This window comes from Pungitius pungitius, chromosome 18, assembly GCF_949316345.1.
Source record: "Pungitius pungitius chromosome 18, fPunPun2.1, whole genome shotgun sequence".
Lineage (NCBI taxonomy): Eukaryota > Metazoa > Chordata > Actinopteri > Perciformes > Gasterosteidae > Pungitius > Pungitius pungitius.
Genome location: NC_084917.1, coordinates 3,987,269 through 4,048,973, shown reverse-complemented (window position 1 = coordinate 4,048,973; position 61,705 = coordinate 3,987,269). Strand labels below are relative to the sequence as shown.

Genomic DNA, 61,705 nt, shown 5'->3' with positions numbered 1-61,705 from the left:
TACTTGAGTTTTGAGAAATTAATTGAGCTGAGAACAATGACATTTACTTAAATATATTTGAATGTAGTGTATTTGTATGTATTTACAATGTCACTGTGTGACAAGTGACTCCATCTTGTTACTTGACCTTTTTAATTACTATATTATTGGTACCGTATATCAGCTTCATATTCAGAAAAATATAAAAGTACACCGTATTTACGTGTTTTTCAGACCAATAAAAATGCCATATCGACTCTCAGCACAAGGTGGCAGTGTGCGCGTAGGAAATAATTTATTATCTGCGGATATTCTACTTCTTTCTTATAATACAAATAACGAAATGTATTCGGCAGGGACTCTCCATTTAACAGCTTTTTAATTTTTTTAATAAATTTAGAATGCACAATGCAAAGATGCATACAAACTAAATTTTACATTTTGCGGAGACCGACTTCAAATGGACTCTGAGGACAAAGATACCAGCTCATCAATGTTCATTTGTTACTTAACATACAGCACATTAGTGTAATTTGGTAACCTGCAATGGCGTCTACTCTCTATGGGTGCGAGGATGCCTACTGTTTATCCTTGGCAGAGGTCCATTTTTAAAGATGACGTAGCAAAACCAAACTCCTGAACGCCCTCCAGCTAAACTTCAGTACTGCCTTCGTGTTGTCTTAGTTACTTTGTGTTATCAAGCACGACAGTGAGGGACGTAGGAGCGCCATCGGGTCTTCTGTCTTTGCTTAAAAGCACAGGTGTAACTTAGAATGTTAACAAGCCAGCTCTCACAAAAAAAAACCTGGGCCTTGAACTAGAAGAACTTAATGAAGTTCAGCTGTGACTCGAATAACTAGTTACTCCTGTGCTTTTTATACAAAACATCTGCCGGTAAAAAAGGATGAATCCGATTTCCTCAAACACAACATGTCCTTGGTGATACGTTTTTTTGGTAATATCTTTATAATAACTATTTATATTATATCAACTTGTGATTTACCTCCAAAACTCCACCCTTATCTTGAACAGTACAGTGCACGGTGACGGTGTATCGCCCCACCAGAACAATGGCGATGTGTTCTTTGATGAGGCACAATGACGTTTGAAGATGTTTTCATGTTGTTGCTGCTGCAAACACCAAAGCCAAAGTTCAATCCGAGCGTGAGGACGAGTCCCACACTGGCCCAGGGAGGCGCAGCTGTCCTTGTATGGTCACTTGTGTCAGGTATCGGGGCTCGATCGCCACCAGCTGCGAAGCATTTCCAGACAAGGAGGCCGTATTTCTCACAAAGGACTTATGACACACTCCGTTTATTGTTTATGATTATGTCTGAGCACGTGACTTATGAAGGATGTACAGTCTAGTGTGGTCATTTTCGTTTTCCATCCAAGTTGAGAATGCATTTGTTTGATGGAGAGTTGGTGTGTTACACGCATGCAAAAGCATGATGGTTAAGATGGGAGATGGGATGAAACTGTTAATCCCTGTGTGGAAATCACCCCATTGAGGAGGCATTGATTCACTGTGGTTAAAGAGTAAATATTCAACCATGAATACATGTGGAATAATTAAGAAACTTAGTTGGAACTTTTTTATTATGATGGAAACATCCCTGTTTAGAAATTCTAGCTTTGTTGCAAATGCAACTGACAGTAGAAAAAATAGAGTAAATAAATTGATGCTTTTTTGATGATGGCAAATGTTTTAGACTGGTTGACTTTGCTTTTCAGTGGTCACACATTTTCTTTATTAACTAAAAAGTGGTGCATAAAACCCTCCTCATATTTTCCTGGGCATAATTGAGCTGAAGTATAGAACACATCCCATCACTCAATGATAATCCGTCATTAACCAAGAGGCTGAATTGTTTCAATACTGCGCTAAATTTGCAGCAAGCTGACATTTATTGGAAATCTACCCGTATAAGTACTACTGGAAGCTTTGGTCTGAAGTGTTGTTTAAATCTTTGCAACCATATTTAATCTTGAGCTATTTCGTGGTTCGTGACACCTCAAAGCTTCAATAAAGAGGGGCAGCTAACCCACTAATCCTGCTTGCCCCTGGAGATTCCTGTTCAAAGTGAGGTGAAACTGAATTTTTTGTTGTTGTTATGGAGACGTGATCAATTCTTAGCTACCGTACAGACTTGTCCGGAATACCTTGTAGTTTTTGTGTTTTGAATGTAAAGTCTTTACTGGTAAAGTAACGTACATATAGAATGGGTTTGAATGAAAAATACAGTATTTCCATCTGGATTGTAGTGGTGTGAAAATGAAAGTAGCGTGAAAAGAAAACACTATAAAAGTACTTCAACTCTCTACATACTACACAATATGTCGCATTATGAACATACACTAAAACTGGTTAAATAATCCTCTCCACTTCATCCTTGACGAACGTTGCCAAGAAAGAAAGAAAACATCACAAACAAAAGACAAGCGGCAACCGCTGTCTTCATCCCTGACGTTGAGGAGCCTCTAAGTGTGGCCCTAGAAATTCCTCGGAGAGATAAATCTCCAGATGGTTGCAAATATGCTCAGTGTAAATATCCCTCTCTGCTACCATCAGCCTCTCGGACCATCTAGGTAGAAGATTTGCACACGGGCCAAGCATTACAGCATTATTCCTGGAGCAAGTCGGATTCATCTCCTCATGTCAGTGTACTGATGTAAAACTGTGTTGAAAATGTTGATACTGCAATCAAATAAAAACTTTGATAAAATAATTAAATGTGTAAAATTACAAACCTATTGGTTGTAATGCCCCATCGTTCAGAAATGCAAAAATTTGAAGAGACACAAATCCTTCTTGATACATCAAGTAATCATCTGCTACCCCATCGAACCCTATTAATAAAACTGAACCCTACCAGAGACGTATGGTTTTAAAAGCTACTGACAAAGCATCTTTAATTTTCTCTTATAGGTCTCCCTCATTGATCCTTCTGGTCCTGCCCAGAGGCCTCAATCACTCCCCAGGGCCGTGAAGGAGGCCACACTCAGGCCCATATTGGAACCATTTCCTGTCTCAGGAGTGGGCAAAGGTTTGACCCACAGTGCCCCTCCACATAAATGCACAAGAACACACATGTACACAGAGGGAACTACGCGAGTCACTTACCGTCGCACTGCAGTAAATGATTAACAGAATCTCTCAACTGGACGCTGCGCTGCATCTCACTGAGGAATAATGGCTGAGAAAATACAATTATATTTAATAGCTTGTGATATTCGAAAGCCCCGGAGAGTACAAGAAGGCTGAGAAAAAGCAGAATCCCAATTTTGGGATCACATTGTATGTAAAGAGCTTGAAAACGAAGACCGGTTTCCACGGGAACAATTGTAAAATAAAAGCTCACATCTGCTAAATTTGTCCTTTTTTTCAACTTGTGTGAAACAGAAGCCCTGAGCAAATCATTGTGCACTTCCAAGGACGTGCTGGAGCTGGAGCTTGAAGGCCAGGTGGGCTAGATTAGTGTGTGTGCCATGCGCACTGCCAACAGTGAGAATACAAAAACAAGAAAGAGAGTGAAAGACAAAGAATAATGAGGCCGAAAGAAAGTAAGAGATAATGTTTGTTTCAACATCTGCTCCAGCAATTAAGGGAAGTGCTGTGCATCCGCCCCGTGCCCAGTGACATGAATAATAAACACGACAGCGAGGCAATACATTTACAGCTTTGCAATGTCATCGACCAGCGAGTGGTCTTGCACCTACAGCCGAGGCTTGAATACGTGCATCGAAAGCCATGTACTATCTACACGGATCAGTCAATGGAGCAAAGTCTCCATCTATCATGTGCGTTTGGATGAAAGAGGTCATTGTCTCACGTGATCAGCCAGATACAGAGACCAGTTTTTATGTGTTAGGGTAATGTGGTTTAAATTCATGTCTGCGTGCAAACAATTGGAAGAGAGTGTGATAGCTTAATAGTGATTTTGAGCAGATTTTTTAGGCTCCCGCTCTCAGCAGCCCAAACCGAGGGGACTCATTCGTTATTATTTGTTTCATTCATCAGAGGAAGGATTAATAACTTATTTTTTTTCAGAAGTTGGAGCAGGAGCCTTTTATTTTGTCTACGCGTAGACGTTAATTTTTTCCAGAAAAAAATTGAAAAGCGACCAGATGTGTGTGATCCTCCCTTTCCTCTGCTTTCCCTTATAGATTTCTCCAGGAAGCCCCTAACAATGGACCCCTTCGAAGGGAGCCGAAACCCGGCTGTAAGAAACTTGCACGCACGCACACACACACACACACACACACACACTTAGTGCAGACACACACGTGACCTTTGCACATTGACACACACATCTGCTGCATTCACTGGGGAGGTCGACACGCAGCCATCTATTACTGCGACCATTAGGTGGGCCCTTCCATTGTCAGTAATCTATCATAAATCTATACCTATTATACAGTGTATATGTTTATACCCCTCTACATTTCAGAGCAAAATACTTTCAACAGAAGCTTTTGCTCCTCATACTTTAAGTTATAATAGCTGTCTGTGACACATAGAGCGCAGAGCTTTAACCGAGGTGCCGCTTCAGCCAGGACGAGCTAATAATCCGGACCAGATGACTTCTTGTGCCGCTCGCTAGTTGTGGTCAGAGGCCAATTGATGGTCAGGGGATTTGTTGTTGCAAAAGGGAACACGATGAGGAGGTATGGAGACCTTGTGATCTTCATCCTCATACCTCGGAGGGGGGGGGCGCAGAAGGGTCAAACGTACACGAGCAGACACGTATGCGATATTCCCAACAGAGAACCACGGCACTTACCTGTGGAGGTTTGACCTCCTTGAGGCCCGACCTGGACCTTCTCACCCCCCTGAATTCATATTCACCACGAGAGACCTGTCACGGAGACCAAAAACAAAATCTGTCATGGATTAACTTTTTCTCAGGTATGACACAGGTATCCATCAACAAGAAGCCCCTCGGCCTCCGTTTGAATCATTGAAAAGTCACTTTTTCTCTTTGGGCGTTCCTTGCTGCTGTGGCGGTCCCGTGGTGTAGGGTTCTCGATGCCGCCGGGTTAAGGAACGTTTTCACTGACAGTGTTCAGCTTTTACCAACTGGGACAGGCAACTGGTAAACAACTCGGTGCGTCATGGCGCTCAAATATTAGAAAAACTCTCTGAGGCACAGATTGAGCCTTGTGTCCGTTTTGTAAATGGTGGCATGTTCAGAAAGGTGGTGGGTGGACCTCAGCGGATCACTGAAAAGCTTCTGTCTGCTTCTTGCTAGGTCAGTGACTTGAGGGAGGCGGGGAGGGAGGGGCGGGGCGGGGGGGGTTCAAAGGTCAACTTATTCCAAATCTGAAAAAGCTGGACCATGCCCGAACAACTTCTTGTGCTTAATTGCGAACACAACTAGAGGAACCCACCGCGCACGACCACCCCGGCTCACGTCTCCTCCCGTGTCACGACCGATGTCACGCTTAGAAATCTGTGCCTAGAATACGATATTCTCCAATCCCAATGACCTTGTACTGCACGAATGTGTGTGCACACGTGTCTGTGTTGATGAGGATGTGCGCTTGTCTGTCAACAGGACAAAAATATATTAAAAAAGCGTCTTAATATCAAAGGTTGCAGGCGCTAACATTTTGAAAGTAAAATTGGTGTGAAGCTTCCGGCGGAGAGTGACTGCGGTCCGGGTTTGGCCATCATTCTTAAAAAAACAATCCGACGCCGCTGAGCGACGCCCAGCCAAGCTTCCTGTACGCGGACACCAGGGTCCGGGGGACAAGCGTTGACAAAAACCCCATTCCTGCGATTGTTCGGCTCTCGTACCGCTGCACAGCGATGCAGAATGGCCCCGTTTGACATTTGACTCTACTTCCACAACAATGGCGCCCAGTGTTGTCAGAGGACACAGGAAGAAACAACGAGTCCACAGTCATGCTGCAGCTCCGTCCACGGCGGCACTTTGAGTCTCACTCTGAGCTGAATGCTAACGTTGGCTAGCGGTCTTTGCTCACAATAACAACACAAGCATTTAACTTGCCCGCCGTGTCCACCATCCTTAATTAGCCCGTTAGCATGCTAACATATTAATTTTACCGTCACTAGATATAAAACTACAGCGGAACGCAACGGCCTGCGTGGACCCAAATGCAACTCCGGGGCTCTTTGACCTTTTGTTAACAGGAACAGCAGGGCAGAAGGGGCTGGTAGGTTCACCGGGGGTCGGGGGGGCTAGCGGGATGAACAGGGTCGGCAACAGGAGCTCCGTCTGAGCATAAACGCTGGCAGGAAGTTAGGAAGTGAGTGAGTGACTGGGGTTATAAACACCGAGGGGAGGGAGTAGGGTTCCACAGGTGAGTGTGGTTGGGCCGACGAGGTGGATGTGCCAAGCAGGCGCACAGAATAAACTGTTTAGGGGGAGGGAGGCGGACGTGGAGCTGAACTGTGACACTGATGTCGATGGGAATACTGTTCAGGAACCAAAGTATTGGTCTATTTATATTTGAAAGTTTGAGGCGACGGTTGTTACAGTTCATGTGAGGGCATCATGGATGCGTGCATCAAATTAAAGTTCAGGGGCAGGTATGTATGTACGTAAGTTGTGTGTATTCATCTAAACTAGTACCGCTGTCGTCATGGAGGGCCTTGTGAGCAGAGAGCCCGTGGACAGGAGTCAAAGGGTCGCGACCCTGCGGTCAGCAACGCACAGAGAGGGAGACGAAGCCCCGGGTAGGAGGAGGCTGAAGACAGCTCCAATCGCTGTCTTCAGTCAACATGTGTCAGACTGTGTTTTGGCTGACCAGGGGAGCGGGGGGGGGGGGGGGGGGGGGGGAGTGGCCGCTAATTTTGTACTCACATGCTTAGGAATGACCTGCATCTTAAACTTGCTTTTTGAGCATTTCTTGACCAGTTATACGTGTCCTATTCTAACTTACTTTACAACTAATAGCTATCAATGGAAAATTTGTTGCGTTGCTCCTGCTCCAGAGTTTAAATTTGAAGGATGGAGATAAGATCTGCTTTTTATTACGAGGCATTTCCTGTTTATTGAAAGATGTCCAAGCACGTGTTAATTAAAGGACGAATAAAAGAGAGAATCGTAAACCCAGGGGGGTGAACTATAGACATTTCCACTCGCTTTCCTCGGGTCTGGTTAATGTTCAGGTTCAAAACGTAGTCGAAACGCTGTCCTCATCAAAGAGGAATCCGTGAGGACGGACCTGCTTTCCCTCACACTGAACCGTCCATGATCCCCAGCGGTGTGGCTGAGCCACGCGCACGAGCGACCGCCATTACATCAACAACATTAGTCTGGCTTATGAAGGTGTACGAAGGCTCTTTAAACGCCCGCGCCGCCGATTTTTCCTTCGCCCGAGGTCAGTTTGCTTTTCATTGGAAGCCTGAGAAAACAGTTGTTCTGTGGCTCCGGAGGAGCTCTCTCAAGTCCATGAGGACAACGCCGCGGCGCGATGTTGTGGAATCTCACCGCGGGGTTGGAAAGCACAAATTGCGTTACACACTGGCCTTGGGAAGTATAACAAACACACACACACCAGACAGGAAGGGACTATTATTGGTTGTATTCTAGGAAATATATAATCCAGGTTTTTTTTTTAAGCCTTATATTATGGAGTAAAGGTTATGACAACTCCCCTCTGGCTAATTTGATTTTTACCTATTTTTCCATTTTTGAACCTCATTTATATCTCCTTTTGGCTTTTAAGTAAGTTAACAGGTGCCTATTTAGAAATCCAGCCCAATACGCAACGTTACATAATGTTATAAAATTGATGAGTGCCGCTTTGATCTTTTCTGCATTGAGTCCCCCAAGCTATTTGCAGGAGGGCACCTTTAATGGTTAATTTGTGAAGACATACATTAGTTAAATATCGTCTCAAATGTCCAGGCATAGGATGATAATTCTCTGCAATAACACAATACCAAACATGGTATATGTTTACAGCGAGCTGTCTGCACTATCCCCTTGTGTACATTACAGATTCCTTAGATGCTCACAGTAAATAGCTTTCTTTAGAGGGGGGGGGGGGGGGGGGCAGCTGCCATTGGGCGAGGAGGGTCTCCAGCTCGGCTTTAGCGTGACCCAATGTCAGACTGTACGAACCAAGCTAATTTCCCTCACTTAAAGGGATTTACTGAGTCTGGGATACGCAGTTTGTCTTCGTTACCAAAGTGGCTTCCACCACAAAATGCAGCTCAGAAAGGCTAAAATGATTTGAGGGTTTTAATGTTTGTAGAGCATCAGTTCAAAGAAAGTATTGAATATGTGTCTTTGACTCATTAAGGAGACTGAGAGCCTGTCTGCATACAGATAGTCGAAGGAGTAGAGAGGATAAAAACCCATTAGAATAGACCTCCAGGGCTAATAGAGGAATATGGTATGGTCCGAGGGGAAGGCAGGGCACGGAGGAAGAGAGGGAAACCGAAACCAAAACACGGAAAGGCCTTTCTACTCCCTCGGTACATTGTTACGGGGAGAAACAAACAAACATTTAAGCAGGCCGAGGTGTGTGAGAGGATGAGGAAACGGCGGGGGCGAACCAAGGGTATGTCGAAACACGGGGGAAACTAATCAGGCTCCCTGCGTCTCGTCAGATATCTGCAGGGCTGAAGACAGGAAGGCCTCCGGCAGCGAGCTGTTCCCGACATGCCGTCAGATGCACATGCGTGACTACTGTGCACATTTGAAGTTTGCATTGCTGCATAATGAGGAAGATCACGACAGGATATCCTGAATGAAGAGTAAACAACTGGTTCAAGTTTTCTTGGTGTTTCTAATATGTTGGATGTATGACATTCACAATATGTACACACACAGGGAGAAGGATTCTATCACAGATTTCAAAAAAATGACACAAGGCTGAAAAGGAAACTGAAAAAGGTGAACCAAAGGAGGAAACATTACGATAAATCACAGCAATCTCAGAATGTTAGATTCAGTTTGGCAGCTGCTACGTGTTATAAACAGAATTGTGCATTCGGTATAGTGTACAGAAGACAAACATCTTACAGTTGAACACAGATGGTAAAACGTGTTTAAGGACAGTACAGTGGCCCCATGCAGCTTTCAACACCAAACCACAGCTGGTAGAGAGAGCGGACCCTCGGGGGATGATGGAGTGCCAAAGGGGCACAAGAGCAATTTCCAATAATGTTATTGGAGACCAAACAAACAAATGTTGGAAATGTGGTCTGAATTACTTTGAGTTCAAGTTCGCAGGTTTTTACTTGAATTTAACTGTCATTTAGTTAAAAAAAAATCCCTTTCACACGTTGAATCACTCATAAATTGGCCATATTTGTGCTGCACCTTTGACCCATCGGGCAGCCACGTGCAGCCATAAGGGGGCTTTAATAAATATACACGTTTGTCATCTTTCACGAGTCACTCCAGTGAATGTCACGCGTCCTCAGTGCTCCACACACACCACCGCTCTGCTGTGACTGGTAACATTTTCCCATGGTCCGCAGACCGAGCCCCCCCCTCGCCGCCCCTCTCAACGTAGCTTATAAGGTCCTGTGCCTCCTCCTCCTTCCTCCTCCTCCTCCCTGTTTGTGTCCGCCCCGCTCTGCTCAGCGGAGGAGAGACTCGATGGGACGTCGCTCATCCCGAGTGGCAGTTTCGAAGCGCGCACGATATGCCGCGCGCGCTCGCCTCCTGCGTTTAGCGACTCGACCTCTCCGGGAGTCCGTGGAATAAGTGACGCCGTTGGCGGGACATCTCCAGTGCGCCGGGATGCTGGGGATAAGAGACTTCACTTTGACAGCAGTCGTTGGTGAGTAATATCGAGTTATCTTGGAATGAGTGGGTTTTGAGTGGGTTTTCTAATGAAATAGCGGGGGTGACAGGCGCGCTTTTGCACCGCGCCAAGCACAAGGTCTCCGGCGCAATCTTGTGCGCACTCCCCCTGCACAGCAGCTTCTATCCGGCTGTCTGCATGATTGACGACGACTGCGCGACCAAAACAATGTCACTCGCAATTTCTTCTTAAATGCTCTCCGTCCGGATCGGCCACGCGAGATTTATTCGGACTTGGTGGCATCGCCTCGCGTGGTGGAGACGTTACGGTGGTCTGCGGGGCTCTAATTGAATGATGCGCACGTCAGACCGGGGAGACGCAAGAGGAAACATCTGCACAGTGTCACTGAGTTTGGTGATGTTTTGGCAGGGAAATGAGTGGTTTTGCAAAGCATGAGTCATGGGGATTAGTGTCAGATCTCATGAAAAAATCTATTCATTTAATGCAACTTGAATTGGTTTTCGCACGAGGGCGTTTTTTTTCTTTTCTATTACGGATCCTCACTGATAATTTGATTTGAGTTATCAGAAGGTGAAAAGTGAAATGGATATTGTCTTAATGCTGCCTTTAAGAGGCAGCGAGGCTCTCGTCCTGCTCTCAGGTTCAGCTCCAGAGCTCCAGAAGTGAATTAACTTGGAGGTCATGTACCAAGTGCATGTTCAAACACCACGGTTTTGGAGGCCGGGAAAAAGAGAGAGAGCAGAGTAAACAGCGCCGGTCTCTCTTCAATCCTCACGTCCTCACGCATGTGACGCCGGCTTGTGATGTCCATTAGAGAATTGAGTTAGGGACGGGGATGGAGGCGAAGGTGTGCGTCTGTGGAGAGGGATCAGCACAGTCACGCACTCTTGAGTTATGACCCCCTAACTGGTTACACCAAGGGGGGGGGAGACCCCGTGCTGTGCTGCCTCAGAAGGCCCACAGTTGTAGTGGCAGCATTTAATCTGTATGAATTCCTAACGGAGATGGGGCTACAGGTGGTTTGAGTTTGGTACTGAGGAGGAGGAGGAGGAGGAGGAGGAGAGGAGAGAGCGGCATCTGGCCTCAATCAGCGCGTGTGTCGGACCGGGCTGACCGAGCTTTACCAGAGACGTGAGCCGCCGATGATCACTTTGTTGGTCTATCGATCTGTTGCTTTGTTTATTTTTGCTCTCTTTGTCTTTGATGTGTCCGTGAGTGATAAAACCTCACACAGGACGACCTGCTTCTTTAGGGGTTTTAAGAGTTCCTACGGCGCTTTAGTGCCTCTGCTTCTCTCACAACGATGGAGAGTTCAGTAGATCCTTCAACATTCCTCTGAGGACTCCTGCAGATTCTCACCTCACATTTAGCTGTTCGTCTATCGGCTACATTTTCACGAGCACGTGGAATCCTGCTGTAGATGAACGGAGTAAAAAGGTTCATTCAGATGAGTCTGCAAACATTAAAGCTCTGACTTGAATTTATGAGCCAGAGTGTCTGTGGCCATCTCCTTCATTAGAAATATGTCTCCTCCTCTACTATCTTTTCTATCAGCTCACTCCCTCGGCAGAAGCAATCATTACGAATTTGAAATAAACAGTCTGCAGGCCGGGTTGGTACAATTTCACTGGAATGGTATGTGAATGAGCTCGGATCGTGGCGCTAGTTTATCAGGCAACTGTGATGGGTTTTAAAGCTTCCTCACTTTAAAAAAAAAAACGTTAAGTGTAACTATCTGAATCCACTGAATGGAAAACACTTTGAAGTTGTGAAAGAAGCTCATGTTGACCGTCTCGACCTCACTATCCAAAACCTTTATAGGTTTATACAGTTTAAAATACTCTCACACTAATATTCTCATCACTAAACATGCTAAACTGCTACATATACCGATGAATACCTTTGATGCATTCAACAAGAAAAGTAGTTCATGTCGTCTCCAGATGAGGGAGTCATGCTTTCTGTCATAGGAAGAATCTGCCTTTAAGTTTAATAAAAACTAATAAAAGAAATGTCGCAAACACTTTGACAGATTGTTTTTTTGCACGGCGGTCTATGCGCACATATATTTTCACACTTCCCACACGAAAGGATGTGCGCACACTCGCACCTATCTCACAGTTCACGTTCGGCGCCTTCTGGTACCAAACCCGTGCCGTCACTTAAAACACCTCCTGACGGCAAGAAAACAGGACGATCGCTCCGCCTCGAGATCTGCGAGCGCTGTTGCTTCCAAGAAATGCAGAACCAGTCAGATGAGACACGTGGTGAGAGAAACACGCTGTTTCGAGCTGTGGAGGAGCTATGTACCCGTTAACACGGGCCCCGGTGGTGAATAACACCGAGTTGGTGTTTTTGAGGTGTTCAACGATTCACCCTCGCGCCTGCGAAACCACAAAGGCCCACACACAGGACTTGGTTTCATCCTCTGTTGCCTTCAACCCATCACAGAGCTGTCTCTGCAGCATGTGGCCACCATGCAACGAGCAATTTGCAAAGGGAAGGATGTTCACGGTGAATCTGGTGCAAGTGAGGTAACCCAATGGAGGGTTTGAGATGGAAGAGCCATTTCTGATTAGCAGAAGATGAATAAATAGCCTAATTAAATGTCAGGTTCACTGGTTTCAAAACAGTAAAATGTGAATGTGGAAAGAACAAAATTGACCTTTCTGCACTAACATTTGGAGCTCCGCAGGTTTACAAAACTGAAGCTTCAAAAACAGTTGCAACAGTTGAAGCCCGGACTACACAACCAGGCAAAAGGCAACACTTCCCCAAAAACATATGCATTTTAAACTGAGTCGTTATTTTGTTCCGTCGGTTGCCACCTCTGCAAAAGAGGAACGGAGAGAGAAATGAAAAATAAACTCTGGGGTTGCCAAGGTGACGCCAACGTTTTCCGTCCTGTTTCATAGTTAAAATCGTCTCGCTGCGCCATTCGACTGTGATTTTCGCTGTATGTGGGTCCTGCCTCCATTCAAGTGTTTGAACAAATAATCTCCTTATAACTGCCCCCCCCCACCACCCCCCCCCCCTGAGTGGTGAAATAATCCCCAAAAACTCACCCAACAACAAACACACACTTTGGAGAGAAACCGACGTCTGTCATGACAGAGCTCGATGAAATGAACAAAGTACCCGTGAAGGTGCGATGCTGCCGGTCGTTTCGGCTTACGTAGGTCGTGACCTCTGGGGAAGGTCGAGCCACACACACACACACACACACACACACGCACGCACGCGCACACACGCATCAACACACTGAAGACATAAAAGCAGTCACACTCCATCACTTGTCGCCACTTTTCTCTTTGGTGTTACATTTAACATTTGGAGGGGCATCCTCTTGACCCCGTTGCGTCCACGTTTAATTGGTTCCATGCTGAAGATCCATCTGGAACGCGGGCCTCCGTTTGCTCGATCACATTCACTCTTCTTCTTTAACACGTGTCTGTCTGCAGGAAAACGGATTTCGGGAGGTCCTACGCGCAGTCTGCCCCACCGGCGTGTCTGCAGGCGGTTTTCTGTGTGCTGAGATGATTTTTTTTTCTTTTTTCTCGGTCATGTGACCTCTGGCACCAAACAGTTGTTGTGAGGCATCTGGGGCAAAGAGGAGGGCCTGAAGGAGGCAAAGGGGAGAGCGTCCCGGAGGGCTGTCGGGAGAGGAAAGCTGCTGGCGAGGGGAGGGAGGAGAGGGAGGGGGGGGGGGGGGGGGGGTGTCGAGCAGATTGCCGTAATAACACGTCCCACACTGCTCCCTGTCATTGTGGGTCACTATGCGAGCTTCACCTTTCGCGGGTAAAGTTGCAGCGTGGTGTAATGCGACAGCTCTGCGCGGTTTCGCACCCAACTTGTTTGCTGCGGTCGAAAGGAAACGGTTTTATTCCATTAAGGGAAGTCGGTTTTACTGTTTGAATTCTCTTTTCTTGGCATTAACTTTTTTTTTTTTGGTTGTAGTTTGTGATGAAGTGATTTCCATGCAAAAGAATTTTCCCGTGTGCCTCCCAACGCCTCATAACGTCTCTCCAGAAGCAGCACACGAGGCGCACTCGCACACACACACACTTGCACTCCTTTGCCTCTCTCTGGCCCGCTGAGTTGCCGATGGCCTCAGATCCTGGATGGATGTGTTTTCACAACCGGAGCAAAGCTGCATCTGTGCACCAGGCCTGACCGGCCCCTCCGTACCACTTCCGTGCTACTCTCCCAGGCCCGCAGCGGGCCCGCAGCCATCCATCATGCTGGCGTCGCCCCTTTCGCAGTGACCCCTCCAACAAGAAGGGACAACACCAGCGTGCTAGTCCCAACGTTGTCCTTCACACAAACGTGTCCCAAACAGAAGGTGTGTCTGCTTCTGATGTCGCTCAGAACAAAGCTGAAAATTTTATAATGGCGTCAGACTAATATTTTGGATCTATAATTATTACTGTTTTTTCAAGAAAAGGAGCACAGCGCTTATTTCTATAGATGTGATGAAAAAAAAGATTTGTCATTATATTAGATGATTCATTTTTAGCAGTACATTTTAAAAACACAAACATTCTGAATTTTCTATTCAGAATTACATGGAAGAGAGAAAAGACAAATCAACGGCATCATGAACCCTTCTTTCGGTTCTGTATTTTTGGGTTGGAGTTGGGAGAATGGGGGAGGGGGGGAGGGGGGGGGCTTCTTCAGCACTACGGACAGCAACAACCACTTGGTTGCTACGCTCCACAGTCACCGATATGTTTCAGGGGCCACAAACCTCGGGTCAGATAAAGTGAAGCTGTAACAGGACATCTCCAGTGACTCCTAATATCTTTGAGAATGAGTCCGGCAGATTACTGATTCATCCAAAGAAACATTGAATTGCTAACTGAAAAGCACAGACACGGTACAAAACAAATATCTTCCATCTCTGGACATGAATTGACCAGAGCCCCTTTCATCCACTTTAATACATAAAAAAATATAGAAAGTAAATTAGATCCTGTAAACACCAGACACCAGTGACACCTCACATTTACTGTTGACGTTTGACGATTTTCTACCTAAGCTGCAGTCGAAAATATGAGCCCCAAAATCATCTATTTTTGTTGCAAGAAGAATGTTTCCCAAGTTACAGTACGAAATCTTCATACCAATTTCGGAAAACTCTCTTGAAAACATTTTTCATGGAAAGATTCCACGCATTTTGGGTTGCAAATCTCAATCCTCATATGCAGGATATTGTGAAATCTCCCTGAAGCTGCATCTCTATGGGAAATATCTATTTTCTCAGTAGAGTAAAAGAGTCAAACATTTGAAAGGGAGGAAGAACTGCTTCATGGGTTCATGACTTTGAGTCTTTGGGTGTGAAAAAGAACCGCAGCATTTCCTGTTCTAGAAGGAAGTCATTTAAAACTCGACTAGATTTGAACTTGATTCTTTTACTGTTCATCTATCTGAGTATTCACAGTCCGCATGTCCGGTGTGATCACGGCTCTACATTCACCAGATACGACAGCGAGGAAAAGGACCATGAAAATGCTACATAGTCTTGTTATGACAAATGAGCTAAAGTTATAATCTGGCACAGTGCATCAAATAGCGTAATTTACATATAAACTACAATAAAAACAGCAAATATGTGCAAAACTATAGCGCGATCACCATGGATGATTCATACTATTAACCCCTATGGAGCAAATACATTTGCATAGATGCTCGTAAAGAGCAGGTAGCGAGTGAGAAGCACTCTACTATCTGTGGATTATTCTACAACCAATTAAAATGAGGTCAACACAAGTGGATAGTGCAGATTAATGTGTGTGTTGTTCTGTTAAGTGGTAGTCTGGCTAAGAGCGTAAGTATTACTTATTAAACACAACACTAAACATGGCACAAATAAATTGTACTGCTGCTCTTTTAAACTGTAGTTAAAGGATTATTGTTGTTAGAACATTTAAGCGAAAATTTCAAAATGATTGCGTACGCTGTGTGTTTTTTCACAGGATGGGCGGCGACAAACTGCGCTCCGTCTTTATTGTTCATTGGACTCTAGTTTGTTCCTTTGTTTTCTTTAGAAAAATGTCTCTTTGGGTTCACTGGCTTTACAAAATAAACCCGCCGTGACGCCGTGGTTACAGTCTTTAAGGCGTAGCGTGATTATTTTCTGCACGTTGCTTATTGATTCTGCAGGAAGGTCATTTATTTGACCCCCTGGGTGTGTATATTTTTAGTTCCTCCAGAGGTGTTTGATCTTTCCCAGACCCCAGCTGCTCCCCTGTAGGTTAAAACTGTTCTGATGTTCGCAGTGAATTTTGGGGGGTTTGAGGGGGGGGGGTGAAAGCTTTGACTCCCGTCTGGGGAGATGATGTCATGCGTGGGTCTCAGCTTGTAAGCTGACATGTTTTTTTCGCAACCAGGGGGATAAAGGAGCTCCAGAGGACACATCTGGAAGTTTCACCGGGTGGAACCTGAGACCGCCGAGCCGACGCGTTCCGTCAATGAATAAAAAGATGGGGGGCGGGGGGGGGGGGGGGGGCAGAGACGAACCGAGGGGAGGGGAATAGTCGAGAGACGGGTGATGCTGTTGAGGGAGAGTGGGATGGGGATGAAAAGGAATTCATGAATGGGTGGAGGAGAGTTGAAAGAGATCATTTTAAAGGGGCCATAAGTATCTCAGTCACTGCCATGACATTTTGAGCACATGTTGACGTTCCCCAGCATGAAATAAAGTGACCCTGAGACACTTACTTTCACTTTTGAAGTCATCCAGTGAAATATCTCAACAATCTTCTTTGATCTGCATCATTTTACAGACATTCAAAATCCCCCTCAGGATGCATGGAACTGAATTTTGGTGATCAGGTGACATTCACACTGATTTAACCACTTTGAGGAACTACCTTTCCATTTGACCCCGTCATCGGGGCAAATCTGTTCAGTGCTTTGGTTTTTACGACTAACGATGTCTGCCAAACATCAGGGACAAGTCTCAGCGGCACCTGCAGCTTTATTTCTGACACATCAGCTTATCAAAAGAAACACCAGAGCGGGTGAACGGGTCGCAGGTAGTAAACCTTTTAAGCATGTTAGGTTGCCCGGGAAATGATTCAGGTTAAAGCTCAGCTCACAGAGCTTCTAGCATTGCTGCCGGGTCATTCTATTGTTTCTAATCACAATTTATCATTTCCTCTCTGCGCAGGCGATTGAAATCCAAAGTTTGGCCCCTGGTGCTCCCACAACCACGACCCCTTTGTTTCCTCCGCACACCCACCCACTTTAAGATGAACTTTAGGGGAGCTAAAAAGCCTGTCAGAAGTTGAGCTCGTGAACTGACAGCCAGGAGGGATTAGAGAGGAAAGTGTTCGTAACGAGTCGTGGAAAAGTAAGAAAGAACAAAGTGTGAAATCTGGAAATATGACGCTGCTCTCTTTCGCCAGAAGGTGTCTGTTGTCACACAAAGGTCCACGTCCCACTTTGATTCTCTTTAAAGGGTCTGACATCACAGACCAGCCATTTACGTCCCTCGGCCTGACGCGTCGTTAGCATCGTCCTGTTTTCTCTTCGCTTTCTCTCAATTCAACCGGATTTGGTTATAAAAGGGTTTGCCCTCGGATCAGCTGACACGCGTGTGCGTTGCTGCAACTGCTGGAGTTTCGCGGCGCCTTAATGACTTTGTTGCCTACAAGGTGCTGATCTGCGTTAAGCTTTAAAGCTGATTATAGCTGGTTAGGTGTGCTGCAGATGAGCAGGTGGACGCTTTGAAGCTTACGGGTGCTGACTCCGTCTTGTTTTTTCCAGCCGGCTTGATGCCTCACGGGCCAACAGGGCGCTGATCTTATCCGACATCTGAACCCGGCTGCCCTAAGGTTCGGATTCCTCGCTCTATTGCTAAATGCAGAAATGAAAGGTGTTGTTGGTTTTTAAGGAACTGCAGCCGGGAAAGGGCAGCAGGAGGGTGGGGGGGGGGGGGGGGGGGGGTTTCATTGCAGGGGTTGGTGTGGCTGACAGCCTGCCAGGAGCAATCAGGACCACATGGAGATTGACCGAGAACAGACCCGCTCGCCGGTCGCTTGCCGTAATCTCAAGGCAGAGCTGTTTCACCCAATTTACATTCAATTTTTCTTGTTAGCTGAAAAAAAACCCCCCGGAGATTCTTGTTATGATAAAGGGTGGCGTCTGCGGACTGCTTTCCCACAGCAGGTCTGCCTCCGTGAGGCTGTGCGAACCCTCAGTGACGCCGAGCCGGATGGATACGTCGTTACTTCCTGCCTTAAACTTTCATTCTTTGTAATAGTCGACAGGGGGAAAATAACTTGATTTATCACCTCATGAAATACAACGCTGTTGTGTTTGGGTGAATGATTTAGAGTTAACTTCTAACTCTTTGGTGCACCTAAAAGGTTCAGCGTTTGGCTGTACTTCGCTGCACCCTCTTGAGCTACTTCTGGTTGCAAAAAAAAAACAAAACCAAGAAGGCGATGGCTAAAAGTCTCAACTCAAGGTTCCAAAACAAATGGGTGCCGTCACGTGACAAATAGTTGTTGACCATGTGTGGTGGAGCACAACGTGACACCTGCACGCAGTGATGGACAGCTTTATATGGCCATTCCTCAGAGGCTCCTCAGGCCATTTCCATCCACCAAAAGGGAGAAGCCCTCTTGTTGGCCTTCCCGTGGCAGATGTTTAGCTTAGCTCACGACTCACAGTCACATGACCTCCTGGTTGGTTGATTTGAGCAGAGACGGGAGGCACCCGAAGTTAGATGGGTATTCACGAAAGACTGCAGGGCGACAGAGGACGTCGGCTCGGGCCGGAGTGACTCTGAACTGTGCTTGAGTTCACTCTGTGATGAATGATAACGGCCTGGTTGGCCCAAAGCCACCTCAAATCAGCTTAATTACTTGTGTGTGTGTGTGTGTGCACCTGTGGATGTGCGTAATCAGGTTAATAGCAACGGGAAATGGAGCTTCTCTGAGAGACGTGAGAGGGGCAGCGGAGGGAGTACAGAGTGAGCGAAGGGGGGGGGGATATTTCCTGGCTGGGGTTCCAGTGTATGACCGTGCACGTCCGTCCGTCCGTCCCTTCCTGCCCCAAACCGTCCATCTCTGTCTGTCCCGACTTGGACGACGACTGGCGGTCGATGTTTTGCGAAAAGTCAAAGGACCATCAAAGGCATTACAGTTCATCGTTGGGTGGAGTTTCGTGGGAGTGAAGAGCCATTCGACTCGAATGTCATACCCCTGGTGGCGACTAGAGGAGACGTCAGAGGCTCACTAGAAGCAGCAGGGTTCATTCTCTGGGGGCCGTAAAATGTCTGCAATCCAACAAATATGTTCGAAGATATTTCCGACTCAGTCCTTGAGGCTGAAAAGTCTCCAAATGACTCCACGTGGCAGCCGTCTCTTGACTTTGGGTGAGGAACATTCGCTACAGAAGCTCCTCATCAAACAAGTGAAACGTGTGTGTCTCCGTCTATGCGGCCTGTGTCCGCTTGTTCTTTTTTTTTCTTTAAGTCCCCATGTCTCCTCCCCGCTCACAAATGGAATGAATCAAACCGGAGGAATTCCCTGGCGCAGTGGACATAAAGAGCGTCAGTGTAGTGAGCAGCACAATGATGCATTGGACGGGTTCATGTGGAGCCTATGTGACATGCGCTCGGGTGCAGAGAGGAAGACATTGTCCCGCAGGCCGGACTGGACTCTGACCAGAGGGGCTTCACGTTGATGTATGAAATTCCTCCGGCGTCCTCCAAAATGACGAGTGTTTGTGTGTGTGTGTGTGTGTGTGGGAGACGTTCCCACAGTCCGTCCCTCCGAGTGAGGAATCTCTGTGTCATTTTCATATTATTAGAATATATAAATATTAGGGCTTGATTTCCAAAATGTTTGTTGTTTGAAGTTATTCTATTTCTTGTCTATTTCCAGCTTGCATCCTGAACGTTTCCCAAATATTTATAGATATCGTTTGTCTTTTGCTGACCTTGTATTTTTTTTTTTAACATGGCCTTAATTGACAAGTATCTCATTTTAGGATTTCGTTAAACCTCATTTGTCCTTTCCTTTCCTTCCCCTTCGTCCCCAGCAGTGCTGCTGCTGCTGCCGTGTGTGCTGTCCTTCAACGTGGACCAGAAGAACGGGCTGTCCTTCGAGGGCCCGCTGGAGGACATGTTCGGCTACACGGTGCAGCAGTTCGAGAACAGCGAGGGGAAATGGTGAGTGTCGCCGACGCTTTGAATGTCCGTGTGCGGGAAGTACGTCACGGTCACGTTTGACTGTGACTCTTTTGGGTATATTTAGCTCCGCTGGCGTCCTCCTGCTGCCCTTTAATGGCACCTCACCAACTGTTCCTGGTATTTCCATGAAGGTTGTGGGTAGGAACATACATGTATTTGGGTCTTTTCCTGGAAATTTGATTGAAATGTGCATTATATTTTCATGTAAACGTGTTGTCCAAAGGAGCCGTATCCACATCTTTTCTGCTTCTTCCCTCCTCAGGTGGTCCTCACAATTACCCTCATAATAAAACGTTGTTTTGTGAGGCTTTTCCGCACAAGAACATTTTATGATACCGAGTTCAGTTTAATTCAAATCCTCAAAAAGAGTGAGAAAAAAAAGGCACTCGCTGACTTGTAAAAGCAGGTGAAGCAGAGCGCACCAGCTGCTGCGGTAATGAGGCTTCTGGCCTTTACGGCTCTCGCCGTTAACCCTTGAACTTCACACACACCGAGACTGTGAGTGCACATGAAAAAAAAACAAGTACCTGTGGCTCCTTGCTAAAACTCTCTGGCAGCACATTTTTTTTTAAAAGCCTTGTTAAAAGCTATTATATCTTGTGTTATTGTCTGCGTCCCTCCCTTGGTCACTCCTGTCTTTATTTCCCTCGCAGTAATGGTTTCGTTCAGCTCGTACGCGTTGAGTTGCAAATATTTACTCAGCGCTAATCAGCGGAGCCAGCTGTGAAAAAACACATCAGCCCGGTTTCCTCTCCAGATAGCGCTGTTTCGTTCCCCTCCCGGGCAAAGTGTTACTGAAAGAGGTCCGAATAAGAAGTTGGTTTGTTTATTAGGGATCCCAATTAGTCCACACCGTAGTGGAGACTATTCTTCCTGGGGTTCCAGGCAAAAACATTGACATACAAATGATAAAATGCAGCATGATCAATGTTGGTGAACTGAAACACCAACTTAAAGAACAATATTTTAAAAAACCGTGGTCAAAGTGGTTAGAGATCTGAGGGGGGGCGAGAATAGACCAAAAAAACGAAAACCGTGAAACCATGATGGAGGAGGTCTAGAGCATCCGAGGAGACGGGGCAGTAAAACTGGAGACGCCGTGTATCCGCCGGTTTCGACGTAAGTTAACGCAGCTGCTCGGATGCAGATGTCCACCCTGAAGCTCTCCAGTTCTGGGGGGGGGGCGACACCTCCTCACGCTGAAGTTTCTACAAGAACCTTTCCCACAAGACGTCTGCGGTCACGAAGGTCCAGTAGCCCTGACCACGTGATGATAGAAATCCTTCAGTCCATGGTTTTCTTCATAAATAGGTCACAATGTTGGCGAAGGCTGACTGTGGGCCGAGGCAGAGTGTTGTGGTTGTTTTGGATGACCAAAGCCCATTAGAGTCCAGGAATGTTAATTGTCCGGAGGGTTCAGAGGAAGGCAGATGACCGACTGGGTTCAGTTTAGTGACGCCGGGGGGACGCGACCCATGCACTGCGACGCGTGTGCGATTCTGCACGCAGAACGTACACGACCTACGGAGCCGATACGCGCAGGTTGCTCTGCAAACATCTGCAACATTTCAATGCGTCCGCGCGTAATGAGGTGGTGATAATGGGTTCCCTTTTAATGAGCTTTGTCAATATTATTCGCAGTTTTCAGGGATACGACAGCCGCTGATTCTCAAGCCAATGATAATAACCTATAACAGCTTTAGCAGCCAACCTGAAGCTGTTTATGTTTTGGTATAATTAAGGCAGATCTGATGTCACCACCTCTTTCATTTTTGCAACAATATTTGGATGCCGCTTGTCATCACAGTCGTTAAACTGGGATGCCGGTGTGTGTGTGTGTGTTGGCAGGATTTCTAATTATCATGTATTACGTTTTCAGGGTTCTGATTGGATCGCCGCTGTCGGGCCAGCCGGCCAAACGGACGGGAGACGTGTACAAGTGTCCCGTGGGGACGGGGAACAACACGTGTGTCAAGCTGGAGCTGCCCAGTAAGGATCTCTGGTCACGTTTTAGATCATCCAGATTGCTCAAACCAAAGCATTTGCTGCTTTTCTCAGTTTTGTGGGTAAATTGTTGTGTATTTGTTTAAGTTTTCTTCTTATCTGATCGGGCCCGGCAGGGGAGGAAGTGAATTGAGACCCATCCGAACAGGAAGACAGTAAATAAACAAGATTTCGAATGTCTCGTCCTTCCAATTAAATCTTAATTAAACAGCGAACAACACAACCCGGCTCCCGGTCAGCAGTCCGTGTGTCTGCTCACTAACCCTCCACTCGGCATTTAAAACTTATCAACACCGACCGATCGGCTGTAAATGCTGATCCTTCTCAATCAGGACCGGAAGTAATACTCCTCCTCTCACCGGAGTAGAGTGCAGTGGGTTTTTTTTTTTTTCCATCTTAGATGAGTTACGAAACCCTAAAATCTCACAAACTCAAGTTGAGCCCGGAAAGCATCCACTGGGAATCGATCCCGGCAACCGAAGCCAGACAGCTGAGGGAACAACTGGGAGTGGATCACGTGACACGGCAAACGGGGCGAATCTGACCTGGTTTCAAACCTTGGACGAGGAGGCGGGGGGCCCCGTCCCTCACGTCGTCCATCTGCCGACGAGTCTGTCTCCATGCGACGTGAAATACTGACGAAAGGCTCCCGGCGTCCACGAGCTTGTCTTTAAGTAGAGCACAATCACAAAATGTTATGTTTATAACTCGGATTAGCCCAATTTGGCTCATTTGATTCTTTTAAATTCTGCAGGTTTGCTTTTGGAATTTCCTTCAGAAACCCATTGAGTCTCATTTTTTCTTAAGATCATATATCATTCATTATAAAGCTAAACCTTGTTCTGGGTCACTTTCCACCACAGACTACTCATATTTGCACAGTGACCATCGTAGATGTATTTTAGCAGCAGCATTGGATTCTCTGGATGTCGTTGCAGTCCAAGAAGCATTGTGTGATGAGTCTGATTGGTTCTGATCGCTATCTGGGGTTCACAGTTCACTGAGGACAAAGGGTCTATTCTCCCCTGCAGATCCGCAAAGCTGCTCTCAGTCCCACGAGGGAGAATCATGAGGTGCTGGATCTCGGTCCATATCACTCCTTTGATCACATAGGAACCAAGTAAAGGCCACTTAATGCGACAAATTATCAGTGGATCAAAGTTCACTGTGTGTGCGATAGAAACATCTGATAACCGTGCATCAAAAAATAAAGTGTTATAGTGCTAAAAGTGTATTTTAATCATGGGTTCTCGTCTTCTCAGTGTTGCACGAAGACAGGAAACAGGGGAGGGCTTCAGGCAAGAATCCGTATTCACACAGAGATGAAGAATAGGGCCAGCCTAAAGCCATTAAAGAGCCATCACGTCACCCTAACTACTAACAGCTCTGCTCATGTCAGTTCAGAGGGGAGCGCATTCCTGGCTCCTAATGAGAATTACAAATGGTTAAATATCAAGATTACCCCATGGGGATTTGTAAAGAGCTCCATTCAGGATTGAAACGGCATGTGAAAGGAGCTCGTCGGGGCAAAGGGGAAAGAAAAGCCGATCCAAAACATTCCCAAATGGGAGAGGTTTGTCATAACGTGCTAATTTTAGCCACATGTTGTGGATTGCTTAATGATACAAATCAGCCATTTCTTCTTCCCCGCAACCGGGCTGTTTATCAACAAAACGCGTTGGTTTGTGCCGCGCGTCCTCTCTCAGCCACACCACGCTGCACACTGAGGTAAACTGAGGCGACGCGCTATATTTAACCACACGTCGGTGGTTGTTGCATCTTTGCGTTGTAGCCGGAAGGAAGGAACAGCGGCCCTCTCCCCATGGGAAAATACAGAAGAGGAATTTGTACAGCTGTTCTCCCTCTGTGCTGCTTTCTCGGTTTGTCTCACTCTGTTTATTCGTCCATTATTTATTTTTTTCTCTCAGAAAACACAACGGTTCCCAACTTACATGAAGTCAAGGAGAACATGACCATGGGAACCACGCTGGTGACCAATCCCAACGGAGGATTTCTGGTAAGGAGGAAGTTGCTCTTTGTACTTGATGCAAGTGCTTTGTGGTGCATTTTCCATACTGGACTCAAAATTAGGACTGAACTTTGCATATCGTCTGCGAGAGACTGTGCAGCAAGTATATGTTCCCTGGACCTTTGGTCTCTATGGAAACAGTGGACTTGACCCTCCCATGTCTCTGTGGAGCTTCATGTCCTGGGAAATGTAACACTGGGAATCCCATTTGTGGTGGAGTAAGCAGAAGGTGGCAACCACCATTCCAATTTCATGGGTACATGAACCTCAGAAAAATCATACGTGTGCATGATTTTAGCGTGTAAAAATGAAAGACTACCGGTCGATAGATCCTGTGCAGCTGCAACTGTGACCAAACCTTTAACTCTCTTTCAACTTCACAGAATAACTCTAAATGTATTGATTCTACTCCCATCATGGCTCATCCAATACATTTGACATATGTTTTTCAAACACATCAAAAGTCACAGACCAAATAACAACACAAATGCATTTTACGGATTTTATTTCGGAGACTCAATGAGTAACGTAATCTAACTTCTTTGGGATGACATCAGCCTCAGTTCTTCTGTTAATTGTTAATCCGTAATTGTTAGCACGGTGGCGTTGGCCAATTAGCATCAGGATGTCAGCAGGGAAACTCTGTGGCGAGGCCGCGCAGAGCAGCTAGCATAGCAGCTAGCATAGCCGCTAGCAGCTAGCTTAGCGACTCCCAATGGCAGGAGGGCGCCGAAGCTGTGGAGCATGCAGGGAAATCCAAGGAAATGAGGCTGGATTGATAGATAGTTATCTCTTCATTTCTCTCTGGAGAAGCATAGTCTGAAGGGATCTCTCCTGGTTTCAAAAAGATTCGTTGTAATCCCCAGTGTGAGTAATTCTTTCCTCTTGGTTTTTGTCCCCCGAAACCCTCCTCTCCCCCAACACGGGTGTGTTTGTGTGTGTTGTGTCTCCACAGGCCTGCGGTCCTCAGTACGGCTACATGTGCGGCCAGCAGCAGTACATCTCAGGGGTTTGTGCCAATGTCAGCGACTCCTTCCAGGTCCTCAACTCCGTGGCGCCGGCCGTGCAAGGTACTCGGTACCAGACCTCCACCGTTTCGGGGACGGGGGGGATTGCGATCTGCTCCTCACAGTGGTACCACCCAAGGCCCCTGACGTCAAACCTCAGGCCCTCTCAGCGAAGAGGGAGATTAGAGCGTTCCTCTTAATGTAAACTTGTCTGCGACCCCCATCGCTCCGTGGCACGGCACGGCCCGGCCCGGCCCCTCTGCTGCGTTCAATGCCCAAGTTAGGAGACAGTTTAATGCCTGCACTTTGTTTCCCAGGAAGGAAACAGTGTGAGAGAGCCCAGAGAGTGAACTTTCTGCAGTCATTGGTTCTTCCAGTGTAGCTCTGCCTCTCAAGTTGCAGAAACCAAGACGCACGCGGGCTGATCATATAGTGTCACACAGTGATATTCACGCATCCTTAAGTGGTTTAATAAGGACTGAATTAAAGTAAATATAAAAACTATTAGATTGTGCGCGGCCTTTGGGGGCTTCTTTGCTCTCTCGCCTCACAAGAGGCCTCGTAACTGCCCTTTTTTAGCTCTCTGCATGGAGTGTGAATGTGCAATGAATGGAGAGGTTAGCCTCATTTAGCACAATTACTACAGTACCTGCCAATTGGATTAGTAGTAAGGAAAATAAAAGTTCTGCTCCGTGAAAGACACAATGCGTTATTATGCTCATTCTCTAAGTGGTACCTCATGTTAATGAGTGAGCTCGAGGGGGTTGAACTATTCATTTAAAATGATGTTGTAATTGATTGTATTTTGTTCGTGCGACCCCTTCAGTTTAACTTGTGACCCCTTGTGGGGGCCCCGCCCCCCCATGTTGGGAAGCGCCGCTCGACATTATTACATTTTGATTAGCAGCTAATGTTGTGTGTCTGCTGTGGGCACAAGTAAACAGGACGGGGACTGGATTTATTTCTTTGGAGTGAGATCAGCAAGTCTTGGGAAACAGGAAAAGTTTACAGATAAAACATTTAATGTGTATAAAATAAAATCAGTCCCCTGTAGCTGCATGCAGAGAAATGAAAACAACAACAACAACAACTTAGAATTGAATTGACGATACCTTCTGCATTTGTTCCAGAGTGTGCGAAGGAACTGGACATTGTGCTCCTTCTGGATGGATCCAACAGCATCTACCCTTGGTCCAGTATCGTCGACTTTCTGCAACGTTTCATCACGAACATTCAGATCGGACCGAGGCTCTCACAGGTCCGCCCCATTGACTACACGACTCAAATAGAATAATAACGTTTTTTTGCTTGGCTAGTCATGAATTGAGCGTCTTTCTGTCCACCGCTCCCCCGACGCGGTGGTAGTTTTTGTATTACGGTTGCATTGGTCGGGCCTGCAGCTTCTGGAGTTTTCCAGAGAGAAACACTGGAAAGTCACATGTGGCCGCTGGAGTCCTCTGCCTGCTATATAAAGAACATTGTGTCATATCAACCCTGTACCAGGTCCGACCACAGTTGCCTGGGTGGAGAGGAAGGGAGAGAAGAACATAGAAGCAAAGAAAAAAGGAAAAAGATGTTTTAATGTTTAGGAGACCGTGTGTGTGTGTGTGTGTGTGTGTGTGTGTGTGTGTGTGTGTGTGTGTGTGTTTGTTTCTCAGGTGGGGATAGTGTCCTATGGCGAGAATGTGACTCACCGTGTCAACCTGAACCAGTTCAACAACACCCGTGATCTGCTGAACTTTGTAAAAAGCCTCCCTCAGCAGACCGGCTACAAGACCATGACTTTCCTGGGCATCGATACCGCCAGGTATTCACCACACTCCCCTCCCCTCCGCCTCCATTACGTCAACGCGGTTTTATCTGGCATTTGAAAGGGAACCAATTCAGTGGGCCAGACGATGGCCTCAGACAAAACACCCCGCTCACAGTGGACAGATGTGTCCCTGAAAGCGCCGCGTTGAGTTGCATTGTGGGGCGATGCAAGCGCCCCAATTTAAAAGAAAGGACGTCCCGTCTCAGCGGAGGCCTCGGATGCTTTTGTTCTTTTGAACTGAACTTTAACTGTTAATGTCGCGTCCACCAGGAAAGAGGCCTTCGTGCCGGAGCGCGGCGCTCGCCCCGGGGTGAAGAAAGTCATGGTGATTGTGACTGACGGAGAGTCACATGACTCTCACAATCTGGACGAGGTCATCGGAGACTGTGAGGTTGATGGCATCGAGAGGTTCGGCATCGCTGTGGGTACAAACTACTGCTGCTGTGTTTTCTGTCCGTGGTGTTTACTGGTGTTTACTCATCGGCTGTTACGAAGGGCCGACGTCATTGAGGTGGTGCGTTATCGTCTCCAGGTTTTAGGAGCCTACAATCGTCAGAATAAAAGCTCGGCAGAAATACAGAAGTTTATTAAGGAGATCGAGTCCATTTCCAGTGAGCCGTTGCAGGACCACTTCTTCAACGTGGACGACGAGGTGGCGCTGCTGAGCATCGTGGATGCTTTGGGAAGCAAGATTTTTGCTTTGGAAGGTGAATGTCCCACACACACACACACACACACACACACACATGGCACCAAAGTCTGCTTCTGTGTTAAATGTATTAAAGCTCAGGATCACTGAAGCATTAATAGGAATGTGAGCCGGAGATTCCGACCACATTGTATTGTGTGCTGTTTAAGTTAATAAACTCAATTTTTTCGCCCTCAGCGACAACCGGCAATTTCACCTCTTCCTTTGAGATGGAGATGTCCCAAGCTGGCTTCAGTGCACACGCTTCCAAAGTAAGTCCAAGTCCAAGTATTGATCCAAAGATACGGTGTGTATCTTTGGATCAAACCTTGAATCCCTCCGTCGGCGTTTAGCTTGTGTTCGTCTCTGGTGCCCGTGGGGGACGGGATTGTGTCGACGCGGATGTTTGCTCAACTAATGAACCCGTCCAGACGCAGAGCCCCCCCGGTGCCATCTCCAGTGCATCTCCAGTGCATCTCCAGTGCATCTCGGGCCCTCTGGGCGAGTCGAGCGGTCCCACACAGGCCGCCTCTGTCCTCGCACTGCCGCAGACTTCTGGGCGACGCCGCTCGCGTCTGATTGCGTGAGAGTGTGTGTGTGTGTGTGCGACGCAGTTGGAAAAAGAGGAGGGGGGGGGGGCACGAGGTGCGTCAGCGGCGAAGCTGAATCAGATTCTTGTCGCTCATCTTAGAGCAGCGTCGCTTGCTTCGGCCCCGTCACATGCCTTTAGAGATCCTTCATTAGCTTCTCCCTGCAATCTATTTAAAAACAGACTCTTCTGGCTCCTGTCCTCACTTGTGTGCTCCGAGTAGCGACAACCGGACCGAGTCATACGTTGATAGTGCATGTAATGCCCTTTGTGACCCCTCCCTTTCCTTTTAATTAACTCTGCATCCGGTAGATAGGGAAGGACCGAGATAAGAAGATTGACTTTCTGTTTTATGTTGTACTGTATTGGGTTTTATTTACGTTAGTTTATAATGTTTAAATTTTCAAGAGGTTACAACGTGTTGAAATGAAAATGAAACAACAATCTCACGGTATCACAGATTGCTAGATTGTTTTTCATCACGTTGAATTATATCAGAGAAATACAGAAACATTTGCCAAGCTGGAACCAATGAAAGTTTTGTATGTTTTACCTACATAACAATTAATTAAGTAGTTGTGGTATAATTTTCTTTTGATAAATTAAGAAAATTCAGCACTGATTGTACTATTTTGCAAGCACTTGTACAATTTAACTTGCAATTTATGCTCCTTATACCTAATCTGGACTTCAGTTTGATAACCACGTCTCTCAATTTGATGACTTGAGTTTCTAGTTTCTCATATTGTGAATGCAAATCTATGATTGACAAATAAAATATAGGTTTTGTACAAATATGTAAAATGATCTCAACTTCAACCACCCACAGAATTAAGGAAGATAAAACTTCTCTGTAAGCGAAACAGTTAGAGTTCTGATAGCGGCTCTGTTGTCTCTCGCAGGAAGGCCTGTTACTGGGAGCAGTGGGAGCGTATGACTGGAACGGGACAGTGATCATGCACACTGCCGGAGCAACCATTGTTCCGGGGAAGACCGAGTTCTACGACCCGGAGACTGAGGCCGGGTACGAAGGCCTCGCCGGGTACCTCGGTGAGTTCCCTCGCAACGCCTCCAAAGGCCCGGAGACGTATTTACTCAACGCCGCGAGTTAGTCTTTCTTCTCCTTGTGTGTGTTCCTGAAATGAATATAAAAATAATATACACGCTAATAATATACAAGAATACAACCGTATTGTGTTTCATGAGATGAGAGAAAGATCCTTCTGGAGATTAATTGAATTTTTACAGCTGCAGAATGAAAATTCTGTTTCATGGAGGAGTAAGACATGTAATTCAGATTTGGAACTGCGGCAGCAGATGCAGTCCATCTCCATGTCACATAACTAATAAATGCATGCGTTTCTCTCCTTCCAATCTCGTGCCTTACTGCCTTTTACGGCTCTGAGAGCAACGCCGGCATCTTAATATCACGTTATTTAATCAACATGTCGTCAGAAAGAGCAGTGGTGGGTGCAGGCTCGCGTACTGTGAACTCAGCTGTGTGAAGAATGCAGAGAACTGAATTCGGTGCGTTGTACGTGGTGTGTGTGTGTGTGTGTGTGTGTGTCCCCTGCAGGCTATGACGTTCAGTCAGCCTCCACCGCGGGTGGAGTTCTGTACATCTCAGGTGCACCGCGGTACAACCACACAGGCCGGGTGGTCGTCTATCGCCTGGACGCAAACAACAGCGTCGTCGTCTCCCAGATACTGAAAGGACAACAGGTGGGTGGGGAGACATCTTTATTCAATTCGACTCTATATCAGATTAGACTTGATTAATCCCAAAGGAATGAACGTAGCAGCATGGAGACGCTCTTCGTGTGGCCCCGAGGTTTTTCTACGTGGTCACCGGGTTTTCCTGTGACGTTGTGCTGCGCCTTTGGTTGAGCAGATTGGTTCCTACTTCGGCAGCGTCCTGCAGACCGTCGACGTGGATGGAGACTCCTCCACGGATCTCCTCCTGGTCGGAGCTCCCATGTACATGGGCACGGAAAAAGACGAGCAGGGACAAGTCTACGTCTACGAACTCGACCAGGTGCAGGAGATTAATCAAGAAGAGAATATGGTGTGTGTGTGTGTGTGTTTGTGTGTGTGTGTCAGAATGTGATGGTGTCTTTTTTTTTTCCAGGCCGGCCAGTTTCACCACAAGTTCACCTTAAAGCCTGTCAATCAGTCCTGCTGCGCTGCCCGCTCGGCCAGCTGCACCAACAAGAACGAACCGTGCGGGGCCCGCTTCGGTACGGCCATCGCCGCGGTGTCGGACCTCAACCTCGACGGGTTCAACGACGTGGCCATCGGCGCGCCGCTGGAGAACGACCACCGCGGGGCCGTCTACATCTACCACGGCGAGAAGAAGTCACTGAAAGAGAAATTTGTGCAGGTGAGAACGGGTGCCGGGATCGTTGAGTTGCACAAACTATGCGCTTTCCGCCTCTTGCAGCTTGCGAGCATGATTTAAATATCCCAGAATCCCCCTTCAGTGGGCTCCAATGAGACCGGTGTGTGTTTTTCCCCTCAGCACATCCCTGCAGGTGGGGACGGTGAAAAGATGAAATTCTTTGGCCAGTCCATACATGGAGTCATGGATCTAAACGGAGATGGAATCACAGATGTTACCATAGGAGGTCTGGGAGGGGCTTCGCTGTTCTGGTGAGTCACGGCGGGCCCCTCCTCACACATGAAAACATTCACCCCCTGAAAAACGACACATTCCACCTGAATGGTTACCATCGGTACAACATTACCACGCGCTGGGCCTTCTGAAGGCTTTACACAGCTGGGCGTGTCCCGCTGGGCTCGTGGCCTTGCTGACGATCTCTGCGTTACGACCCCTGGCCCCGCCAAGCCCACGCCGTGATTTAAGTTCCCCGAGCAGACCTTCTCCCACAGTTTCTACTGGCGGAGGCTCAGCTGAGCTGTGTGAAAACTCCGTCTCCCGAGTGGCTCCCGGGTTGCAAATCGCATTTGGCAGCGGGCGGGCTCTCTCCTTCCTGCGCTGCTGTGCTTCAGAAAGCTCAGCTCTTTTACTAGAGATAGTTGAGGCCAAGTTTTTTACTCTCAAGATGCATCCGTTTCTTGTTTCCTTACTTCCAGATGCTTGTTCGGCACATACGCCGACAGCAGCAAAGATGAAAGATTTTCTAGAAGCCCGGCATGTGTGTCTCGCTTGTTTCACCAGGTCCAGAGACGTGGCGGCGCTCCGTGCCAACATGACCTTCGACCCCGTCAAAATCAACCTGCAGCAGACCCAGTGTGACCACGCCGGACGCAAATCCGTGTGCGTGGAAACGGAGGTGTGTTTCCACTACAGCGTCAAATCCGACAACGGGGACGAAAGCGCTGCCGCCGGTGAGCCATTCGGGGGCGGCGTCGCCCTCCGCTCCTCCCCCGCGCCTCCTCATTGTCCACGCTTGTGTTTGTGTATCATCGGCACACGTCTCCTTCGTCCCCTCGTGTCCCGCAGACATCCGCTACAACCTCACCCTGGATGCGCTGCGTGCCAAAGCCAGGGCTTCATTCAAGGCCCCCGAGGACAAAGGCGACCGCAGGATCACCAGGAGCCTCACCATCAAAGACCGAGAGAGGAAGTGTGTGCAAGAAACCTTCGTGATGTCGGCAAGTACTCTGATCTGTGCGACGTGCGCACGGGGGTTAGCTGTGGGTGCCTTACCTGTGAACGCATTCAGGAGATCTGCATCCCAGGGCTTATCAGGTCTACATCGCGTAAGGAGACGGGACGAGGGCGTGAGAAGCCTCACGTTGCGCGAAAGCGGGAGAGTTGCGTGACGGAGTGACGCTCGAGGCGAAGCGTGCAAAGCTCCTCCCTCCCCCGTCGCTGCACCAGGGCACGTCTCCGATGAGCTGCCTCCGGGGCCAGAGAAAGAGGAACTAATCAGCCGCAACAGCTGTTGTTGCTGAGCATGAATACCTGCTGTGTTTTAGCGTGTGTGTGTGTGTGTGTGTGTGCTGAAGCGTCCCACATAAAGTCCACAAGGGTCAGGAGATTAGGACCATAACCGGCGGATTCCCGAGATGGACAAGAGCCCGAGTGTGAACAGTCATAAACAACTGGACGAACCGAGAGAGCAGATGAATGTCTCTCGGAAGAAGCCATGTCCAAAAAAAAAGTGCTTAATACTGTAATGGGAAGCTTCTTCTTTCATACTTTGCCTCTAATTTTCAGTTGCTTAAAAGCCCACCACCCTCCACGCAGGCTTCTCCTGTGCTTCTGGTTGACCTCTATGGTCAACAAGAGCTTAATATTTGTGATTTCGGGTGGGGGACAACTATTGGATCGGTTAGACATCCATCCTTTTCCCCCGACGACGAGCAACCGGCTCGTTGCTCGTCGTCGGGGGGGGGAAGATCATGGGTCTGATCTCCCTCTTCCTCCTCCTCTCCACCCTCTGTCCTCCTGCAGGCCCGGCTGGACTTCAGAGAGCCTCTCATGGTGTCTCTGGAGTTTGGACTAGCCGATGCAGACAAAGGCCCCGTCCTGGATGAAAGCCTTCCCAAATCCATCAATGAGACGGTAAGACACAGACAGGAAGGATCGTTGTCTTAAACATCCTCCGTCCGTCCCGCTCTTTGGGTCCTGAGAGTGAGGAGCGCGGGGCGTTCTTGCCCGGCTCTGAACTCGCTGCTGTTTCACCACATTAGCATCTGCAACAGCTGACTGCCATCCTTCATTGTTTCCTGAAGACTGCATTAGTGTTTCAACACCAGCAGCCAGGGCAGCCTTCCCACACTCCCACATGCATAGTTGCTCCAACAAGAGGGGCTCCAGATAAGTGTTGCCATGACTGATATGTTTTATGGACACAGAGGGGAAATAGTACATGGGAATTTGACTTAAACACGTAATGAAGAAGGAAATTAAAGCCAAACGCCAAACCCCCCCCCCCTCACCTCACCTCACCCTCTCACCCTCTCTCCATTTCTAAAGAACACGCTGCTCTCTCACAAGTGAGGAAGCGTCGTTAGGACCTCAGGATCTCTCCTGTTATTGTTATGGAAAGGAAGAGAAGGGACACGCACGCACAAAAGAGGAAGTCATCAAACGGAAGTTTTCCTTTCGGTGCTGCGTATGATTTTCGGGACGCTGTTGCTCCTCGATGGCTGCGAGGTGACAAGGGGAGCGGGAATGAAGGTCATCTCTTTGAGCCTGGGCTGCAGACAAATTCAGTCGACTGCTTGGAAAAGGCCTTTCGTCCTTTTTACATGATTGGCCTCCAAAATATTTTCAATGCGCGTAACTGTGCCTTTATATACATGTGCACCTTGAACGCTGAATTGACCTGAACTACCTCAACAAATGCCTTTGATTAAACACTTCCTGGATAGATCTGCACGGTGAAGCTCGGACACACGAAGTAACAAAAGGAAACGTATGCCTCTCTTGTAGATTCCGCTGGTGGACTGTGGAATCGATGAGAGGTGCATCGCTGACCTCTCTCTCAAAGCAGAGCCCAGTGTCAAAAGGTCAGTGGAATAAGCGTGAAAAGACAACAATGCCAACATGTGTGCATTGAAGAGTTATTGGCCGTTGTTTTTTAAACTGTTGTAAACTGAAATATCAAATGTAAAGTGTCTCATGGGCAGGTAACACAGTGAAGAGATTATTTTTTTAGGAGCAATCGCTGCACCCTTGTGGTGAAACTTGTGCATCACCACAGGCATGCTGACATTTTTTATTTATTTTTTCCTCCAGAATGTTGATCAGAGGCAACAAAGACAATATCGTCGTGAACGTGAACATCAGGAACAGCAAAGACAACGCGTACAACACGAAGGTCACCCTCAGCTTCACGCCGCACATCAACTACGCCAAAGTAGAGGTGAGAACACTCCTCCGTCTGCATCGTTTAGGCGTGTACGCAGATTTTTTTTTTTTTAAAAGGGTGTGTGGTGAGGCCTGTTTTGTTTTGACGTTGTCAGCCGGAGAAGGCCTGCACTCTGAATAACACAAAAGTGGAGTGTGCTGTTGGATACCCCTTCCTGGGGAGTAATGTGGAGGTCAGTATCGGCGCGCGATACATTCACACCGGGCTGCACACTGCCTTTGCAATGAATAACTTCTCTGTCCAACCTTTGCGTTGGGATTCACAGGAAAATTTCCAAGTGCGGTTTGATGTAAATCCCAATCACATCCAGGAGGTTATTCAGATTAATGTGACGGCTACGAGGTGAGAGGATCAGCACTGTGTATTTTTTCTTCTCCAGTTTTGAGGCTGTTTGCCTAAAATACTCTTTGTATGAATCGTAAAGATGCGTTTGTTTGTTTGGGGGTTTTTTTTTGCACAGTGACAGCGAAGAGCTGAGCTCGACCCAGCACGACAACGCGGTGCACATCTCCATCCCCGTGAAGTACGAGGCCGGACTGATCTTCTCAGTGTGAGTGACACCGATGACGTAATCATTGCCCTGTCGGGGTGGACATTCCCACCTGTTCTATTTAAGCTAATGACGTCGTTGAAGGCTGTTGCATCTTTTCCTTCTTTCAGGCGGCCCGCGGATGAACACGTCGTAATAAAAGAGGGCGAGCGGTACCCGGCTGAGTTCAACGACACCAGCGCGATCGGGGAGGAGCTCAACGTCAGCTACACGGTAAACGCGGGGTCACAGCGCCCGGGCGCTTCGCTCTTTGCCGGAACGCGCGCGGCCGCTCAACCCGGGTTTCCTGGTCCTCACCTCCGCCTCTCCGTTTCCCTCCTCCTCCTCCTCCGCAGTTGGAGAAGTCGTCCGATCGGGCGTCTCCCCCCGTCAGCCTCACTGTGACGTACCCTCACCTGTCCCCCCGGCAGAACCGCTTGCTGTACCTGACGCGCGTCGCCGCCAGCCCGCACGTAAGAGAGCGCACGCACGCACGGGCCCGCGAGTTCGCCCCAGCGGACGGACCCCCGCGCTCACGTCGGCCTTTTCCTTTGTCTCCAGGTGAAATGTGACGCGGCGCGTTTCATCAACCCCCTCAATATCAACCCGAAGGTTATCGAAACAAATCCAAAGAAAGAGACTCTGAGTGTCTTCCTGCTGGTGAGTGATGTGTCTATTTAAGACCTGTGAAGCCAGATTTCCATGAAACCTGACATAATAAAGGATGTTTAACTAAGACATGCCTAAGTTGCCACGGAAACTAATCCCTCCAAACTCACCTGGTTGGTTCACATGATTTACTCGTGATTTGATCAGTGTTTGATGATCTAAAGCAAATCAACTTTAAATCAACCCCGATTAGCTCAGAGGCGTCTTCATGATGCAGATGAGTATTCTATGTCTCATTCACCTTCTTCTCTGTGTGCGTCTTGCTTGGCTCCTCAGAGCTGTGAGAACCTCTACTGCGAGTCGTTCGTCTGCTCCGTCCCCGAGGCGACCAGCAGCCAGGTCAACCTCACCTTCAGGTTGTGGAAACCCACGTTTATCAAGGTAGCTTGTTGTCCGTCTTCTCGGCTCGTCAAAGTGAAGAAGTGGGAGACGGGGGGGGGGGGGACGGGACGGGACGAGAGAGCGGACCGGGAAAAGGTTCATGGGCGATTTGTGTTACAGGGCGAGTTCTCCAACCTGCACATGCTGGTCAACGCCACGCTGCAGCTCGAAAGCAGCAGCCTGTTTGAACTGACCAGGGACCGGAGCCGGGTAGTAAGTCACAGGGCTGTCGGGTTTTGTTGTTGTTGAACGCTTGTGAGGTGTTTGTGTACATTTACCCTGTGTGTGTGTGTGTGTGTGTGTGTCCGTGTGTCTCACCAGGCGAAGATCCAGGTTTCGAAGGAGACCTTAGGAGGAATCCCCATTTGGATCATCATCATCAGCATCCTCATAGGACTGCTGATCTTAGCGCTCGTCATCTTCGCTCTCTGGAAGGTAATATAGTTACTGAGATCTTTGAATGAGTGGTTAAACATTCTCTTTCTTACCGACAAACAGACGAGAAGATCCTAAGCATGTATATTATGAAGCTATAGAACGTGTTTAGCTACAGAGTCACTGTGGTGTAACTCGGGTCTGTGCTCCTCCAGATGGGCTTCTTCAAGAGGAAATCCAGGGACTACTCAAAGGAGGAAATGATGGACTGAGGACGTGCAGCAGCTCTGTGACCGACAGAGGAAGCTACGGGGCGAACTTTAAAAAAAACAACAAAAAAAACCCACAGTCGAACAAACGGAGGAGAAGCCACGGGACCTGCGGCGGACCATCGACTGTCAGGCCTCCGTTGGCGAGGTAGCATACATCTGTATCACATACAGTTACAGCCGCACCAAAGCTTTAGATAAACATAGTACTCAGGTCTGTGTCCCCAAGCCAGCGAACATGGTCGCCATTGCTCCTACAGCGACGCCGTGCAGCGGCGGTGTGAGTCCACACGTGCTGCAGCAGCCCGTCTGATAGCTTTACCAAACACTGTACCTTTCAGCATTTTATAGCATGTGGTTTGTGCACCAGATTTGCTTGGTAGCTTGTTTTTTTTTAATCCAAGACTCCGATGTTAAATGTGTGTAGTGCCCGTGGGTGACTAACAGCAGCGCCTTCCAAATCGAAACTTTTGGATTTTTGTAAATATGAGTAGAGGCCCAAAAATGTAAAGCTCATAAATGTACATAATTGTGTTTGCTATTATTCATGTAATTTAAGCTTTTTTTTGGGTGATCAGTGGTCAGAGAGGAGGATTTTGCTCCATATAACTCATTGAATTACTTCATTAACGTCTGATAAAAAAAAGTTACCTGGCCCAGCTCACAAATGAAAAAAACAAAACGATGCAAATATGTAAATATTGTTCTATTTTGGTGATACAAGTGATAGTATAATTATTCTGTACCGAAGAAAAGGGTTCGTTTCCACTACTTTCACTTGATGGAAAGCCTGATGAATGGCTGTGTCGGGGCGAGGCGCCGCAGGAGGTCGACACCAAGCGTTCGCTCACGAAGGCTCGATGTACATGTTGTACTTTGCAAAGTTATTCTTCAGGTTTTCGGTCTCGTTTTTGTTCCCAAAAAGTGGCACAGCTACACAAAGTGTTTAAATAAATGATACTGTATTTTTGGTTGAGACTGAGGTTTCTGCCTCCTTCTCGACTTTCTCACCCCCTCGTCATGTAAAAGATGCAGCCGAGGGAAGGAGAAGATTAAGCTGTTTTTAAAAAAAATATGAAATACTATTCAGCTCGCACACTCCACTGTTGACATGAAGCACATGTAATAAATCGTACGTACAGAACGTGTTGCTGTTGTTTGGCTTCATCAGGCTTATGCACGAGGGCGGAGCCGCGAGTCTCCCTTTGTCCCCTCGAGGTGATCTGCGGATTGTTCTCACACATCCCACACCTCTATAAAACGCCCGAGAAGGAGCAGGAGGACAAAGCGGGCGCTGAGAGCTCCACCCGAGCCTCCTACACTGCTGTGAAGTCTTCATTGTAATGCACTGGTTTGTCAGACGGAAAAGCGTCCTCTACAGCACAGAAATGAAATGAATTTGAATTAAAAAAAAATACTTTTTACGGAGATAAAAAGTGCTTTGTTGTCAATTATTTTGCTCTTGTTTAGACATTTTTTGTTTTTTAACAAAATATTTTTGGAATTTACATTAAATCACCACAGCCTATACATCACTCACTCCTGAGAAGTGTAACTGGTAGGAAATACAAATTGTTTAGATTCCACACACTGAATTGATGCTGATATTACACATGAATGAGTAATTTGCCAGGTTTTTTATGTCATATATGTAGAAAAGGAGTGTCTTTTGTGAAATAATGCAACTTATGCCTGTTCACATCTGTAATAAAAACGCAAACATTTAAAACATTTTGACGGGAATAAACGCCTGGCGTATGTAACGTTAAACGACCCGACAACTTCGCCCCCCCCCACCCCACCCCGGTGGAATGCTTTGGGATTTCACGTAGCAGCGCGCCGCCTACCGGTCAGCCGCGACACTGCGCCATGAGTGACACTCTGGGAGGGGAAGCAGAACAAACTGTAACCTGCTGGCGGATCCATCTTGCTCGAAAAAGGAGCGAGGGTGAAGGCTTTTTTTTTTTTTCTTCTCCCCCCCCCGCAGTTTAGTATCTGAAATACACTGTATCGCCCCCGTTAACCGCGCTGGGGAGCCCGAGGAGGGGCCGCGCCGCTGTTTGTAGGATGTCCCGACATGAGGGTGAGTTGATAAACAGGGTCCACGGCGCCTCGGGTCGGCGGCTACATTACCGTAGCAGCTAGCTCCTCGGCTAGCTATGCTAGGCGCTTTTTCGCGGCTGGTCTTCGGGCAGGACTCGCGCTCGCAGACACACGCACGTTTTGCCGTGGGCGTCTCCAGCTCCCCCGTCTCGCGTCTGTTGGATTTGAAGTAAACGCGTGTTACGTACACTAACCTGCGGGCAATGATAGGGCAACATCGCGGAGCTTGGCAGTTAGCCGCTGGTAGCCGCTGCGTTAGCAAGCCGGCTAATGTGTGCTAACACAAGGAGACGTCGGTGGAGCTGCGACTTGATGCTGCGTTTCCCGGCTCCCACTGCCGTGTTAACGTAGACACGGTACATGCCCCGTTACAGTGACACGGGCACTCTGCAGTTAATGTAAGAGTCCGGGCCGCTGATGTCAGCGCCCCGGACTCTTGTAACGTACTGTTAGCGAATGCACTGTCATCAAGACGAAAGTCTGAGGCCTCAGACCATAAACCGATCACTTAAGTTAGCTAGCTGGCAGGCTACTGGCTAGCAGGGGTTAAGTTACTGTGTGTCTTGACTGTAAACCACATCGGAGGGCACATTTGGCTCCCTTCATTCTCCACTTGATGTTGGCAGCAGCGGGCCAGCCATCCTGGCGGGGGGGGGGGGGGGGGGTTAATCGCCTCGCAAGTTGCTACGGTGATATTGACTTTACACACCGCGAACCACGAGAGAGTCCGAATAAAAGAGGGGGGGTAACTTGCTCTGTCCCGAATAAAGTATGTTGGAACAAAAATAAGGTAACGTTGGGTTCCTTTTGCAAGCGTGTGAATGCCCCCCTCCCCCTCCCCCCCTGTGGTCAGGTTAGCGTTGAGGTGTGTGCAGTCTGTTGTCTTTAAGGTGGGGGGGGGACTTTCCCTGTGCAAGTGGATGAAGGCGCAGTTTTTAACGCCACTCAGGTGGCACCAAATGTTCTGAAAAACGTGGTTACGTGCTACATACACAGGGGCATCTGCACGTTTGATTCTTTTATACAAGGTATGAGTTTTGTTGTTTATTACGGAGGTTTTTATTTGTGTTGTTTTTAAGCTTTTTGTTGCTCTGTCTCAACAAAGGAAATGATCTCAACACTTGCATACCTGCAATCCAAATTTGCCAAATAAGGTGTTTTTTTTCCCCCTTCACAGAAAACCTCAGTGAGGCAGGAGTTGGAATATTATGTTTAATTGTAATTATGCAGGTTGTGTCTGCATAGCAGTGAGCCAGTAGTTATTTACCGTAATCACGTAGTTAAGAGTCAGCCTTTGGATAATAGTTCATACAATGTTGTATGTAGACAAAAATGAAAAGCTGTTTTGGCACTATTTCTGCTTGCCTTTGTTGGTTCTACTTTTCCGTTTAACGGTGTGGTTCGTGTCGATCTAGATTAAGGATAAAACCAGATACTCCCAGAACGTGTGTGGACAGCTCTGTAAATAAGTAACAAAAGCTGTGATGAAAACCGCTTTCCGATGCCTAAAGCTGGTGGCATGAGTTGTGCCGTCGGGACCTTGCATGTAAAGTTCAATGGAATGCTGGTGTTCTTCGTTGCTGGCACTTGAGGGTTGGTGCCACTCCAAATCACATGCTCCTGTAAGTGAGACCAGCCAGCAGATAGAGATTGCTTTATCGTTGTCAGCCTTGCAGGAGAAGCTATAGGGAATTTGTAACTATGTTGTCAGGTATTTGACATATTTGACTTTACATTCCTCTTTTCTCCTTTTGCAGGCGTGAGCTGTGATGCGTGTTTAAAAGGGAACTTTAGAGGAAGACGGTTCAAGTGTTTAATTTGCTACGACTACGACCTTTGTGCATCGTGCTACGAGAGCGGCGCCACGACAACGAGGCACACCACAGAGCACCCCATGCAGTGTATATTGACCAGGGTAGACTATGGTAAGCACCTACCTGACAGACACTAATGCTCACTTACGGATTATACCCAAGCTCAGGCCATTATTCACACATTTCACAAAAACAAGTAATTCATTTTGAAAGCACTGATGCTTAATGTTTTTCAGCCTTGTGGCCGTACGTTTTGTTCATGATTGGAATAGTGGTTAACAAATGGTAACAATTAACTGTTTTTTCGCAGACTTGTATTACGGAGGAGACACTTTTTCAGTAGAGCAACCCCAATCATTCACATGTCCTTACTGTGGCAAGATGGGCTACACCGAGACGTCCCTACAGGAGCATGTCACCTCAGAACATGCAGAGACCTCCACAGAGGTGGTGAGTATTCTGCACACCTATAAGGTCATACATCACATTCTCTTTGCTTCTAAAGGGGGCGACAGCAGTCCAGTGTACTTCTACTGTCCACTTGCGTACTTTATTGTGCTGTCGTTTTTTTTTTTTTTTTTTTTACTGTCTGCATCACTGCTGTTTATTCTGCATTTGCTGATGAGCACTGCACTTCAGTCAGCTAAAATGACATCTCAGAATGCACAAGCGGGGGGATATTTATGGATTAAGGATTGAACTGACAGTTCAGTGAACTGAATAAAAAGCGAGACGGAGGGACGGACAGTTTCTGACCGTGCTGAAAACCTCCAGCAGGTTGTCTGTCGCACATCGGCAGCTCTACCAGCGTTACACTACCACAGGGTTAGGCAACCATTAGGAGGGGCTTTGTTAAATATAGCTGGTGTTATTCTATTATTCCAGATTGGTTGTTTGTATTTCCAACCTCTCAGTCATTTACGATCAAAGAAACTGGAACCAGGGAATTTGTGGGTTTTGGGTGAAAAAATGTGTCCAATCAGCTATAATGATTGTAGTTGAAATGTCATCTGATCTTTGAAGCATAAGTTCATTGATTCAAGTCTTGCTGGGTTGGAATTGACATAATATCCAGAGATTACCATCCTGTTTAAGCTAAAGTTTATTAATACTACCCAAACAACAAAGACACATCTTAAGGCAAGCATTTAGTGCCTCCAGGCGTAGCTGCGAAAGTTTATAAATTTCCTCTAAAGTCAAGTTGCATTGTGGGTAATGTGGGCACTCGTTTTTTAGTCAGACGGTATTGGAGGTGGACGGTAATTCTATAAAAAATCCCTGTAATATAGAACCTTTAAGTCCGTATGAGCAATAACTGATCTTAGATGGGCAACTTGTTGCGACGCTGCATTCAACATTTGACCAGATTCAAATTTTACTGTAAAAAAGAAACACTCAAATGAAGCCAAATATTGCTCAATCTTGTTTCAGATCTGTCCGATATGTGCTGCCTTGCCAGGAGGGGACCCCAACCATGTCACAGATGACTTTACAGCTCACCTCACACTTGAACACAGAGCGCCAAGAGATTTAATATCCTTTCTGCACCTCCCCGCGTCAAGTAGTGAATGTACTGTTCGACGGCCAATGCCGCATTTCGTGTCATGTGACGACTTTGACCCTTAACGGTGTGTTTTACGACGAGTCTAGCAGTGTTCGGCACGTACGGCGGATGTTCCACCCCGGGCGTGGACTGGGCGGTCCCAGAGCGCGGCGGACAAATATGCACTTTACTAGCGGCTCCACGGGGGGGCTCTCCTCCTCCTCATCGCAGAGCTCCACCTACACCCCCAGCAACAGAGAGGCAATGGACCCCATCGCAGGTGAGCATCAGGTGTAGTGTAGCGGTATAATGAAGAATCAAAGGGTCTCATGAGTAGGACGAATTCACTCGTACCGTCTGCTGGTAGAAAGCTATTACATAGCATCAAAGCCCATGTATTGTAGCACGGACAACCATCATTTCTGCTTAAACTGTGAGCATAAAGGGCCTTGAATCAAACCATACGATGCAGGGGTGCCTTGTTGAAATTGCGCCTTACTTACGGGGCAAGCGGTGACGCCTGTCTTCTGCCGCGTCTCCCTCAGAGTTGTTGTCTCAGCTGTCTGGCGTGCGTCGCGCGGCGGGCGGCCAGATCAACTCGTCGGGGCCTTCGGCCTCCCAGCTCCAGCAGCTCCAGATGCAGCTGCAGCTGGAGCGGCAGCAGGCCCAGGCGGCGCGGCAGCAGGTGGAGACGGGCCGCCACGCGACACGGCGCGGCAACAACAACCAGGGCAGCGCCGGCAACTCCATCCCTCCGCCCAACGCGGCCACCGGCAACAGCGCCGCCGCGGGCGAAAGCAACCCGACGTCCTCATCCCACAGCTCCCAGTTCCTATTAGCACGGTGAGCGAGCCCGGCCGGTCTGTTCACCACGAGTAGGGGAACGCAGCCGAGGGAAGTGGTGTTTTGTAAATCAGAGCCTTTGTTTGTAGAAGCTAATATTCTGCTAATGTGCAAGTTTTTAGAGGAAAATAATGATTTCTGGAAGTGTTGGTTAGTAACTGGTGAAAAAAAGAACCATTTTTGCGCTAAAAGAGAATCGGTACATCTTTCCACAGTCATGTTTGAGTTACTGTAAACTAATCCCACTCAAATGGCCCCTCCCTTCCTCAGGTTGAATGAACCCAAGATGTCCGAAGCGGAGCGGCAGTTTCTAGAAGGGGAGCGCGCCGACCGCAGCCTGTTTGTCCAGGAGCTGCTCCTCTCCACGCTGATGCGCGAGGAGAGCTCCTCCTCCGACGAGGACGAGCGGCGGGACTTCGCCGACTTCGGGGCCATGGGCTGCGTGGATGTCATGCCTTTAGACGTGGCGCTGGAGAACCTCCAGCTCCGAGAGCGCAGCTTTACGGGGAAGGAGCCTCCGCCGCCGCCGCCTCTTTGATGTCCGAGCATCGAGCAGACTGTGTCCTCACTGCTGCAACTGTCAGTGATGGGCAGGCGACAGCGGCAGTCCCCCCCCCACACCCCCCCTCTCTCTCCCCCCTCCTTCTGTTTTCTGAGTTTGTTTCTGGTGATTGTAATTTCAGGCCTGTCACCATTTTTGTTACATTGTAAACAAAAATAAATGAGAGCAAGTGGGGTAAATGTGCGAGTGCGCAATAGCAACCGAGCGAGAGAAGAGAAATCTATAAATATATATATATATATAAAAAAATATATATGAAGTTGATAATCAATCCACATAACATTTCTTTTCTTTATCAGGTAAATGTTACAGGTAGCTGTGGCAGACCTTTTGCTTCCTGTGACATGCAAATGGCTCTCTGTATAAATACTCCACATTCAAAAGTCAAGAGGGCGTAGGCTCCTCCGATGAAGCTGCTGTGTGTGTTAATGACTATTAATGAATAAAAAGTGCTTGGATGGGTTACCATAACTACTGCATGCAGTTATTTGCAGCGTGCATGACTTTTAATGACCCTGTCATTAAAACCTAAAAAGAAATGTATATCCCAAAGCTTTCAACTGTTTTTAAATGGTTATTTTACTGGGAATTTCTAATTGAACTCTTAACCACATGTTTTGTCAGGTTTTCTTTAAGCGATTCGATACGATGGAGAGAAACCGGTTGGATTCACGGATGTGAGGAATCGGCTCGAGTGCCGGGAGCTTTTGTTTTTCCTAGAATGGTTTGTGTTAAGTGGTACGCTGTTAGGACAGTATTCTTTAGGATTTATAGATGCTTACAGTGGCCTCTCGGGGCTCCCTCCTGGTGCCGGATCACACGCGTCAGACGCCTCGTATGGATTTCTTTGCCGGGTGAAGGGAGAAGGCATTCTTATTTCTTCTGCTAGGCGTAGCACTTTTTCTATTTATTCATGTTTGTTTTTCTTATTCTCCCATGATTCGTGATGCGAGTCACGCCACCTTCATGCCTATACTTTTACCCTGTGTGAAACACAATGAGATGTATATGGAATCTGTGCGTTAACTTTCATAATGGCTCCGAGACATGGGCAGACATTTTTTTTAAATGTAAATTTAGAATACAATAAATATAAACTGCGCACAGCTTTTGATGAAACCCAAGAGACCGTCCTACCTTTGCACTTTGTGTCGTGATTCCTCGGATGTTTGTGTTTAGCAGACACCATTTTATAGGAATCAAATCCTCATGTGTGTGCTGGGAACTTGCTACTTAAGCCTTCATAAGCCTACAAACATTTAATGAATAGATAGTATAACACACGATAGTCTAGTCAAAAGCAGACTTTTTTTTTATTCTAATATCTCCTGTAGGATATTAGTGAGTGGAAACTGCTAATAAACAAATGAATTCTCTTTACAGCCACATAGAATTGTTTTTATACCTTTTATTAAGTGTATTTATTAATACTGCGGGGGGGGGCTAAAGGCAGGAACCAAGAGACGAGTACATGTGACCCTGCCGGACAGCGAGGTAGGTTTTCTTCCTTTAAACGTGTGTGTGTTAACTGGGACAATACAACTCCACGGAAATCCCTTTAAATAGCTGTCGCCAACATTTGTGTGTGTGTGTGTGTGTGAGGTCTTTAGTGCAGCTGTCCTTGTCACTCCTCAGTAGTTATTGTTAGAAACAAATGGTGCCCGTGAGATGCCTTTCACAACACATGTTGGCTCCTCTTAAAGCCCCCCACCCCCCCCCCCCCCACCATGGCCCCCTCCCTCTAGAAGCCCAACAGTCTGACTGTCAGTCACACCGTAACAATCTGCTGATGTGTTGTGCTCAGATTCAGTTGCACTCTGACAAGTAACAAGTCAAAAAAAACCAAAAGCCTATGGATTGAATCTCGAACCGATCCCCGAAGACTCACAAATTTACAGGACAAATCAGATGATTTTTTTTTTATTTCTTCAAACAGTCTGGATAGAATGAATTGTGAGGACACGGAGCATATTGTAAGACATACCACCTTTATTAAATGCACAGTATCACAAGGAACATTTCCATTAATTGTTGATAAGCTACTCACATGATGCACAAAGCATTGGATTGATTGATAGAACTGGCTGATTAAAGCAGGATTGCATCTGCCAGAAGAGCACGCACACACACACACGCACACACACACTTGCATACAAGATGTGTGTGCACACACACACACCATCTCTGAGACATCAGTCAGGCACACAAGCTCTCTCTCTCTCTCTCTCTATTCACACTGTAAGTAAAATTTGTTATCTGCACAGGAATGAAAACTGTAATCTTTTTTTTTTTCATTTACCATATATTTACAAAAAAATCTGCAATACCCCCCCCCCCCCCCTCCTCACCTTCTTCCCCCTCCCTCCCCTTTCCCCTCAAGATTGATTACATTCAAAAAAGATCCGACCCTTCTAGATTACATTCAAAATAATATACTATTCATGATGCAGTCACAGTTATTCATTTGAAAGAGGATCAAAATAGGCTACAGTCAGTCAGAGGTTGAGTGGTGGGGTTGACCCGGGAGGCGACCTTTGACCTCCTCGGCCTTCTGCCCGGGAGAGATCCTGACGACCGGATCCAGAGTCTGTGGTCCTCCTGCGGGGCCGGACGGCCTCCCCGTCACAGTGGAGAGGAAAGAGATCGCTTTTCTTTATTTCTTTTCTTCGTCTGGTTTTTTTCTTTTTTTTTTTTTTCTATTTTTTTCTTCAGAGAAAAAAACACATTGTTCAAATAAAGTCCTCTGCAGATCAAAAGTTGCCCCAAAAAGAAAGAATTGTATTTCTCACCGGTATTATGAACGAGCACAAAAAAAAAAAAAAAAAGTATACAATGTAGCACAAATCAAACCGTATTTACACATAGTATGTATTGCCAGCGGCCCATAACGCGTCGTCTTCAATAGATGTCACAAGGTTTTTGACGTGATACCTGCTTAAAACAGATTATACTATTAAACATAGCCTACTATTGATATAGACAAATATCAGAGCTGTACAGAACGGACGGCGAGGTTATGTACAGCGGACACGTGGCCCCTTCGGCGCTGGGACGAGGACACGGAGGGACGCTGCCGGGTGGACGGGTTTGGAGGCGGGGGCCTCGCCTCGCTCACGGGTTTAAAATGCTTTTGTTTGTTTTTCGTAAGTGAGTGCAGTCGAGGTCGAGGCGGAGAGTGGTCAGCCGCTCTGGTTGTGCATTAAGGGGAGGGGGGGGGGGGGGGGGGGTTAAGTAACGCTACAAAGTGCACTCAACATAACGTATTGTCTCCATATGGAAATGGGATAAGGGGTTATTAAGTGTGTACACTCGCACCGCCACGCTTGCTTTACGATTTGAGCCTTTCTTTATATATATATATATAAAGAAACGGGCCTCGGAACAACAGCTAAATGGCGTCGCCGGTGAATGAAAAAGTCAAACAAAACTGTGCTCATCTTCTGTCTTTTTTTTCTTTTTGTAGCTCAATTGTACCTGCGAGTCGTCATCCTCTCTGTGCTTTAGATACATCAAACGAAAGGGTGGTGGTGAAATGTCGCAGAGCACTCTGACAACGTTTGAAACGCCGCTTTTTAAATATGGACGGCCTGGTGCGTAGGTATTTACATGAAATGTGGCGTATGATGATGATGATGATGATGATGATGGCGTTATTGGAAATAGTGATTGGCCCTCGTGTTGTACAACCTCTGACCTTCAGGCGTCGATGGGAAACTGGGTTTCTGATTTCACGTTAAACGTTGTACGAGGTTTCTGTGGATGTCGGAGAAAGCACAAATTTGAAATCAACAGTGAGGTGTGAAAACAGAGTCAATATTAAAATAGTCGGAGATATAAAAAAGAAAAAAAAGAAAGAAAAAAAACTTGATGAGTATCTTTTGGAATATTCCTGCAGAATATGTTGCCGAGTGCCGAAAGGAGAGAAAGCTCTTATGTACAGAGTCGTGTCCATTACGGAGACACCGTGTCTTCCCTTTCGTTCCCAGATAAATGGATTACACGAGATGATTTAATGCGATGAATGTAGAGAGCAACCCAGAGATCAGTGGTTCTGATGATCGGGTTTCCTTCATTTGTATGCCTTCCCACACATATGTACGCGTTTTGGTTTCCACGGACGAAAACAACAGCCTCAGTGACGTCTGCAAAGGAATAAAGAAAAAAAAAAAAAGGAAAAACAAACAAAAATCACTCCAAATTTAAGGCTTTTTCTCGATGTAATGAGGACGAGGACGGTAGCATTTACAGGGACATTTACAGCCAGGTGACGCTGTACACAAACCAGCACAACCACCCCCCCCCCCCCCCCTATCACGTGCAAGCAGACCCACAACCGCTCACACACACACACACACACACACCCAACGGTACATACAGGAACAGCGGCGCCTCAGCCCAGGATGTCCAGGTAGACGGGCGAGGCCTTGGCCAGGCTCTGGAGCATGCTGTGGATCTCCTTGATGTTGAGCCTCATGTAGGGCTCCCTCTGCCAGCAGCCCAGCATCAGGTCGTACACCTCTTTGGGACACGTCCGGGGCCGCTGCAGCACGCGGCCCTGGGTGATGCACTCGATCACCTGCGGGGGGGGGGGGGGGACAAAAGGGGGGGGGACCGTTGGACCTCTGACCGCGAGTCTTTGCAGGGGGGAGATGGAACGGGTTCGGAAAGAGTTTGCTACACTGGCTTTTTGACTCGGGATGTGTGCTAGGAAAGGTCCGTATTTGTGTCCAAACGGGGACATTGCATCTCCATCCATCTCCCCCAAGGCGCCTCCCAATAAAAGTACATATATATAAAATGTTTTTTCATTTATGTTTGAATATATATTTAAAAGTTTAGCATGCTATAAAGTTGAGGGAGTTAAAAACAAAACAAGATAAAACCAGAAAGCACTTAAAATTATACAAAGATAGAAAAAAATAAAATAATCAAAGGTTTTGATTTCAGTTTTATATATATATTAATGTCTGTCACATTCCTCTACATATTTTCCACAAGTTTGAAACTTTACGACTTTTATTCTAACAGGAGAGAGGTGTCTGCGTTGGGAGGGGGGGGGGGGGGGGTGGTGAGCGGCCTCTGACCTCATTGTTGGACAGCTGGTACCAGGGCTGCTTGCCGTAGGTGAAGATCTCCCACAGCACCACGCCGAGGCTCCACACGTCACTCTCTGTGGTGAACCGCCGGTACATGATGCTCTCCGGGGGCATCCAGCGGATCGGCAGCATCGTGTGACCGCCCACCTGCAGGGTGAGAGAGAGACAGAGAGAGAGAGAGAGAGAGAGATTACTCCCCATTAGAAATCAACACCACAAGATCCGGTGGGGAGTTTAAATCACAGGAGGACTCTAATGGGGTATTTTTAGCCGAGCTTCTGGCCCGGCACGAGAATCGGCTGGTGGACCCACCCCCGTTTCACCCGTATTTACATGAAATTTGATTGAGACATTATTTATGTTTGTTTTAGAGGCATCTGATCCCCATTGGAATCAAATCCCATGACTGTGAACTAGTCTTTGCTTCATGATACCATGTCTGTTGCATATATATATGTTCTTTGAGCTTCAACCCAACCCTTATTCATTGAATTCATTTTTTTTTTTTTTTTTTTTAACTAGGTGCACCCAATAAAGTGGTTACTGAGGTTATTTCGGAGCAATTCAATTCAGTCACTCGGGCATTCCTGAAACACGGCTTTTATTGCATCAAAACCTTTTACCCGACCAGCGTCTACTTGTCTTCCTCCATCGGATATTTCCTGTCTACTAAATGCATTTCCTCCTCCTCCTCCTCGCTGTCTCCTCTCTCATCGAATCACCGTCTTTGTCACGTTCATCACCTACACACACCGTAAACTCACACCACCACATGGTGCTCTGACTAACTGCCAGGTCAACGATGGTCAACATTATTCTAGATATTTCTAGTTTTTATTCACCCTGCATCATTGATGACATCCCCTAAACGTGAGTTTTACTGTCTGATGCACATTTTTTGTGTCACGTGATTCTATTTTATTCGCAAAATGACAGCGGCCTTGTCATTCCTTGTCGTGTCAATCATTGCGCTGTCTGTCGCCCGCGTATCTGTTTGATGAAATGGTTTTCAGGAGTTGGCGACAGGCCCTCGTTGTGTGGTGATCTTATCGGGACTGAGGTGGCTTTTTTCTTTTTTTCGACTCCACTTTGGGCAGCAGAGGGCGCTGTGGGACTCAAGCTGGGATGTGAAACTGAAAGGGTGAAGGAATAAATTCATCCATCTGTTTCTCAACATTACAAGTTGTGTGTGTGCATGTCTTTATATATATATATATATAAGATTATTTGTTTTTATCGGGGCTGTAATGTTAGTGTAATCTTCTCATCAGACCATATGTACCTGTAATGTAGAGTGAAGGGACTTATTAACTCTTTGCCCAGCGAAAAGAAAACACAGCCCAAGCATTTTTGCACTGTTGGCCCTTATTACCATGGAAACAGTAATTTTATGCAGATTATAGAATTTGCATTTAAATGGTATTAAAAATAGATAAAATACCTCTGGTTAAAATGGACATTTCTGCAGTTACACAGTTATTTCAGGCAAAAACTGGAATAAAATTCTAATTACATATTTGAGACTTTGCGTATGTGGCTGCATTTCCATATTCCTATGTATATATTGAAGGTTGTGTGTGTGTGTGTGTGAGAGAGAGAGTAAGATACTGTGGGTAAAAACGAGATGAGAAAAAGGGGAAATCATCCAGAATACTCACTCTGTAGTAGTCTGTGCTGTAAACATCTCGGGACATGCCAAAGTCGCCTATCTTGACCAGCAGGTTTTCTCCTACCAGGCAGTTCCTGGTTGCCAAGTCTCTGTGCACAAAGTGCTGGGAGGCCAGGTAGACCATGCCAGCCGCAATCTGTTGGGCAATGTGCAGCATCTGGGACTGGGTGAGCTCCACCTGGATACAGTGTTGACCGTCTGCCATTAGCACCGCATCAGGGCCGTGGGACCTGCACCCGGGGGTGGGGGTGGGGGGTGGGGGGGGGGGGGGGGAAACACACTCGATCAGGGCAAAAAAAAAACGTAAATCGCCAAAAATCCACGGATAATCTTTCTTCTGAAAACACGATGGGCTTCGCTGAAGGTGCAGATCGTGGGCCCTTCAACGGAGGTCGGTGGGGTTAGAATTCAAAGGGTCCTACCTGAGGAACTTGTTCAGGTCCCCGTGCTTCATGTACTCAAACACCATGATGAGCGGGTCGCTCTCCACACACACGCCGTAGAAGGTGACGATGTGTTCGTGCTGCAGGTTGGTGAGGAGCTCGGCCTCCCTGTAGAAGTCCGCCCGGCCGCTCTCGTTGGCCTCCTTCAGAGTCTGTCCCCCCGAGGCACAAAGACGAGGTGAGGGAGAGGGGGTGGGGGGGGGGGGGGGGGCATTGTCTGTGATAATAACGCGCGTCTAGTCGATAGAACGAACTGACTGAACGACGAGTGCTTCGTGTGCCTCCGTACCTTCACCGCTACGTGGAGCTTCTCCTGGTCCGGGGTCAGGTTGTAGCACTCAGCGAGAAACACCTTCCCGAAGGCTCCCTCGCCCAGCTCCCGCTTCAGTACAATGTTGTGTCTCTTGATGTGCTGGACAACTTTAATGCAGAAAACCCACAAATAGAATAGGGATTTTTTTTTGTGGTTTTAGTCCAGAAAGCTTTTTTTTTTTTTCAGGTCAAATGAAATAAATACTATTTGCAACGTGGCTTTCTTTGATTTTGCAATGATTGAACTCATAAATCATCATAGATTGTTGCTGTCATAATGTATAAAACAATACACGAAAGCCAAAATTGTTGTTTTGACAAATACAAATAATAACCATCTGCAGTATTGCCTGAGGGGAAGAAGAAAAAAAAAAAAGCATTCACGTTAATTCTGCTTAGTTGAGCCTTCTCAACAACCAACGAGCTCGTGTTTCTGAACATCACCAAACCGTCCCACCGTCCCAACGCAGCAGCGGGACGCTGACAGTGAATGGCGGCGCCCTGCGGGCCGTGACCCCTGCGTGGATTTATCCGAAAAGGTCCGGGTTACCGAGCGAGGCGGTAACTCACACGTGTCGGATTTCAGCATGCTGCCGGAGTTACGGAAGTACTGCGGGTTCTCAATGACGGGAATCTTTGTCATCCCAATGATCACCGCGTCTGGACCCATCTCCGAGGACGACGGGGTGTTGTTGCCATTGGAGACGTGATGAAGAGGGCTGGCAGAGTCATCGTCATTGCTGATGACTGAGGAGGAGCCTAGGGAGACACGGAGGAGGAGGAGGAGGAGGAGGAGGAGGAGGAAGAAGAAGACGTGGAGGGGGGGGGGGGGTTGAGAGGCAAGAGATGAGTAAAGAGAAAGGATGGCAGGTGAGAGAGAGAAAGATATTGTGGAGGACGAGAAGAGGGAGTAAGCAGAGGGATGGAGGGAGAAAAGGGATTGAAGGACATGTCATCTTTAATCGACTCATAAATGTGGTCATATTGTCGATTGAGTCAACAAAGACCCTTTATTTCCACCCTTTTATTCAGCATTCATAAGTACTATATGATAACAAGTTAAAAGACACTAACATGCGTTTTACTGAGCAACTTAGAGAAGGTGTTGTGAGATGTATGTCACAAATTGTGTTTTCATTTTTTATTTTTCGTTTCCTATTTTTCCTTGTAATGGGGAAGTGGGCCGTACGAAGTGTTGCTGTGCTGAGGAAATGATGGTGCAGAGCAGAAGTGACTCTGTGAGAAGGTGGTGGGGGGGGGGGGGGGGGGTCACCCAGAGGTCACAGTTTGACAGCAGACAGACTCTTGGATAAGTGTTAGAGTCTCATCAGGTATACCTTCCCAAATTGCTCATGTAGCTTTTTCTCTTTTAAACAAACGTCAACTTTTTAACTTTAATTGATCGACGTGTCGGATTCTTCTCATCAACCAACTCGGGGGGGCGGGGGGGGGGGGGGGGAACCGTAAATCCCAACAGTGTACATGTCTACATGTTGAATTATTCCATTCATAAGAATACTTCACCTTTAAGACCAAACTTTGAGTTTCTTCCGTATTTCAGAATGATCACCATCAGAACGCAGCCGGTCAAGGCCACGCCCGCGATTCCCACAACGACGTACACCTGGAGAGAAGAAGCAAGACAAAAAGATTCTCCTCTGAGCAGGAAGTATCTGGCATACTTTCAGATCACTAGGTTTCCAACATGGGGCCAGGATCCTCGTCAGGGGCCGCGAACCAAACGTGGTGTCGTGAGATTATTTACTTAATAGAAAGCAGAAATAAATATTGATGTCACATCGAATTGGGGTTATTTTCTCAGACTTCTCCTTTGATCTATTTCAGGAACAAAAGGATAACAACAGTTACGTTTTTGAACAGGGAGGGGGGGGGGGGGTGGAGGGGCTCGTGAGCATCACTTACTGCAACGCTGTCCTCGAGCGGAGGGAGCGGGGACTCTGAAAAAGAAATTACAAAAAAAAAGGCCGGTCGGAACATTTGAAAAATAATACGAGCGAGCAGGTGACATTGTGCTGCTGACTGTGATGTCGTAAACACGTACCAGTAGGATCTGGCCAGGAACCCAGTTGTTTTGCCGGAGACCCACGAACAGAGAAACAGATCACAGAAGAGCACATTTAGCCGTGCGCACAGTTATGATCACGCCCCGTTTGTTTGATGCCACTCCATCGTCAACACTTACATTCGTAGAAGGTCTCTTCTGTTGAAAAGAAGAAGAACAAAAAGGTTTGTCAGCGGTCAAGCCCATTAACAGATGGACAGATCCCCACCGAACGAACCCCTGTCACAGGGCACCTGTGTGGTTGACGTAAGGCGGGTCGATGAACTGCGCCGAGACCTTCTTCTCGTCCCGCCCGTACTCATTCTTGGCCACCAGCCTGTAGACGCCGTTGTGGATGTGCGTGGGGTTGACCAGCTGCAGGCAGCCGTGGTACTCGCTCTCGGTGGACAGGTGGATCCTGGTGCGCATGAAGTCCTGCTCCAGGAGAGCCACGTTCTCGTGGTACCACTGCAGCTCCGGCTTGGGGTTCCCCGTCACGCTGAACGGGATGCACCAGTGGTGGTCGCGCTCGGGCCCCAGCAGCTGCTGGATGGTGGGGGCAACTGACACGGCGGCAACGATAGAGGAAGAGTAATAACGGGATGATAGGAAATCAACACCAGGAGTAAAAGCCAGTAGGAAGTGCCACATTTGTGGGCTTAAGCGAGGAGATGCAGCTAGGGGGATGAAACGTATGGCGGGGGGAGGTACGAGGGGCGGCAATGCAACATCTAAAGGCTGACGTCAGGACAACATGGTGGAGGAGAATGAGGAGAAATGTGTCTTTGACCAAGCAGGAGAGTGTGGTAAGGCATGAGGAGCTTCACGGGAGGAAGAGTTATGGACAGGAAACATGGAGAATCAATACGGTTTGCCAAGAGACAGTAACAATAACAAACTGACGAGCCTTGTGCTTCCACTGGAAAAACAAGGTTGAGAAGAAAGCGTTTAAAAGACCATGAGAGGAGATCAGAAAAAAAAAAGTGCCGGCAATAGGTACAACCATAGATGCATGCTACAGTTACAGAAACGTAGGGGTCCTTACAGAGAATATTGAGTTGAAGGGTAGCCTCAGTCTGACCGACCATGTTCTCAGCACTGCATATGATCACCTTGCCATTATCATCAGGAGACAGGTCCGACAAGGTGATGCTGCTCTCCATATCCGAAGGGTCAATCTGTTAACATCATTGGATTGCATGACACGTCCGACATTATACATGTGAAAGTCTGAAGTAACCATTCAGCTAACTGCCACAACACAGTATGTTCTGATGCGTGGAATATGGATTCACATCCTCATTCTTTATAACATTGCATCCCAAACTTTGACCCTGTGCTTGTATATCTGCTGTGCAGACAATTTCAGGCCAGAAGAGCCAGAAGAGCCAAAGGAGCCAGAAGAGCCAGAGGAGCCAGAAGAGCCAAAGGAGCCAGAAGAGCCAGAAGAGCCAAAGAAGCCAGAGGAGCCAGAAGAGCCAAAGGAGCCAGAAGAGCCAAAGAAGCCAGAGGAGCCAGAAGAACCAAAGAAGCCAGAGGAGCCAGAAGAGCCAAAGAAGCCAGAAGAGCCAGAAGAACCAAAGAAGCCAGAGGAGCCAGAAGAGCCAAAGGAGCCAGAAGAGCCAAAGAAGCCAGAGGAGCCAGAAGAACCAAAGAAGCCAGAGGAGCCAGAAGAGCCAAAGAAGCCAGAAGAGCCAAAAGTGCCAGAAGAGCCAGAAGAGTGTGCTAGCTTGCAAACACCGAACTGCAATAAATAGCTTGGTGTTTTTTCCATTATCCCTACTATATATTGGGACGTGCTACATCTTTTTCTTGAATACTATATAGTCGGCTATTTTTAGTATTGGAACTCACAGCAAAACCAATTATGGGTTTGACTCTCCTAATACGTTTGTACACAGTTGAGTACAAACATATTGTTCCATTTAATTTGTTTGTTTGTTTTTTATGGTTGTCGATGACAATACAACTTTATACAAAGAAGAAGAAGCAATCCAGCAATCATTTTTATTCTTTTAAGGGAATTTGTTGAGTCTGAAGCCTAGGGCTCTATTACTGCCCTCGTGTAATTCACAGAGGTAGCTTTGAAGCTCCGTTGGATCTCATCTCATGATGAATATCTTCATGTAAAAGATTCCTCATCTCCTGGACAATAACCAGGTTGCTGGACCTGTACCAAAGGTTTGGTGGACTGGCTCACCTCGTGGTGGGTGGAGAGCCAATCGAGGTTCCACAGGATCTCTGGAGGAGGGGAGCCTGAGGCGCTGCACACCGCTTTGACATTACTCCCCTGCATCATCGTCACGGATTTCGGGGTGACCTCTACTTTGGGAACCACTGCAAGAGAGAGAGAAGAGCACGCGGCATTATTGGACATCCGACCGGACCTTTGCATCGATTGATTTGTTTACAGATTTATTCCCGTCTTTCCCGTCTCCATGAAGCGATCGTCTCTGCGAGCGTTCAATATCAGATACCCGGCGTTGCTTATTATAACGTGGTTTCACATTACCACAGTCCGGTGGGGAGAGGCTAGTGAAGGCCTTCGGCGCTCCTCGGTCGTCTATGCATGTCAGATCAGGGCTGTCGGTTTCTTCAAGGAGCCTCAGTTTGATCCATATGTTCTCACAAACACAATCCAGAGGGTTACCCGACAGCATGAGTCTGGTAAGTAAAAACACGGCACGTGAGAAACGTTTGAGCGCACGCCACAAAAAAAAAGACTTTTCTCTCTATACGTACGGGTATGTTGTGTTGAAGCTCTGAAATGTTCTCCATGACAGCGTTGATAGGTTGTTGTCTCTGAGATTTCTAAACGGTTACAAAAAATAACAATCAAAATGCAGGCAGCGCCAGTGTGCACCAATGAAGCAACTACAGAGGGTCTTTAAAACGCTACTTACACATATTGGAGTCTCGTATTGTTGAAAAATGCATCCGACGATAAAGACGTCAATCTCGTCTTGGTCACTGTTCTGTTGTGAGAATAAACTGGTGAGACGGATGTGTCGTGGTTCCACGTACAACACTAAAGGCGTGCAGTGTGGTACTTACAGGTTCCTCAGGTTGATGTAATGCCTCAGACTGTTGTCGTTGATGTCAAACAGTCTGTTTTGATTCGTAATGTATCTGTGAAAGACAAGGGGAGAAAAAGGCGTCCATTCAGTGTGAACTTGGTCTGCATGCCGAGACGGTCCGCTGGTTAATGACTCGATCTGAGATGGGATGTGTTTGCGTGCCGTCATGTTCTTCTACTGAGGGAATTTACTCTGCAGTACATTTGATTTTGAATATAATGGCAGCAAGTACAAGAGCGTGTTTGCACACTGGCACTATGATAGAAACAGACTTTATGTTTTTGTGTTACTTTTGTGTTATTGTTCATGCAATCTAGTTCCTGCAGATAAAATTACACCACTGCATTATAAATAATCTGATAGGAAGATAGCTCAGTTGACCAGTCGATAATCCTTACAGCTTTATTCATTATTCATTGTTATTATTATAAATGAATGTAAAACTCCAAACTTTGAATCATAATGTTTAAATGGGGAGGTGACATTGAAGCTGGAATTGCATATACTACTTTTGGGTTATTTCATCTAAATAAATGTTTACTGTATAAGTTAGAAGTATTTAAAAGAAGATTTTGAATAATAACTTAAAAAGAGCTTTTTAGATTTTCATCAAAATTGAATGCTGAAGTAAACACATCTTTCACCACCAGAAAACAATTTAGTTGCATAAAAGGACTGTGAAAACATTTTAAAATGATCACAGATTGATATTTATGTGTTTTGTACGTTTAACAACACCATGCTATAATATATTACAACTTTAAATATCCTGAGAAATCTAAAAGGACTTTGTTGCTCCAGCGGCTTTGTTTGTCTTCTCAAGTACTACAAACAAGACAAAGGACTTCTTTTAGTCATGGTTGGACTTTCAGAAGATTCAACCGACCAGCAGTCTTCATCGAAATGCAATTCGTTTTAACAGTATTCTCCAAATGTGATTTATTTGCCAAAGCTAATAAAGCCATAGGGATCGGGTTGCTAACTACAATCATGGTGTTTCCAGTATGTCTGCCTCCGTGAGTCTCCCCTCCATCCTCCACCGGGTGCCATGCAGTTGCACTTGTGCAGGGTTGTAGCAGGTGCACAAGCCTACACACTGACGCAGATAAGGCTACATAACTGTGGGTAGCCCAACGCCGGCTGTATACAACCGATGGGATCTCACGTGGAATCTGCCAACGATGTGGTCTCTTTTATTTTTTTTATTTTTTTTTAACGTTGAGGTTATATCACACCGCCGCCCAAAAAAAAAAACCCGAGTGAGCACCTCGGAGGCTGCAGCGTCGGGCCTTAACGTTTACTCCATCGCAACCTCTGGAGCTGTTTTGTCAAGGAAACACCGACTAATCCAAATAAGCCAGGACGCGCACTCTCACCACCATTACGCACACACACACACACGCGCGCGCTATGGTCGTTACTGGCACGCGCGACCCCCCATCTACGCCAAAATACACACACACACACACACACACACACACACACACACACACACACACACACGGACACACGCGCGCGATCGCACACGTATACTAGGCTGCATGATCGGACAAACACTCGGTTTTAAGAAAAAGAAAAAAAATCCCACATCGTGTGTATGAAGCGCAGAAGGCAGATGTCTATTGATCCGTAATCCACAGGGGAAACGATATCAGGCCTGCTGTTATTAATGATGCTGTTGGTGTTACTATTGCCTCTTTTATTAACACAATTCTAGCCCTTGGGTATTATTGCGACCCCGTGATCGAAGGTAGTTATTTACGCATTGCATCCCAATAAGTTCCGTGGCTGTCTGCGCGATCGTTTTCACACACACTTACATCTCGGTGATGTTTTCCATGTCATCTAACGTGAGGACAGGGAAATCCTCGATCCCCGGTACAGAATCGTTACAAACAATCCGTGAGATGCTGCAAGTGCAGGATGCGGGGCAAGCATCGCCAAGTGTCCACAGCCCCATCAAAACCAAGAGCAATCCGAAACGAGCCATGCCATATTCCCCCGCGCTGGAGTCCATCGCAGGTCCAAATGATGTCCCACGAATCCCCCCCCCCCCCCCACCACCACCACCACCACCCCTCCACCCCCAAAAACGGAATCTGGTCAGATTGAATTCTTGTTCAGATGTCCTCCCTCGCCGCTTGTATCTGGCCAAGTTAATCCTTTCGGCTCCGCAGGAAAAGAAGAAGAAGAAGAAGAAGGGAAATCAAGAGAGAGAGACTGTACGCTGTCGGTGAGGAATACGCAAAGCCCACGGTTTTAATATCAAGATGCCATGGACTGGCCTCCCCGTCTCCGCAGAGCTGGTATCACACTACTGCATATCGATGTCGTGAAGCGAGGTGTCAAGTGGTCCGTCCTGCTGCCGCTGCCGCCGCCGCCGCCGCTGCCGCTGATGTCTCCGTCCTTGTACCTTCGGGCACAGACTGTTCGCCTCTGCCTTGTAAAACAAATATGAGGTGTTCCAGATGTTTAGAGATCAATAGGCACTGCCCCCCCCCCCCCGCCAGCGCTTTCTCATACGTGTAGTGGATGGGGAGGGAAGTGAGAGGGACTGCACAGTGGAGTGAGGATGCGTGGTGATGCTGCGTGTGTATAGGGGAGGAAAGCTACCTGCATGCGTCTATCGATTATCGGCGAGGACGAGCGCACCCCCCCCCCTCCCGGCCGTCACTGAGATCGGGTTCATGGCGGAGATGGTTGTGATGATTACGGTGGAGATGAGTTTCGGACACGTTTTATTCATAGGATTTTTTTTTTTTTAAATATTTGTATCATGCAACGACACGTAACACAACACCCGGCCCCGCAGTCTGCGCTAAGCGGTCAGCTGCGGGTCAAACGCACTGTTTGTGGCGGGCACAACAACATTCTGGATGTAAACTCTTGTGTTGTAGTTGCTCCGAAGCCATGCATTGGATGGAAGTGCCCCCCCCCCTCCCGCTCAACCCCTCCCTCCCCTCCTCCCCCCTCACTCACCCTCCTCCTCCTCCTCCTGCTATCCTCCCCGCCGCGCACACACACACCGTTGTACGGTTGGCCATTAGGCCTTTAGTGTGACGTACGGTTGACGCACAAGACGGGGTGCATCTATGAAAAATAATTACCTATACTATGTCTGCAAGCTTCGAATGGCTCCAACTCCAATTACTGGTCAGTGTGCGATATAGGAGCAAGAATTACACGAAGAAGAAGGTTTGCTACATGTTTGTTTTGTTAGTATTCCTGACAAAAAAAAGCTAATTAAGTCAGAAATAATGTGTTTTCTTTCTATTAAGTTTGGCACACATTTGAACAACAACCCACTGTAATCATTTGTGAAGGTTTTATTCCAATAAACCATGACCTGATAAATGGAATCGGATATCTCAACGGTATTTGGTGCTGATCTTTAAGCATGTTGGTGTCCACTTCCAATTGTATTGATTAATTGCAACTCTCTGTTTAAATACCCAGCCTGAGCACATTAAACAACAAATCAAGCATTCATTGTTTTTAGTCCGTTCGGTCCTTACAATGAAGATCTCAACATCAAGGTGATAAGATGTTTCGAAATGATCAGATCCAATCTGTTTACCTGTGGATTCCTAAATTTCACTCATAATGAGGAGGCATACTCAGTCAGGACACATGATCTATGACACAGCCTGGATGGTTAGTGTCGCTATGGTGACTTGCTTTTTACAAATAGCGCTGACAATGTCAAGTGTCGCTATGGTTGCAGAGGAAAATATGTACGCAGTCTTTTTTTATGAGAAACATCAAGAACTGAATTATATCTGTCTCCATGGTAACCTCGGAGTATAGGAAAGGGGAGAGAGCTCTTTATTTTGCAATAGATCCTTTATGAGCATGACAACACTATTAGAAAGGGGGATGTTTAAAATAGAATGGACACAAGTTGGGCTCCTGATTTGCAATAAATGGGCAGTGAGGTGGCTGATTTCATGGCTGTGTTATTTTAGCACTGCAGAAGAATCAAGTGAATCTAGTTGCACTGATTTGTGCATCTGAGGGTTTTTGTCTACTTGTTAATTCAATTACACTTAAAAAAAAAATGTAAATGCATATTTTAAAATGTTCCATCTTAACTTTGCAGCGATGTCTCCTGAGGGACTTGAGTTTGACCTTCCGCGTTGACTGGCAGAAGTAACAGTTACGTCTTTAATGCGCTGAAACTTTTTTGTTATGCCGAACTACGAGTTCTTCCTCCTCTTGCGCAATTGGTTTGGCAGCACGCTGCTCCGGCCTCTTCCTGTACCAGCTGGTGGCAGACTTGTCTTGAACCCCACGTGCAGTGATGCAGCTGTGACTCAGCCCACCAAACTACATCCTGTACTATCCACTGTATCTGTATGCATTATCAAATATACATGTGCATCCTGTTTATCTGAGTGAATACAAACAACAGCTCAATATTCACTATTTGGAAATCAAGAGAATATGTTTTGATCTAATGAGGGGAAAAAAAATGTGAAACTCTCCTTTTATCAAGAAGCAGCATGCATATTGGGGGGGGGGGGGGGTGGAATGGGGACTGTGTCATAAACGAGCTGAATCCCAGATGATGGTATAGGTTTAGGAGGCCTTACAGCCCCCGTTAGAAGAGAAGGCCGGACGACAGTTGGGTTCAGATTCGGAAACGGGATGAGAAAATCCATAGAAAGCAACAGCCCCAAAGAAGAGGAACCACAATTAGCTCATTCTCCTGTAGCTAAGTATAATAAGTCAGATGTTAATCGGTGGATATTAAGAGAAATGTGAGATTTATCCAATAACTTGAAGGAGAATCAAGTCAGGTTTGATAGTTGAATAATTAATTATTTGTGTAAAGAATAATAATAATAATAAAATTATTCCAAAATCAACATAAAAGTAATACAATTCATAACATAAAGGAGTAATAAGTAAATAAGAAAATGAAATATCGGACACAGGCCGCAATGGGAATCATTGGAATTGAAATAGACTGTTTATGACCCAGGTGGTCTCGGGGTCTCGGGGTCTTGAACGTAAGCAGAGAACTGGAAATGAGCACGATGAGTGTGTCATGTGTGTTTGTAATTGTCTGTCGCTCCGCTCAGTCTGCCTCCTACTTACTGGAGATCTTTGGAGGATGTCCATTGGTCAGAACACTCAACTTTGGAGAAGTGTAAAGGAGTTTCCACCGATGGCCGGGAGTCGCCGCGTCGCTCTGACTGTGCATTTTATTCTGAAGTTTTTCCATCCGAGAACAACATTGCGACCATGCAGAACTCTCCCAACCCCACAATCTGGCTGGCTTAAGGAGCCTATAGTCCTCTGGCTTAACAGCTGGCATGGAATGAGATGGGGCTTCAGCGAATGATGGGGATCATCTTGTGTGCTCTCAATCCTCTGAGGCTGCTACCTGCTCTGGAGATTCTGTTTAACTTTTGCATTGTTACTCTCAGCCTTATTCTTCAGAATAATGTAATGTAGTTGAGTTGAGTAGCCATTTTGTAAAATAACTAAGTCTACAAAGGGACACAATTGAGTTTTTTCAATCGCTGTAAGCCTCTGCGTAACTAAACTAAACCAACATGTCCTCTAACGGGTTTCTTTAAAAATGACAAATAGCTTCTCCTCTGTAGTCGTAAAAGAGCAGGTTGTGTGCACTTAGACGGGTCCATAGAGGACGGCTCTTAAGTGGCATTTCATTAGCAGCAAAAACAGACTTGAGGCTTGCATTCTCAACATCTGATATTAGGAGAAAGATGCCGTTCACAATGTTCACGTAGTGTTTTTAAGTTAAGGCTGCAAAGGGTGCTGGTGAGAAGGAAGTTAGGCAAGCTTGAGGAATTTTGAAGCTCAATAAATAATCTTCTCACCACATGGTAACATGTAAGACGTTTCGTCGTATTACTAGAGTTTTGACATCACACCTAAATGTGGTCTCATCATCTTTGGTCGCTGATGTTTTGACATCCGCTTGCACATAAAGGGTAATTAAAAAACTGCAATCTAGAATTTTGACTACTGTGCACTGTCCCTGCTGAATGAATAAAATTGGCATCACATGTTAGGACTA

The 61,705-nt window shown here is 46.9% G+C and overlaps 3 protein-coding genes across 4 annotated transcripts; 2 read left to right on the top strand and 1 right to left on the bottom strand.

Moving 5' to 3' along the window:
- Window positions 1-9,548: 9,548 nt before the first annotated feature.
- itga1 (integrin, alpha 1) lies at window positions 9,549-37,207 on the top strand. Of its 2 annotated transcripts, none has more exons than XM_037485040.2 (30): window positions 9,549-9,747; window positions 19,789-19,915; window positions 21,816-21,925; window positions 23,869-23,957; window positions 24,925-25,039; window positions 26,107-26,234; window positions 26,635-26,783; window positions 27,060-27,210; window positions 27,322-27,496; window positions 27,676-27,749; window positions 28,969-29,116; window positions 29,643-29,788; window positions 29,958-30,101; window positions 30,195-30,446; window positions 30,585-30,715; window positions 31,245-31,414; window positions 31,530-31,681; window positions 32,487-32,597; window positions 33,471-33,547; window positions 33,777-33,903; window positions 34,004-34,081; window positions 34,175-34,251; window positions 34,370-34,459; window positions 34,570-34,672; window positions 34,795-34,911; window positions 35,000-35,098; window positions 35,384-35,488; window positions 35,609-35,701; window positions 35,810-35,923; window positions 36,079-37,207. In XM_037485040.2, the coding sequence occupies exons 1-30, from the start codon at window positions 9,708-9,710 to the stop codon at window positions 36,133-36,135; spliced, it is 3,549 nt and encodes a 1,182-aa protein (XP_037340937.2). In that variant the 5' UTR covers window positions 9,549-9,707; the 3' UTR covers window positions 36,136-37,207. The 2 variants fall into 2 exon arrangements, with proteins under 2 accessions (XP_037340937.2, XP_037340936.2); XM_037485039.2 differs by having other exon boundaries at window positions 19,786-19,915.
- Window positions 37,208-37,993: 786 nt separating this feature from the next.
- On the top strand, window positions 37,994-44,099 carry kcmf1 (potassium channel modulatory factor 1). The gene is made up of 7 exons (XM_037485448.2): window positions 37,994-38,215; window positions 39,993-40,160; window positions 40,360-40,499; window positions 41,481-41,582; window positions 41,689-41,872; window positions 42,138-42,435; window positions 42,706-44,099. Exons 1-7 carry the CDS (start codon window positions 38,200-38,202, stop codon window positions 42,971-42,973), a joined length of 1,176 nt encoding a protein of 391 aa, XP_037341345.1. The 5' UTR covers window positions 37,994-38,199; the 3' UTR covers window positions 42,974-44,099.
- Window positions 44,100-45,611: 1,512 nt separating this feature from the next.
- On the bottom strand, window positions 45,612-57,709 carry ntrk2b (neurotrophic tyrosine kinase, receptor, type 2b). The gene is made up of 19 exons (XM_037484993.2): window positions 57,477-57,709; window positions 55,634-55,708; window positions 55,483-55,554; window positions 55,322-55,390; window positions 55,092-55,243; window positions 54,780-54,916; window positions 53,625-53,757; window positions 52,834-53,142; window positions 52,721-52,738; window positions 52,580-52,588; window positions 52,441-52,475; window positions 52,042-52,141; window positions 51,088-51,276; window positions 50,495-50,625; window positions 50,185-50,357; window positions 49,752-49,992; window positions 48,082-48,240; window positions 47,373-47,573; window positions 45,612-47,139 (listed from the first exon to the last, which is right to left on the bottom strand). Exons 1-18 carry the CDS (start codon window positions 57,671-57,673, stop codon window positions 47,388-47,390), a joined length of 2,385 nt encoding a protein of 794 aa, XP_037340890.1. The 5' UTR covers window positions 57,674-57,709; the 3' UTR covers window positions 45,612-47,139; window positions 47,373-47,387.
- Window positions 57,710-61,705: the final 3,996 nt, after the last annotated feature.

Excerpts from the sequence above, each read along its gene's own strand:
- itga1 (XM_037485039.2), top strand. The coding sequence starts at position 9,708 with ATGCTGGGGATAAGAGACTTCACTTTGACAGCAGTCGTTG. Across the intron at positions 27,750-28,968 it reads TCAGTGCACACGCTTCCAAA|GAAGGCCTGTTACTGGGAGC; the intron begins GTAAGTCCAAGT and ends TGTCTCTCGCAG. Across the intron at positions 30,716-31,244 it reads GGAGGGGCTTCGCTGTTCTG|GTCCAGAGACGTGGCGGCGC; the intron begins GTGAGTCACGGC and ends TTGTTTCACCAG.
- kcmf1 (XM_037485448.2), top strand. Across the intron at positions 40,161-40,359 it reads ATTGACCAGGGTAGACTATG|ACTTGTATTACGGAGGAGAC; the intron begins GTAAGCACCTAC and ends GTTTTTTCGCAG. Across the intron at positions 41,873-42,137 it reads GGCAATGGACCCCATCGCAG|AGTTGTTGTCTCAGCTGTCT; the intron begins GTGAGCATCAGG and ends CGTCTCCCTCAG.
- ntrk2b (XM_037484993.2), bottom strand. The coding sequence starts at position 57,673 with ATGGACTCCAGCGCGGGGGAATATGGCATGGCTCGTTTCGGATTGCTC. Across the intron at positions 54,917-55,091 it reads CCTCTCCCCACCGGACTGTG|TGGTTCCCAAAGTAGAGGTC; the intron begins GTAATGTGAAAC and ends TCTCTCTTGCAG. Across the intron at positions 51,277-52,041 it reads CTCAAAGTTTGGTCTTAAAG|GCTCCTCCTCAGTCATCAGC; the intron begins GTGAAGTATTCT and ends GTGTCTCCCTAG.